Source organism: Coffea arabica, chromosome 2e, assembly GCF_036785885.1.
Source record: "Coffea arabica cultivar ET-39 chromosome 2e, Coffea Arabica ET-39 HiFi, whole genome shotgun sequence".
NCBI lineage: Eukaryota > Viridiplantae > Streptophyta > Magnoliopsida > Gentianales > Rubiaceae > Coffea > Coffea arabica.
In genome coordinates, this window is record NC_092313.1 from 29,983,336 (window position 1) to 30,055,424 (window position 72,089).

At 35.0% G+C, this 72,089-nt stretch overlaps 5 protein-coding genes across 13 annotated transcripts; 1 reads left to right on the forward strand and 4 right to left on the reverse strand.

The window, feature by feature from the left end:
* Positions 1-6,879: 6,879 nt before the first annotated feature.
* Positions 6,880-11,295, reverse strand: LOC113728926 (putative disease resistance RPP13-like protein 1). The gene is made up of 2 exons (XM_027253276.2): positions 7,250-11,295; positions 6,880-7,099 (listed from the first exon to the last, which is right to left on the reverse strand). Exons 1-2 carry the CDS (start codon positions 11,125-11,127, stop codon positions 7,096-7,098), a joined length of 3,882 nt encoding a protein of 1,293 aa, XP_027109077.2. The 5' UTR covers positions 11,128-11,295; the 3' UTR covers positions 6,880-7,095.
* A 21,852-nt stretch (positions 11,296-33,147) lies between these two features.
* LOC113732350 (putative disease resistance RPP13-like protein 1) lies at positions 33,148-37,620 on the reverse strand. Its single transcript, XM_072080302.1, has one exon. The coding sequence runs from the start codon at positions 37,199-37,201 to the stop codon at positions 33,329-33,331; it is 3,873 nt and encodes a 1,290-aa protein (XP_071936403.1). The 5' UTR covers positions 37,202-37,620; the 3' UTR covers positions 33,148-33,328.
* On the reverse strand, positions 37,048-48,777 carry LOC113732349 (putative disease resistance RPP13-like protein 1). 9 transcript variants are annotated; one of them, XR_011840660.1, is made up of 5 exons: positions 48,637-48,777; positions 44,403-48,262; positions 44,036-44,108; positions 43,759-43,870; positions 37,048-37,162 (listed from the first exon to the last, which is right to left on the reverse strand). XR_011840660.1 is itself a non-coding variant. In XM_027258059.2 (5 exons), the coding sequence occupies exons 1-4, from the start codon at positions 48,703-48,705 to the stop codon at positions 44,069-44,071; spliced, it is 3,888 nt and encodes a 1,295-aa protein (XP_027113860.2). In that variant the 5' UTR covers positions 48,706-48,777; the 3' UTR covers positions 43,536-43,870; positions 44,036-44,068. The 9 variants fall into 9 exon arrangements, 7 of the variants coding, with proteins under 7 accessions (XP_027113860.2, XP_071936402.1, XP_027113859.2 ...); XR_011840659.1 differs by lacking the exon at positions 37,048-37,162 and adding an exon at positions 41,307-41,386; XM_027258059.2 differs by lacking the exon at positions 37,048-37,162 and having other exon boundaries at positions 43,536-43,870; positions 44,403-47,911; positions 47,993-48,262.
* LOC113732351 (uncharacterized) lies at positions 48,768-50,233 on the forward strand. Its single transcript, XM_072080304.1, has 3 exons — positions 48,768-49,502; positions 49,623-49,808; positions 49,897-50,233. Exons 1-2 carry the CDS (start codon positions 49,112-49,114, stop codon positions 49,682-49,684), a joined length of 453 nt encoding a protein of 150 aa, XP_071936405.1. The 5' UTR covers positions 48,768-49,111; the 3' UTR covers positions 49,685-49,808; positions 49,897-50,233.
* A 7,784-nt stretch (positions 50,234-58,017) lies between these two features.
* LOC113728928 (uncharacterized mitochondrial protein AtMg00310-like) lies at positions 58,018-58,671 on the reverse strand. Its single transcript, XM_027253277.1, has one exon. The coding sequence runs from the start codon at positions 58,669-58,671 to the stop codon at positions 58,018-58,020; it is 654 nt and encodes a 217-aa protein (XP_027109078.1).
* Positions 58,672-72,089: the final 13,418 nt, after the last annotated feature.

The window sequence follows — 72,089 nt, forward strand, 5'->3', positions numbered from 1 at the left end:
TTATTTTGAAAATTAAAGTGATGAAATTTATTTAGGATGGCTGTAAAATTCTAGTTTACTAAGATTATTATAAAAATTATATAATCAACTATTTTTTTAAGATTATAGATAAATGAATAAAGATATAATCAATTTACTCGTTACTTGTGATAATGATTACCAGTTATATTTGATAATTATGTTCAATATTTTACGGTAACCAAGCATGTAAATATATATGTTCATTAAAAAGTTTATAACACCTTGCTACTTATATGTAAATTAGGCTTAATATGTCGAACTGTACAGGAGCGCAAATAGTTGGTGATTCGGAAGATGCAATGCTAAATGGTGGCCGCCTAAAGATGTCGTCTATGTACAGACGGTTGACTACGCCAGTACCGCCGGATGCACCCGATTCGGCAGTATGCTCACATCTACATATTGATTTTATTGGGTGGTCTACTATTCGGGGATTCATGCGGGAATCTTTTTAGTCTGAATTGGTTAGATTATGTTCGAGAATTGGAAGCGATAAGGGAGTACAGTTGGGGGTCAGCGACTCTAGTCTGTTTATACTCACGTGTGTGTCACGCTTCGCGTGCTTCTACTACTACCACAGGTGGCCCTTATCTATTACTCCAAATATGGGCATGGGAACGGATTCCCAGCATTCGACCGGGTATGCATCCAGCGCCTGAGACTGGTGAATTTCCGATAGTGGTAGATGGGCAGCCGAATGTACAGGGGTTGATCCGCCGGGTAGGCGCAGCAAATACTATCAGGAGTATATTGCATTGCTACGCATGGATGAGGTAATATACATGTTATAGCTTCGGTTATTATTTGCTAATATACACCATTCTTTGCGAAAATAAATAATTACTTTTTGTTATGACAATTCATATGGATGCTGTACAGTGATGAAAGATTGGTCGCACTACCACGATACTGCAGACACGGCGAGCGCATTTCACGGGTCAGAGTTCCCCTCGTATTTTGGTACATTATTGAGTTTCACTGTCCAGATCGGGTCATGCGTCAGTTTGGACTACTTCAAAATATTCCCGAAGTTGTTAACACAAATCTGAACGGGGTTTATCAGCTCAATCTGTCTGGCTATCCTGGAAGGAATTGAGCCCAATTTCATAGGGGGTGGAAACAATATTAGAATGCTCGCGCAAATGCGGAGGTCACAGGTCAGTTTGCTAATACATTCATGCCATCAAATGATTACCTCAAATGGTATCACGAGCACACTGTTCTATATATTTCGAACCCTAGTGACCAAAATCCGTAGATGGGCCAAATGCTTCAGGGAGTCTCTGGACAATTTGAGTATATGGTATGCATTTACTTGAGACTTCTGTCATTGGGAACGTTTTTTAGCATAGGTGCGTTAAACAATTATTCCTAACAACTGGCCTAAAATTTTTTGTTACATATGGGTGCTATGCAGCGTATTGGTCAGCAGACACAGGATGCTATCAATGTTGATGATATCGGTGACATTGCATATCCACGTCTGTTGACCATCATGGATGGTGCATATGGTTCGATGCAATACCTCTGACGTTTTGATCGTATGGTTGTAGGACAATCCGATCTATTCGATTTTGGGCACCCTTCGGCATCAAATGTCCCATTTCAGACTCCAGGTCGACGAGTTCCATCTCAAACAGGACCTTCGTCTAGTCGTGGTAGACATAGGAGACATGGTCAGCACGATGGATCAACCGTTGCTGAACCTAGCGTTCAAGTCACTGGAATGGATACTCATCATCTGCACACGTCTCCGGTTCAGCAATTCACCACATTCGAATTTTCACCAATGCCGGGTGTAGATGCAGGGATGGCTGCACACTTTCATGTATCTGGGGACATGTTTATTCCACCGCCGGCGTCGATGACCATTGGTGCACAAGCAACACCGTTGCAACAATTTCATCCATTTGCTGCACCACCAACGCCAGTTGTAGACATGCATGGATTTGATCCACAATTTCCTTCTTCATCACAGTTACCTCCATATGAGCATGTCCCCATGACAGGAGACTTTTCTTCCCCTGCGGCATTACACCTTATATTTACTTTTCTTAGTGGAACGGGAGGTATTTCTTCATCGTTGGAGCTTCCTGATTATTACAGTTTCGGACTGCCATCGCTTTTTCCATCTACCGGCCAACCAAGTTATGCATCCAATCATGTATCGACAGGAGATTTTGTCACCTATCGTTCCACGAACGATTCTGAGAGCAGCGATACTTCCAATGCGTTTCCAGGGAGGATCCGCCGTTCCGTGATTATCCGAATCATCCTAGTGTCGTTCTTGACAAGCGTCAAATACGACGACCGAAGAGATTTTGCTGCCCTTCCACAATGCTGCAAAATGTTGGTAAGGGTAAGGGCAAGAGTTAAGGCAACATGCGCGCTAAGCATTGACTTTGTAAATAATGACTGTGCTAGGTAGTTATCTAATGAATGCTACTTTCCTTAACTTTAAACTTCATCTACGTTTAATTTCATTTCCATCTCAAACCCTAATTACTTAAATCCTAAACCCTAAATACAAAAGTGCAACCCTAAATACTTTATTCGATGTCATTAAAAAGAAACCCACTAACGTTGCAAAGCAAATAATAAACTAATGTTACAAACATAAATGGCGGATTAAAGAGTTTAGGACAATCTTAATGACAAAGGCAACAAAGATTCATGGGGGCTAAAGTTAAAAAATAAAAAATTATGGGTAAAAATATAAATTTTAAAATCTAAGGGCCCAAATGCAAATTCTGTAAAAATCACTTTTTTTTACTAACCTTTTATTCATTTGCTACTCAAATTTAGGCTAATTGGACTACCAAAGTGATTTACAAATCTACAAACAAAAGATTATTCATACTAGTTTCTAAAGTTGTTAAATTAAAATCCTAAACTTAATAAATTTACTTAAACCCCAATTTATACCTGAAAAGTCAGAATTAATTCACCAAAATACACATTAACATCATAAAGATAGGCTAGGACTCCACAAATGAGAAATTATATCCATTTTTTGCAAATCTTGAGGCCCTAGCATAATTATGCAAAAGTTAGGGGACAAATTATAAATATATTTTATGGACTTAGATGAAAATCATTGAACATAAGAACACAATCAAATTTTCAGAAAATTAAAGAATGCCTAAAACACATAAAATATCTAAAACTACATATTAAAAGAAAAACAAAGGAAAGATAAAAACAAAAGCTTGGTCCATATTCCTTAACCCAACCGAGTTCCATAACAAATTTGGACATTTGGCTGAGGCGTCTGATCCAAACAGAAATTACCTACATGAGTCTAATACAATGAATGTAAGCCCAAATGAAATATACGAGTAAGTCCAACTCAAAACTAAAGTAATTAAATTTAAAACCTAAACAAGGCTATGCTCTACCCACTGATGAAGGCCAAATATTAGTCCATGAATAACTCCCAAATTTAAGCCCAATAGAATTTTTTTTGTTATTTTCTAAGAAACTAGCCCCTAAGTCAGAGTATTTTTAAAAATATATACATTGATTACTTTAAGTATACACAAAACAAAAGAAAGGAAAACCCCTTGTCGTAATTTGATAATGGTTTATTGATTTACAGATAAAATTAGACAACAATTAGCGTTAGCCTTGTTATTAATTTGAAATACTAAACCCTAAAACCCTAAACCCTAAACTCTAAAACCCTAAACCCTAAAACCCTAACTTTAAAACCTTAACGCAAAAACCCTAACCCAAAAATCCTAAACCCTAACTTTAAAAACCAATTTCCGTAAAAACTTTTTTTTTGCCACAGTCAGCACGGCAGCGGCCTGCAAAACTGCTGCTACGTCTGGAAGTGTCAGCCGCTACCGTGCTGACTGTGCACGGCAGCGGCTGACACCTTCTGACCAGCACTGAAATTTTTGCTGAGCTTCTGACCGGCTGACAGCTTCTGATTGGGAAGGAAAAATTCATTTTGGCAGGTATAGTTTGAGAAATACCCCCTGTCAGAGCTTCATTTGGCGGATGTTTTTTTTTTATACGTATATTCTAAGCAATTAACCTTTTTATTGGGATCTTAATGGATTCCAAACTGCCTATGTAATTTGACTTCTAGTTTCAATCATCTTGTTATAAAACAATAGCTTGTCTCCGATTTAGGGCTCGTTTGGAATTGCGGTAATTTATTGAAAAGTATTTCCCTAGCAGATCTTTAATAAAAGTACTTGTCAACTGTTTAAAATATTTTAAATATATTGTTTGGAGACATAGTTCAATAAGTACCGATTATATTGGATAATATATAATTTGAAAATTTTTAAAAGTGTTTATCTCTTTATTTGGTTTATAACATAGAATAAGATGATTAAATTTGATATTTTATTTTTTAAATCACAAAAGCTACTCTAAAAGTACCAAATTTGAGTTTTTGGTAAAAAAATTTTAACACAAAAATCTTTACTCCTAATTTTATGGGATGATATTCACCAAACAATTTAAAAATACTTTTAACATCTAAAAGTACTTTTTTACCAAAAGTATCGCAACCCCAAACGGGCCCTTAATAGAGTCCAAATTTAGTTCAACTTCTTATCATGATGCAATTAGTGAGTGGAAAAATTCGGCCATTATTTGATACGTTAACATTTCTAATTAAGAATTTTTAGTTTGATAGGAGACGGGGAGTAAAATTGTAGGAGTCCTTTATAAGTAAAATTGTAAGAGTCCTTTATAGAGTAATGAGTAGGGACTAAACGATAAATCATCCAAGAGACTTTCTAGAGTGTGTGTGTGTATATAATATATATAGAGAGAGAGAGAGATTGGTCGATGGTCACAAATATGCCCCTGCAATCATATAAGTTTTATCTTTTAAGTTTATTCTCATTTTTCTTTTTTTTTTCTTTTCTTTCTTTCTGTTTTGACCCTTTTCTTTCTTCATCCTTTAATGTCGTAATGCTTTTTATTTTCTCTTAATATGTGTATATTCAAAATAAAACTTTTGATTGGCTATAGCTCATTCAATTTGTTGTCTGCTCCGGTTTTTATTTCTTTCTACAAAACGCCAAAACCAAAGATAGAGAGTTTGTATGGAGAAGAGATCAACAGAGGAGGCATAAAAGGGGACAAAATTTTAACATTTTTTCGGCTATAATCACATAAGACTGTGAACTTTTGTTAAGAATATTTCTACGATATTTTCAAGGTCTAAATTTTTCCTTGGAAGCCCTATGTCTAGACATGGGATGGGTGTAGACTTTGTATCTCTAAATATTGGTTTCAACTTAATTGATAATATCTTTTAGGACTTTATAATTTCTAGAATTATTTGTCTGGAGAAATAGAATTTCATGGCACACAATTTCACTTGAAGACAGGCCGTTTGTACAAAATTAAAAGACAAATAATTAATGGTTGTGTTTAGTCATCCAACTTGTGACTTGGGAAATAAGTTAGTGTCTAAATTGTGCCGTACAACTTGATGAGATGGTGTGAAACAATTTTAACCATTGAATTTTAAAAAACCAGTGATGATGATAATGACCTGATGAAGATCAAATTCAGTTGTTGATGCTGTTGTGGTCCTTGTGGGTTTCAATTAATTGGATCATTTGTTTAGTTCATTGGGCTGAGGTATTATAACAAACTCTTGGGTTGTTTTTGTTGGACTGGTCCAAGTTTTAATGGCCTTTCACAATTATTTTTTGCTTTTGGGATACAAATTCAATGTATGCCAAAATTTAAAAGGGCCATCTGAAATTATTTTTGGGATTATTTGGGGCTAATATAATTAGTGGGCCGAATGGTGCAGTTAACGGTTAAAAAAAAGAAAGGGAAACTGACTTTCTGGGCCTGTGCATGTAGGGCTTTTGTTCTTATAGTGGACATTTTGTTTGTTCTGTAATTGAACTTTTGGATCATAAAGCCCAACTTGAAAATTCCCAGCTAATCAAATATGTTTAGAAACCGAAATATGTTTAAAAATACCCAATTTAGAGCTGTATACATCCAAGAACTTATTTAAAGGCTCGATTTTATTATAACAACCAAAATTTTAACAAATGAACTCAACAACACTATTAAAAGTCCAAGTTTGCTTATATCCAAATTAAATAAAAAGAAGCCTTTTTTAAAGAGTAGGCTTAACTCTAAGGTTAAACCCAAATTCAAATCCAACTCGAACCAATATGTTCCAATTTATATCCAAATAGAAACTTTTTTTTATAGATAATTGGATTAAAATACTTTCTAAAAAGAGAGGTCTTTTCAAAAGGGGAAACTTTTCAAAATGGAAAACTTTCGGAATAGGGAAATCTTCATTTCTTTTCTTTTCTTAGAACCCTTTTCAGTTACTTGTTATAAAAGGTTGACATGTTTTATAGGATTATTTAAGATAAAAATAAGTAAATGAAATAGCATATATGAACTAATTAAGTCATATATATTATTGGCTATAAGTTGGAAGCAAGATTGCATATCTTTAGAAGATAAATGAAGAGGTAAATAGATTGGCGATCGCGTTCTAAGAATTATACAGTAAGGTGTTTAATAGGTGTGTTAAATGAAGAGTTTGAAATTCTTAAGTTAGGGTTGTATAAATTAGTAATGATAATTTGAAATATTTGTAGATTTTAATTTTAGTGACATTATCATTTTAAAGTAATTGTAAATTTTAGTGAATTTTTGTAAGTTATAATCAAGATGTCTAGTTTTCACGAGAATACAGTCTCACGGGTACGCCATGTGATGTTGCAAATTTAGTCCATGGACCCAAATTTGGAGTGAAGCGTCTTCACAGACTAGTAAGTGAGCATTGGTTTCTCCATAAACATTCCAATTGACTTCAGAAAAGGAAAAAATAAAAAAGAGGAAAAGAAAGAAAGAAACATGTGCTTATATATATACATACATATATACATATATAATTCTACAGTCTCTACAATTCTGAATAAGGCCCAACAAAGAGACTTACAATATCATCAAGGCAGGAAATGTAGGGACTTAGTAAAAAACAAGAACAAGATGGGCAGAATGAGATCCCGTGATTAGTTTCCTCTACAAATCTGCAGTTGAGCCTACGTGCCAACAAATATTTTACCTGAAAAAGAAAAATAAAATAAGTAGATAGAGTAAGATTTTGAACTTAAAAAACACGAAACTTCATTTGTACAGGAAAAAAAGTGAAAATCAGTAAGAAAACTGAACAATAAATAAAAGTGAAAATCAGGAACTCTAAATCTCTGAATACCTGATGCCATCACTGCCTATTCTCACAAGGGGAATCTCTTCAATCACGGGCCAGTAGTCTCCTCTATCCATCAAACACCTTTTCTCAAGAAGTGGGCATTGATAAATTAGTAGAGTTTGAAGCGGATTACGCAGCGATTCCTTTGGTAGGGATCCAAGCTTGGGGCAGTTAAAGATATGCAGATATTGAAGAGCTGTAAGACCTCGCAAGAACGTGGAGAGCGATTTCAGATTTGGTAAGTCACCAATGGCGACGGACCTAAGAGTTGGAGGAAGCAAAGCCAATCCATCATCGCCACTACCAGAAAATGATTCCAGCTCTGGATATCCACTGCAGATGCTGAAACTTTCAAGATACGTGAGTCTGTTGAGTCCCCATTCTGACAGGGGCTTCAGCTGTAAGTTTTCTCCTGCCCCTATGTGAAGAAACTTCAGACTGGGAGGAAAATCTCCTTGTGGAAATAGAGATCTTAGTCTTCCCAACCCACTGGGCAAGTAACTAACATTTTTGCATCTGTCCAAGGAAAGATATTCCGAACTTGGACTGGGCAATTGATCCAGATGATGATCACAATCGCTGATATACAAAGACCGGAGACTTGCAAAACAATAGACTGAACCAAGCATTGTCCTCAAATTCAGATATGGGCAACCAACGATTTCCAGTCTCTCAATCGATGTGCTGGTGTCCTCAATGACAATCTCTGGAGTAAGGTTCAGTTTCTGGCACTGCCAGATCTCAAGATTCCTAAGCTGAGGGAGGAGCAACTTCTCCATTGGCAAGCAACTGAGGGCTGAGCATCTGCTTATTTGCAATGTGTTAAGACCAGATAATGTAGGCAAAGACTGGAGAGCACTGCAACCTTTTATCTCAAGATATTTGAGCGTTGGTAAGACACCAAGCTCCTCCAAGGATGAAAGCTGTGAACATTCTGAAACAACTAAAGATTTTAGCTGCACAACGTTTATAGTGTTACTTGAGCCCCACAGATTTTTCAGTTGACGGCATTCATGTAATGTGATATCTTCAAGGCCTGATGGAAACTGCTTGAACACATCCTCGAGGGATGCGAGCCCTATAATCTGCCGAAACTCCAATTTGTATAATGAGGTCAAATTGTGAAAACATTTCGCAATTCCCAGCGAGCACTGTTTTAACTTTAGTTCAGAGAGTGAAGGAAGATGCAAAACAGGAATGCTTTTCAACTCTGGGCAGCAACTTATACAGAGCTTTCGGAGCAGAGGGAAGTGGCATTCGTTCTCTCCTGCTGAACTTAAGCAAGTCCATTCCTCCCATTGTGGCATGTCATTAAATGTTAGACTTTCAAGCGATGGAAAGGAAAATTCCCAAGAGCAATCTTTGCCACAAAACTCCGTACCTACTGCCTTCACCCCAAGCATGCTTTGAATGCTCAAATCCTTGAGCGCAGGCAATTGCCCGAGTGATGGTAAACACTTGCAGTATGTACAACCTCTAAGGCTTACTTTTACTAATTTAGTAAATGAAGAATCCCCCACCCAGGAAGAGAATTTGTCTCCCCTATAGAACTCAATTTCAAGACTCGTTAGGTTTGTGTATGGTCGTAGCGCCTCAAGCAAATCTTGTTGAAGAACTTTACTCAGAGAATCATCATATTCACTATTCCATGCCAATACTATGTTATCAAGGTCCCTCTTGTTCTTCAAGTTGGCATCCCGTGCTTCTTGAACATTCGTAACATTTTGCAACTCCAGAATGGCGAGTGACCCTGCCAGTAAGGACAAGTTCCCCAAGTCATTCAGCCTGAACCCACCATGTTTGCTCACAACCACTTTGGATAGTGTCTGCAAGCTCGTCAACTGATCAATCCCTGAAGGCATCTTACACAATTGACTAGTATTGGAATTTTCAAGATGGCGCAGGTTAATTAATTTTCTAATACCTACCGGTAAGTTAATCAGCTCCCTGCAGTTGCTCAAACGTAGTGTTTGTAAATTGCAAAGATTACTCAATGATTCAGGCAACAATTTCAGCCAAGTACCAGACAAATTCAGGTACCTTAGATGTATTAATTCACCGATGGAATTTGGTAGATCAGAGATAGCATAGCCACTGAATGATAGCACCCTTGAGTATCGCAATTCCAGCAAAAGTTCTGCTACGACCTTTTTAGCGATGTAAAACGGCAAGCCTTCATACTTGACAAAAATGGGCAATGGTAGGAAACTTCGCAAATGTTTTGCTTTCTGAAGAGTTTTAAACTTTTGTGTAGCTCCATACCCTGAACTTGTGAATGATGCGTACCTAACCTTGTCAAGGATCGTGCATTTGATGTTCTCTTCCAAGTCGTCTGTCAGTCTGGAACAAAAATCTCCAGCAACATATCTGGCTAGATCGTTAATAAGGTCATGCATCACAAAACGTGAACTAGTGGAACTAGACTGCTGGAAGAAGGACCTCATTAGTAGCTCCTTAAAATAATTGTCCCCTATGTCCTCCATAAGTTCGCTTGCTTTTGACTCCTCGATAAAACCCTCTGCCATCCAGAGCAATACAAGCTCATATTTGTCAAACTCATAGTCCTTGGGAAATATGGAGCAGTAAGCAAAGCACGGTTTTAGGTGGGCAGGAAGATGATAATAGCTTAATCTTAGTGCTGGAAGAATGTCACTTTGATCCTCTTTTATTTCCCATATCTCACTGTTCAGTATATCCGTCCATTCATCTGGGGTCGATCTAGCACGCAACAACCCTCCAAGAGTCTTCACGGCCAAGGGCAAGTTCTTACATTTCCTTACAATACTCCTACCAATGCCTTCTAGATTGGGGTACCTGTCAAAATTTGTCCTTCCCAGTGCATGTCTTGCCAGTAAGCATAAGCTGTCATCATCTGTCAACTCCTTCAGACTATATCCAGCAGTGGAAGACACTACTGATGCCACCCTATGATTCCGAGTGGTGACAATTATCTTGCTCCCAGATGAACCAACTAGAAATGGGCGGCACAGGATGTCCCAGTCCTCATATTTTTCATTCCAAACATCATCTAAAACAATTAGAAACCTCTTCCTGGTCAAGGCCTCACTCAGTTTCACTTGAACCATATTCAGATCCTCATAATCACAGCCACCCGCTGTGATTGCTTTAAGGATTGTCTTTGTTACCCCAAAAATGTCAAAATCATCTGAAACACAAGCCCAAGCCTTGGAATCGAAAAATTTGTTGACTCTGTCATCATTGTACACCATTTGAGCAAGAGTTGTTTTACCAATCCCTCCCATGCCAACAATTGGTATCACAACCACTTTATCATCACTCGATTCATTTGAAAGGAGCAATTTGAGCAGCTCTTCTTTGTCATTCTCTCGACCATAAACATAAGACTCCACTAAGGAAGTTGATGGCAATCTATCCCTAGTTTTGTTCGGCCTCTTTGCTACAGTCTCTACCAAATGGAGGATATTGATTTGTTCTTTCAGGCTCTCCAATCTTCTAGTTATTTCATCCACCTTGGGAGCCATATTTCTGTTGAACTTATAATCTTTAACAGAAAATTTTGTACAACAGGAAGGGATTTTAACCTTTCTTACCTTGCTAGTAGAGCCTTGAGCTTCCAGCAACCTTCTTCGACAAGCTTCTGTGGAGAATTCGTCAATCACATCATCCATATCATATGCCAAATCCTGAAGATCATCTAGCCAGTGCTTCACAGCAATCCTCATATTCTGCTTGTCCTCTGCATCATCAAGCACTACCTGAATCAGGGATAGCACTTGGCTCCATCGTTTCAGCTGAGTATCTAAGCCTTCTGAGCGCGCAAGTTTCTTCAAATCAACAGAAGCAAGCTTGTCAAATATCACCTTGATGATTGCACCAAGAAAGACTTCTATCAGTGCCATTTTGTTATCTAATCTTTGTTTCCTTTTTTTTTCGGGATTATCTTTTGTAAGTAAGCAACAAGAAAAATAAAACTTATGAAAACTCAAAAGGGGAGATAAGATTGAAAGGTAGAAAAAAAGCAGTTTCTTCACCAGAAATGGATCAGTGCCAAATACTTGCCCCAGTGATTTTTGAACTGGTGAGGAAAAAGTTTCTAAAAGCACGTCATCAATTTTTAAATTAGCTCAAATAAGATAAGCTTTTATATGTTGAAGTTGACCAACATGCTTAATTATTTTATGTCAATTTGTGTAATTTGATTGTATTCCAAGACATCAAATTAATTAATTATCTATAACATGAAATCATACTAAATACAGTTTCTCCTTTTGCTACTTCTTTTTTTTTTTTTTTTTTGGATTTTGAAAATTGATCTCTCCTAATATCTGACAGATTTTGAAGTATGATTCTGATGTAACTATTTGCCATTCAACAGGATAGGTGATTAAGTACATCAGATTTACCTGTTAGCCATGAATTGTAAAACAGAACGTATGAAATAAATTTTAAGAGAGAGAGAGAGAGCTTGTAACGATGATAACTATAATTATTCGTCTCACAGAAATATCAAATAATATTGGAAGTTGACTTGACTATGCTAATGGGTAATGTACCTATCTAATTTGTTTTGCTGCAAGTTTTTTTTTTATTTTATTTTGGGTGGGTGGGAGGGGAGGGGAGTTCTTCTTGGGTTTAATCAACAAGTAAAGAAAAGCTGGCAGTGTTGCTTAAGACAATTGAAGTTGCGGGGGAGGTTGTTAAGACAATTTGATTTTTAAACCAACCTTCCACACAAACTAAAACCAGAAGCTCCATACGAAGTTAATTTAAAGATCTTCTTGCCTTCGATCTAAGGGATGGGAATGGAACTTGTGGTAGACAGAACATATTAGTTGCCGCACATCATGCCATCTACTATGATATTCCACATCGAAACTCTCGAAAGAGGAAAGTAAAGATATATAACGGTTGGCCCGTTGAATAATTAATAACATTGGGTTAATTTAGTGACAGGTTGTCAGCCTGTGCAATAATAAAAACCTGCTCAAACTAAAAGTAATTTCTGTAGATAGTGGTGAACATGGTCGAATCCACAGGGGGACTGGGAGTAATTGTTTCTTTTCAAATTCACAGTAACCAGGGGGTGTTTTTGTGCAGAGAGTGACAATCAAATAAATGCAAATAAAATCCAAGGAACTACTAAAAATTAAATAATAATTTACTAAACTCAAATGAATGATAACTAAGGTTCTAGCCAAGAAATAACTTCAACAATGGTTCACCTAATTGATCATCGATGCAAAGCCAATTCCAATTAGTTACTAATAAATATGTTATAACTGCCTAACAAGCGATGACAGTCAATCCCTCCTTACTGTGTCGGTGATTAAGATACGCCCGTTAATCACTGCCCTAATTGGAGAATAATTCTAGGTACGCCCGTAAGATATAATTCCCCAATTGCTTTACGTATTAGAGGAGCCCTATTCTAACCAAATAATACACTACCAGGGTTATTTTAGGTTAGCCCGCATATTTCCCTGACACAAATCCAATCATACCAGTTGTCACTATTTTGAGACAATTAAACAATTACGGATTTAACGTCCCAATTGACAATAGATTATCAAATTAACTAATTATCCGGATCCAAGACAATCAATTAATTAAACAATCATAAGCACTGCAACTAACGAATATGCGAATACCAATAAATAAAGGAAAAGATAAAATTAAATCGATCTCACAATTTTTTAGGCGAACCAGAGCCTCCGTTGTCTCTTGACTAGAGTGGAAAAAATTAGCTCATGATTGATGAACAAAACCCACAGGAAATTGGAGAGAAAAATGCAACCATCAATTGGAAAATGGGTAAACTTGATTCGATGGAGTGCTGACTAGAAAGAAAAGCTACAGGAAGTACTTAATTGTTTTGCCTCTCCTAACATACGAGGAAGAGACACTACTCAAAGCTAAAGAAAAAGACAAGTCCCCCAAAAAGCTAAGCTAAAAGATGAAAACCACTAAGAAGAAATATAAGTCCAGTTCTCTGCTCTCCTTGTGCGGCGGCCCAGCACCAAGAAGAAGCCCTCAAGCCGTCCTTCCTTCGCAGAATTTACCAAAATGGGCGTTACATCTTCTTTTTCAAAAATGCCCCTCGGACAAGCTTTATCATTTGGATTCCTTTTCTGCCAAAGTGGCACCTGTTATCATATTTTCGTTCTATTCACTGAAATAAATGCAAAATACTAAAAGTGAGTAGAATCCAACAATTAATCCATATCGGGTCAAGTAATAGGGGAAATTAATAATAAAATAAAGGAGAAAATTGCAACCTATCATTTAGCTTTTATTGGGCCAGTCCAGCAGGCACGGACCATTACAAATGGTATTAGAGCGAATCTCGTATGGTCTCTATGTAAGGTGAGCCTAGGTCAAGTGGTGTGGTTCCAACTAACAACTAAGAGTTTTAGTTTGAAATCTAAAGTTTGAATCCATTAAACTATTGAATTGTTAAGTATTAAATATAATACATTTGAGTACATATCATATGAGAACCCAAAAATTTTCACATTTTCTCAACATTATTTTATTTCTTTGCCTACATTTTATACTTTCCTTGGAAATATTAAAATTTCTATGCATTTTTACAAGCAAGTGCAATTTTAAAATTATTTTCCTAATATGAATTAGTGTACGTTAATTTGAAGTGCGTTATAGATGTGGGACCCGCTAGTGTGATATAATTTTGGTGACTAAGTGATTTTTGTGCTAAGTGTTATTATTATACAAGGTGCTAGAGGATAATTAGAGATTTGTTATATGATGTAACCATTGGAAGCCAAAGGATTAGAGAAAACAATAGAAGGGCCAAGTGGTGCAAACCCATTGGAGGTTGGATTTTGACCTCATTTTCATCTTTACTAAAAACCAAATTTTGACCCAAAATATCTTCACTTTTCTTGCTTCTTGGCCGACTCTCTTGAGGGGAGAAACAAGAGAGAGCTCTTCAATTTCTTGCTTCCAAACTTGTTCAAATCTTGTGTTTTAGCCAATCAAATTTGAAACTACACCATACAAGTGCTCAACTAGGAAGTTTGATGGTTTTGGTGGAGTTGTTTTGGAGGAGGAAAGACTAAACCACTATCTTCTTGTGGTTTTAATGTATCTTGCCAAGAAATCTCTCTTTACTTTTAATACTAGATTTGTTGCTAGCTTATTTGTGGTTCAAGGGTGCTCGTAATGCTTATATCAAGAGATTTTGGATGATTGGAGTGATGCATTTGAGTTAGGGTTTGAATTATTCCCCTCTCATACTTGTTGTATGGATGGTTTATGATGTATGTAAGCTTGTATAAGAGGTTGTGGTAGTAATTTAAGCAAGAAATGAAGAGATTTCCCTTTTAAACCCCAAATTCCAGATTTCAGGAAATCTTATTTTCAGTTCTGTCCGTTTCTGTTTGCCTATGATAGAGGCCGAATTAGGCTTACCATAAAACATAAAAGTTGTAGTATTATGTCTTAGCTTTCCAACGCCACTGAAAACGCCTCAATCGCACTTCGGTAGCCTGAGTTACTGTCATTTACGCATAGTGTGGTTAACTGACCTGTTTGTGAGATTCTGGTTCTGTAATTCAAAATTTTGACCTAGATACACTACGAACTGGACTAAGTGGTCTTCATCAAAGTTGTAGCTCTCTGTCTTAACTTAAAAACGGTATAAATTGCACCTCAATCCGATAAGCGTAGCCTCGGTTGTGTCCGTTACGCAAAATAACGTCAAATCTGTCTTTTGTTTCTTGACTCAACCTTCATTTCCGCACATGTTCCTAGCTTGATTTTGTACTTGTATGACTTGGAGCCTATGGAATGGCTATTGAAATGAAATGATTTTGTGTGTGAATTTGGGATTGATTGAGGACAATAATGAAGCCATAAATGGCTGGAAAACAGGTAAATACAAAGGGCGTGCTGCCCAAATTTACGCTCGAGAACTAGGTCGATGTACTTGCGACTTGAGTAAGGCTTGAAAGCAAATACCACGTGAACCATCTAGGGTATTTACGTCTTCTTTTATTGAGATATATAAGTTCGAATTTAGCCGAAACTTGTACCCTTGGAAAAAATGAAATTTACGACTAATAGAAATACGTTTGCTTTGTCACTTCGACTCAATTGGAGATTTTAAAGTTTTACGAGTGAGCATAAGTTTTACAAATATTTTACTTATGTTCTTTGGTTTCAATGTACTCTTTTCACTATCAAAACCATATTTATATTTCATACTAGTACGTATTCGAATTTTCTTTGAATCACTTAAATCTTTGATGGTTGAAACATAATGTGTTCTTTTGATTATATTAGGGTTCATCGGTGACTGACGGTATTATCCGGCAGGATATTTTGGATATTATTTTGCGTAAATAGGTGAGTGTTCCTTGTTTGTTTTATTTTCATTGACTATGTGGCTTGTTCTTGATTATATGACTTGTTATGAATGAATGATAACATGTTAAATGTTTTCAATGATTACTTAAAATGAGTTTTCTAGGCGAGTGTGTATTTTATCGCACTTGACCTAAATGAATGTGAAATTTTCAATGATTGAATGATTATATGTGCATGAATGTAAGCCTCTCGGCTGAACTGAGCCCTGCCCTTCGTTACTGATTGACTCGAGCCAGAAGCGGACTCGGTCGGGCGATTTAGTGACCCTGGGTGAACGTTTGGTATACTCGAGTATTACCTTGTAATCTGGTGGAGCCTGGCCAACGTCCAGGAGGGGGTGAAATGAAATGAATGAACGAATATCAATGTAAATGAAGGGTTTTACTTATCAAAATGCATTTTCAAACGATAGGAGGAATAAGGAAATGAAAGGAGAATGAATGAATGGCTCCATGTGAGCATTTATCCTTTTAATGAATGTTATTATTGATTTATATTGTCATGTTTCTTGAATTACTTGCTATCTATGGTTAATGTATTGAACTCATTGTTTGTTTATGTGTTTGGAACTTCACTGAGCTTTTAGCTCATTCCGTTAGTTTTGTTTTCCTTAACAGGGGATGTGAGCAAGGACGAGAACTCTGTATAGACTAGCTTAGTCTAGTTCTTTGGATTCTTTTGTAACGGTTCTCGCCCTAGCACTTGGCAAGGGTGGATGTATGAGGAATTGGGAACCTTTGTATATTTGAAGTTTGTAATTCCTTTGGAGATAGGAATGTATATAAGTTTATGTTTTAAGTTTGGGATTGTTATTCGCTTGTTTTGTAAATTTTATCTTCAATTCCTTGAGGTGAATGATTGAGTCCCGGCGAGAGTTGGGCAGACGGTCCGCTGAACCCTTTGGTTCGCCTTAGGGTAAGGTAGGGCTGTCACATATCACATCTAGTGATAAGTGAATAGTTTATCATTTAGTTTTGAGAGCAAATTTTACCTAAAAAATTCAATGCTACTTAATTTATTCAGATGTTTAATATTTTGTTATCAAACGATCTAAATATGTTAACATCTGATTACATTAAATTTAAGTGCTAAATGAAATTATCAAACAGGATCTAAATAAGAAAGTATAAGGAACTAAGTACTATATGGGACTAAACCCCACATTAGACGGTCGCCTTTAGAATTCGTACGAGTTACCACTAGAATCTGCATATGACTAAATAATCAGTGGGATTGCAACGGATTTTTCTTAACAATCTAGAATCCGCTCACGATTAAATGATCAGTTGAATTGCAACGGGGTTTCTTAACAATAAGTCAAGTCATTTGTGGAAAATAAATGGGACGCCATAAACTGCACTAACCACAAACTGCACTATCCACAAATTAGAAATATGAAAGAGATGGAGTCAGCCAAAGTGAGGCTCATGAAGCTTAGGATTCTGATGCTTATGGGATGATGTAAGCTGCTTGCCCATTGGGCTGTCACACTCTTTGCAAGATTTCGTAGTTGGTCAACATTGTGACCTCCTTGAACCGTTAGATGATAGGCCTATAACCGCAGGGATAGAGCAGGAAAACATTACGGTACGTGAAGTGTCAGCTTTGGAAACAAGGGTCTAGCGTAACCCTTCCCAAAACACTTACAGACACGGCTAAAATAATGTCAACACAAAAAAACACATGGAAGTAATATTAAAATATTACACAAGATCGACGAAAGCACGGGGATTATTCAATCAATCTATTAATTTTCCTCTCTCACAACTCAACTCACTCAACAAATTCTTTGACTCAACTTAACAAGGCTCAACTCAACTCTCTAATTGAATATGAAACAGGCATCACATATATGTAGGCAATAGCTTACCATATAACTAAAGACTCGAGTGACTTCCACCGACTTGGACTAAGAAACCAATTACACTTAGAAAACCAACTAATCAAGGATTCGGACTTGACTATTCACCGACCAAAATTTAAGGAAACTAACAAGTTGACAGCAGATTAAAACGTTACCATGTAATTGGTTATAGTAACAACTTTAATCTAATAATCTAAACAAATAAATGACGTCAGCTTGATTTAATTTCCTTCAAATAACACACGGGAAACACCTAGAACACCCAAAACAATCCATCAACCACTAACCCTCTCCTTCCTCCCCCACCCAAGCCCCCTGCGCCAACCCTCTGCCGCCTCCTCCACCTCCCCTGCCTGCCACCAGCTCCCCAATCACTTCTCCTACTCTCATGCTCGCCAAAAATTGGGGTCTTTTTATGTGGTTACGAGTAATATATAATGGTATGCTCATTGAAGTAGTACACCATCACTCAGTTAAAGCAAACCATTACAACTAATAATTCATTGGCACCAATTAAAGGGCAGTCAGCTTGGACACTCATCAAGACACATCCAAGTGCACATAGTTAGACATTTTCACAAACTAGTAATAAAGCACGTGCTTGCACGTGAACATGATGCTTTTAGATTTTTTTTCCTTTAAAATTTTTAGAAAATCAATTATTTTAAAGGAATAAATGTAATTGAGACAAAAAATATGATATTTCATATTTATATTATTTTATATTTTTCTGAACTTAGTTTTCCCTAACCAAACATAAATGCACAAGTAATAAACCACTCTTTGTTTTAAGAGCACTTTTATTTTGTAACAGTATCAATATTTTTGTCTTTTGGTTAAATTTAGATGACCTAAATGTTTTTTTTATGCCATTTGAGTTTAAATTTTCAATTTTTCGAATAATTTGTTGCTCCCTTTAAGTTATTCTATGAATTGTTTATTTGTTTTAGTGAGATTTTCTAATTATTATTATTTCTTGCTAATTGTGGATTGTAAAATGATCTATATTGCTACTGTAATTATAATAGTATCAAAATATATTGAAATTCCATTGTTCGAATTTAAATAGCTTAACTTTAGAGAGAAATGTTTTGATTTGGTAAAACTTATTTGTATTTCTCACTGATGACATGCTTTATGAATATAGAGTTTCTATGATTAAATATTGTAAGATGTTAAGATTATTTATTAGATAATAGTTAAACTAAACTTGGATATATTTTTATTCACCTTTGAAATACTCCTTGAAATTGATATTTTATAAAAAATATATTTTTTTTCTTAATTCACCATAACTCAAAGGGATGTTTTGACTTTGTAATTATTATTATGATTAGCATTGATGAATATAATATTCATTAATTGCAGTTTAATACTATTAGTTGTTACAAGAATATGATTAATAAAGTCCATTAAATTTAATCTTTATTGCAATTTAAATAAATAAATTCCTAACACAAAACTCTTTGCCTACCTTGGTACTCCATTTCCTATTTTATTTTTTATTAAATTTTTTTTACTCAATAGTAATATATGCATATTAAAAAGATGCTCTTAAGACTTAATTTATTTGTATCCAAAAAATAAAAAAACTCGTGGTACTTTTTAAGAGACTCATATTACCAATTTATTATGTTTTAAGAGACTTAGATTTTGTAAATAAAATTCGTTCTTCTTTCTTTTAGTAAATAAAAAGTAAGGAATCTTTCATATTCGTAACTACTAGCCTATTTGATATTATTTATTAATGATGAAATAAAATGAAATTTATCCATTTATTAGAGAGGAATGTAATTTTGGTATCAAAAAAATTAATATCATTTTTGTTACATTATTAACCACTAAGATTCACCATATTTTTTAAATTTATAAATAAAATTTATTCTTCTTTTTTATTTAATTCACTATAACTCAAATTCTAATTGTTCAAATTATTTGCTAATGCTTCAGTTTTTATTCTAATTACTCATATTATTGAAGCAATTGGTAACATCTTATTCATTTCATTAATATCATAACCGAAATAAAATGACTGTAATTATTAGACCAAAGGGTACTTTGGTCATAGCAAAAACTAAGGCCCAAAAAAAAATGCTTACACTTCAAATTGTTTACACTCTATTTGCCTAAACTATCCGTTCTTTTATTGGGATCATAGATACAGATAGATAGATTAGTTTGCTCGTTTGTCATGGTATTAGAAGGCATCAATAGCACCTATAGCAACAGATTTATGTCATATATTGGACAAGGTATTGAGCTTTGCACGCCATTAATGGTTTGACCAAGTGTATCTCCATGTTTCAAATATTATTTGGTTAGTTATTAGAATGATGCATCCCAAACTTCTTTTGCAACTAATGTTGATAGCCAAAACCAAAATGGGGCCTTTGGTGTCTGCCAAACTATCAAAAATAAAATTTATATTAATACCTACTCTCTAAACTAAATGAGTATAGTGGTGAGTAGGGTTGTCTTCTCAGGGAAGTGGTAAATTTATCACACACAGAGAATTTGGGGGATTTTAGAATGGAAGACAAAAAGGACAAATTAAAGATGTAAAGGTACTGAATTTTCAATCGCAAGAAAGCACAGTAGCTAAAGAATATAAAAAACAATTAATTGACACAACCTAGTCAAGGAGATAATCTCGGTACCGGTTCACACAATTGATCATAGATACCTGAATTAATTCACATGTTCGCAAATAAATTGGTTAAAGCAATTCAACAACACCACCAATCTCTCCTTAATTATATGGTAGTCCAGAGACGCTCTTAAACTACCCTCTTGTAAATTAGATAACCCCAAAGACGCTCGAAAGATTTGATCTATTCACAGCTTTAGAAATTAGAGAAACCCAATTCTAGTTAACAAACACACATGCGGGTTCATTTAAACTAGATTAATTATTCCTACGGCACCGATTAGACTGCTTGCAAGGCAATGAAATTGTCCCGTTCGCCACTAATTTAAGACAATCAAGTGATACGCACCCCTGTCCTAATTGGCAGTATACTATTCAGACAATTGAATAACTGACCACATTAATCCAATAGATCTAAACAATAATAGGCTATTCAAATAAGGAATAATTAAATACTCACAAACGCTGAATTTAGAACAATCAAAATGATCTCACAATTATTCGTGCACCGGACCTTGATTATTCCTCAACTAGATAAAAGAACCTAGCCTGATCTCATGCCGTTGATGCAATTCCACGTTTTTATGGAGTTTAGTGATTGAAAAAGTAGTAAAAAGGATGCAGCCGCTAACTTGCGTTTAGGAGAAAAAAACCAAAGATAAATGTCAACAAGATCCAAAGATCCCCTCCTAGTCTATTGCAGTCTTGCTTTTAAAGTCTTTCTGTCGCCTCCTTGCTTGCCACATCAGAGTTTGTTTCTGAAAAAGATTGGTTCCTTATTTTCCACCTTGAATTGCTGTCAAAAGTCTTCTCTGACTCTATTTCCTAATCCCACACAGGTTCAAAATGTGTCTCCAAAGAATAGCAATAGCTCTAGGGATAGGACCCGCGATCCATCTTTTTAACGCAGCTCTGCAGTCTCTGGCGTGGGCACGCTCTGAAAGGACTGGTCTTCTGGAAATTTACTTCTTTTTGCCACTTTTGACCTTAGTTGCCTGTGGGTAACACAAATACCCAATATGAGTATAAACCCATTACTCTGCATAATAATTGGCCAAATTTAGGACTAAACATCAATGTAATAAACACTCAACTATCGCCCTATCAGCCTTATCGGGGGCTGCAGTGGCTAAAGAAAATAATTTGTTGATAAGTACTTTTTCCATCCTAATGTTGCTGCAGACATTGCGAACGCAATAGTACTGTCCTCTAAACCTTTATCAACAATTAAAATCCACACAATTTGTCTGATCAAAATTGTATATTTGTAAAAATCATAGCACTCCAAGAAACGATATTCTCGTTGGACATATCCCCGAACAATCAGATTGCTTAAAGAGTCAATATGAGAAACAATCAGAATTGACCTAAATTCTGCAATAATTATAAATTGAAATACCTTAGCTTCAACAACAATTTTTAAGTAAACTCATGGTACAAGTATTTTTTTTTTTTTTATGATGATGAAACGGGGTCTAATTGATAAAATGCTTTACTGTATCCAACAGGTCATGAGTACAATGCATTTCTTTTTTCTATTTTTTTTTAAGTTGATTGGATTGTCAATGGCGAAATCAAATGAGCAATTATTGGACTGCGAAGATTGAAAAGCTCAGCCCATCTTGACCATTGTTTTATCGCTACAATGCTATAAATGGGCTGACTAATTAGGTCTCAAACTTTCTATACTTGGTCAGTTATTGGAATGATACATCCCAAATTCTTCAGAACTATTTTGAAAAGCCAAAACCAAAGTTTGGCCTTATTTAGGATTGTAGTGACTTTAGAAATTAATTTGTTATTGGAGCTTGCTGTATAGGAACTTAATTATTGAAAGAAAGTGTTCAAACATGTAGTAAAGATATAATTTAGTGAACTGGATAGTGAATGGATAGTTGGATTAGATATTATTCATATGTGCAACTAGATGTTAGTGTTCAGCTTACTATTTGTGATTATTAGTCGCAATTTTAGCATTGTGCCTTAATTACATTTTGCCCACTTGTAGCTAGCGGCCAATAGCAGTTTACTCTCTATATACATGAAATACACAAAATGCTTACTAATGACTAATGCCAAACATTTTAACAACTAGACTAAAAAAAAAAAAGACTAATGCCAAACATTTTAACAACTAGAAAGTGCAGGTGCACTGCACGTGTTTGATCATACCAAAACTTGCCTTACTTTTATCTAATATTGTGAGAGACTCAACTCAGAAGATTAATATTTTTGCTAGAAAAGCCTCTGATCCATTGCATGCCAAACATGGTAGTTTGGAGAAGCAAGCAAGGCTCATTAACCAACAAGCAATGCAAAACCTGTAATCATGCTGTATAAGTGGCTGTAATTCAGTAGAACAAGGAGAAGTTACTTGATATATCTTAGACAGGAGCTAAATGCTTCTCCATTAATCTTAGAGTTTCAGCCTTTATTGTTATTGCAATTGTAGAATCTTGAGAGCCCAGGAAGGGTGAATTCCAATATTCCTTTCCAGTTTTTCATTGGGTTAATTAAGATGCATTCGAAAGAATGATGACAAGTCAACCTTTTGAGTGCCCTTGGAAACGATAAATATATGACATGCTCCTTGTAATATTATAAATCAGAATACCCGTCCCTTTTCTTTTGGTATCATCCCTTTCTTAGAGGCCCTTGATTTGGTTTTTGAGCATCACTGCTTGTAGGATTAAATGTGAAGCTGTAAGTGAGAAGCAGAGTTAGTGTTAGAAAGGCTATTTTCATCTAGGCATTCTAGCTGTAGAAATAGCAAGCAACACAAACAACCTTCTTATTACCTAATGAATCTCAATTGGAAGAAATATATTTTGGCCTTAGATAAGCATGGCTGGCTTACTAACCATTTTCTTGCGTGATTTTACACCTTTATGTCTCTACCGTGAAATAAGAAGCATGGCTTAAAGTAGTAATTCTTTCATTTGGTAGAATTGACTCCAAAACTATCAAAGACATTCTTGACTTTCTTTGTATTTCATCGATACGATGTTGGTTGTAGGGACAATGTGAAGATTTGCGCCGAAGATTTAATGATGGTTTACATAAGAGGCCTATGACCATAAGATTGTTTCTGCACTTTCTTTGTAATGGTACTGCTATCCTTCCATACTGCTGATGTTTATATTCACTAGAAAAAAAAATTATCACGTGCACTGCATGTGTATAATTTATAAAATAATTTTAAAAACTGAATTAAGAATTTTTGTAATATTTAAAGGAGTGTTCTTGTAGGACGAGAAAATGTTATAGGACAGAAGTCATTTGAGTTGGGTAGCTTTTGATATGTCTTCTATTTCTTTCTTTTAGATAAAATAGCACAAACATCCTACACATTTTGCCAAAGAATTTTTTTATCCTCAAATTTAAAATGCTAATATTAAATTCCTAGCAAAAATAAACCAGTCCAATTTGGACCAAACCTCTAACTCCAACCATCTTTTGTCATGAAACCATATTTCTGTTAGCAATAAGTTATCCAGAAGTCCTTTGAAGCCATTTTGAAAACATCCAATTTTACTTTATTCTCCTTCTGGCTTTAGAATGAGCATCTATTCACTCTCAAACACAAATGTTCAAAGTTCTTCACCAAAACATGCTTCATTATGTCGGATTTTGCCAAAATAATCAAATAACCAATGTCTTCAGATTACCTTATTCTTTATAGGCAAACTGAAAGAGCTTTAATTAGAGAGGAATAAGTTTCAGATTATTTGGTTGTCAACTCATGTTCACATGACAAATCCTATAACTTGCATAAGAAACAAAAAATCAAGAGGAGTATTTTGATTCTTTGGAACATGATGATTTTAAGTTAATATAATTATTTATGTGAATCGACAACTATCTTATTATAAGTTTAGTTGATACCCCAATAGAGGTTCTGGATTTGAATTCCTCCCGGTCCTTCCTATTTCTTAAATCTCAGTTCTCTCCTAATAAAAAATTTTAAAAAAATGTCTCACAGTTAATTCTGTAGACAAATCAAAGTCACCACCTTTAATATCAATCCAAAATATTCCAAATTCATAAAATGGTATTTAACTTTTAATGACCTTCAATTGATTGGTTATGGTTTGGATAGGTTAAGTAAACTTGCTCAGATATAGGGTTAAGGCTAAATTGTAAAACAAACACAGTTCTTCAATTTTTTTTTTCTTTTCTAAACAAGGCGCTAATATTATTGAAAGAAATTAAAAGAGAGTGTGAAATAAACAAAAAGTAAAAAAATTGTACCAATATAATTAAAATCTAAGATTTGTCTAGCAATAGCTCAAAGTGTGATAACATGTGTACATCATTCGAAAACTACTTTTTTTTTGTGAAAGATGGATCCTGAAATAATAATAGAAATTTATATTAGAAAATGAATGATATATGGATAGAAATGAATGTAATCGTGATCTTTAGTTTTTGTGAATGATTATGAGAGTAAGATACATTATAAGAGTAAGATATGTAGAATTGTGGGAGTTGTGGAAATTATAATGCAAACGGGCTCCTAAATTTTGGATATGTATTTTCCATAGTACTGAGTTCCTTAAATTATGAGTTGCTTATAACTATGAGTCGTGTGCTAAGTGTTAGACGTGGTTTACAATTTGCAGATGCAATTTTGCAGGGGTGGTTAATAAATGTTAGTTAAAATTATGGAGTTATGATTTTATAGGTTAGTGAGTCACGTAAATGGGAAAAATGAAAAGAGATGCGGAGAAGGAATAATGAATTAAAATAAATCTAAAATTGTAGAGGGTTCTCGTTAAAAACCTGCCCTCTAATACATATAGATATAGATATGGATTTTCGGCTAAAAATTCTATGGATTGAGCTAATTCTAATATGGGCAGGTTTATGATTATCATATCGTTAACTTAGCATTGTGGAGATAAAACCGACCATATAAAGACGGATAACAAAGCAAATAAGAGACACAGAAGATTTACGTGGTTCGGTCAAATTGACCTACGTCCACGGGCGAGGGAGGAGCAATATTTCTACTATGAAGAAGAAATACAAAAGCCGTAGGAAAGTGGTTCCTAGGCCAATAAGGCACTTACAAAAGAGTTTAGAAAATATTCCTAAACTCAAAATAAGAGAGCCTAAAATATTTGACTGAATGGGCTAAATGACTTAAGAAGCTAATAGCCCATATAACTCTCTTAAGTGGTGCAATCAATTCCTTCATAAGGCTCCCTTATTTATAGGAAACCAAAGGAAGAATTCCTTTGGCTTCTACCGATGTGGGACGAAGCACCAAAAGCATTTGTTCAACAAATGTGGCTTCACAAAAATATCAATTTTTAAAAAAGGTATGTGTAATATTGGTATCAATAACACTTCTTTTGCACTTCTTCTATTCCCTTTCGTTCTTTTTCTGTACCTAAGACCATTGGAAGTATGGTCAGGAAGTTGGTAAAAATCTGATATTTTTATAGATGCGGTATGTAAAGAGCCTTCGTGTATCCATTGCCTTTTGCTTATGTGACGTTCTCTTTTATGTTGTATATGAATTAGATTTTCAGTTTTTTGATTAATTCGTGGTTTACCTTCATGTGATTTTAAGATTGTATTTTTCAGTTTTAGTGGGTTTTTTCAGTTTTTACTCTTTGGGTGTTAATGATTGGTCGAAATGATTTTTGGTTGTTAATGTTTGGTGTAAATGATTGATAGATAGTGCTCTTCCAATTGGTGTCAATGCTAAATAATGGTATTTCAATTTAAAACTTTTTTGGTAATGTGGGCCTTAAGTTTTGTACTAGCTTTATGATTTTAGAGCTTGTGTGATTAATAGTGAAAGTAATAACGAAATTGGCTACATTTTTATTGATGTTTGATATATTCTTTAAACTTGGATATTGTATAAATGTAGATGTCATCATGGAGATGGACATCATCATCTTCAAATTTTTGTTCTTGTTGTTTCTGGAAGAACACCGTGAAAAGCTTTAAGGGTCAAAAGAAGTTGTTGAGTCTAGAGTATTATAATTCTCATAGACATCAATTGTTAGTTGTCAGTTTTGCTTGGCTTCCTCTCATTAGTTGCCTGTGTAATGAGTGATTGGAATATTAGAAAATGTATTTCTAAAGCTTAGGAGAAAAAAAAGAAAATATTCTTTATTGACTACATGAAAGAAGACATTTGAAATTATTTTATAAGAAGTTCCGTGTAATAAAAAAAAATGACTACCATGTTCTTAATTATCAAACAATGAATGCCCACTTATACTTTTGCACCGACTGCAAAAGTATGCTTCTAATTACTCAAATCATTTGGTAGTGTTTTATTCTAATTACTCATATTATTGAATCAATTGGTAACATTTTATTCATATCATTACTGTCATAACCGAAATAAAATGACTCTAATTATTAGAAAAAAGAGTACTTTGATCACAGCAAAAACTAAGACAAAAAAAAAATACTTACACTTCAAAATTGCTTACATTCCACTTGTCTAAACTATCAATTGTACAGACAGATAGATAGATAGATTAGGCATCAACAGAACCTATAGCAACAGATTTATCTCATATATTGGACAAGGTATTAATGATTTGACTAATTGTATCTCACATATTATTTGGTTGGTTATTCTTATTAGAATGATAGATCCCAAACTTCCTTTGCAGCTAATGCTGATAGCCAAAACCAAAATGGGGCCTGCAGTCATTAAAGAATATAATTTGTCGATAACTACTTTTTCATCCTAATGTCGTTGCGGACACAATAAATTCAAATGACCAATTATTGGTCTGCGAAGATTGAAAAGCTCAGCCCATCAAATGAGCAATTATTGGTTTCTAATTTCCAAGCCACGTATATGCAACGACTTGCAAGTCTTCAGCAAAGAGCAAGAAAAGAGTTATAACACAGGACCAAACTGGCTATGATTATATTCATATTTTTTTTTTGAGCAATTTATTGATACTTCTAGCGCCATGGCAATTCGTGAAATCTCTCTATCACAATGTCGATTTCATGTTTGTGAACTGGTACAAGTTCGAGACTTCATTGCATGTCCCGATGTCTTTGGCACCTTCTGAAAGTTTTCAATAGCGGATTTAAACTTAACTCAATCGTTAAAGTGTTAACGAACCAATTAGAGGCTAGTCAGTTTGACTGATACAAATTAGTTTGCCACACAATTAGACATTTTCAACCAATTTGTCAGTTGACAAAAGAGCATGAGTAGTACTTCTAGCAGTAGGTCTAACTCATATACATTCAACAAATTATTGAGCTTTGCAAGCTATAAATGGGCTGACTAATTAGGTGTCAAACTTTCTATGCTAGGTCAGTTGTTGGAATGATACATCCAAATTCTTCACAACTATTTTGAAAAGCCAAAACCAAAATTTGGCCTTATTTAGAATTGTAGTGACTTTAGAAATTAATTTGTTATTGGAGCTTTTTTTTTTGGGGTTCATTGGAGCTTGATGTATAGGAACTTAATTATTGAAAGAAAGTGTTCAAACATGCAGGTAATGATATAATTTAGTGAACTGGATAGTGAATTGATAGTTGGATTAGATATTATTCATATGTGCAACTAGATGTTAGTGTTCAGCTTACTATTTGTGATTATTAGTTGCAATTTTAGCGAATCATAATGCCTCAATTACATATTGCCCACTTGTAGTTAGCAGTCAATAGCAGTTTACTCTCCATATACATGAAATACACAAAATGCTTACTAATGACCAAACATTTTAACAACTAGGAAAATGCAGCTCCATTGCACGTGTTTGATCATATCAAAACTCGCCTTTACTTTTTATCTATATTGTGAGAAACTCAACTCAGAAGATTAATGTTTTTACTAGAAAAGCCTTTGATCCATCGCATGCCGAAGCAGCAAGCAAGGCTCATTAACCAACAAGCAATGCAAAACCTTTAATCATGCTGTATGAGTGGCTGTAATTCAGTAGAACAAGGAGAAGTTACTTGATATATCTTAGACAGGAGCTAAATGCTTCTCCATTAATCTTAGAGTTTCAGCCTTTATTGTTATTGCTATTGTAGAATCTTGAGAGCCCAGGAGGGGTGAGTTCCAATATTCCTAACCATTTTTTCATTGGGTTAATTAAGATGCATTCGAAAGAATGATGACAAGTCAACCTTTCGAGTGCCTTTGAAAACGATAAATATATGACATGCTCCTTGTAATATTATAAATCAGCAATACCTGTCCCTTTTCTTTTGGTATCATCCCTTTCTTAGAGGCCCTTGATTTGGTTTTTGAGCATCACTGCTTGTAGGGTTAAATGTGAAGCTGTAAGTGAGAAGCAGAGTTAGTGTTAGAAAGGCTATTTTCATCTAGGCATTCCAGCTGTAGAAATGGCAAGCAATACAAATAACCTTCTTATTACCCAATGAATCTCAATTGGAAGAAATATATTTTGGCCTTAGATAAGCATGGCTGGCTTACTAACCATTTTCTTGCGTGATTTTACACCTTTATGTCTCTACCGTGAAATAAGAAGCATGGCTTAAAGTACTGAACTGTGTCCAATAGTAATTCTTTCATTTGGTAGAACTGACTCCAAAACTATCAGAGGCATTCTTGACTTTCTTTGTATTTCATCGATACGATGTTGGTTGTAGGGACAATGTGAAGATTTGCGCCGAAGATTTAATGATGGTTTACATAAGAGGCCTATGACCATAAGATTGTTTCTGCACTTTCTTTGTAATGGTACTGCTATCCTTCCATACTACTGATGTTTATATTCACTAGAAAAAAAAAATAAAAATCACGTGCACTGCATGTGTATAATTTATAAAATAATTTTAAAAACTGAATTAAGAATTTTTGTAGTATTTAAAGAAGTGTTCTTGTAGGACGAGAAAATGTTATAGGACAGAAGTTATTTGAGTTGGGTAGCTTTTGATATGTCTTCTATTTCTTTCTTTTAGATAAAATAGCACAAACATCCTACACATTTTGCCAAAGAATTTTTTGTCCTCAAATTTAAAATGCTAATATTAAATTCCTAACAAAAATAAATCCAATTTGGACCAAACCTCTAACTCCAACCATCTTTTGTCATAAAACCACACTTCTGTTAGCAATAAGTTATCCAGAAGTCCTTTGAAACCATTTTGAAAACATCCAATTTTACTTTATTCTCCTTCTGGCTTTAGAATGAGTATCTATTCACTCTAAAACACAAAGGTTCAAAGTTCTTCACCAAAACATGCTTCATTTATGCCGGATTTTGCCAAAATAATCAAATAACCAATGTCCTCAGATTACCTTATTCCTTATAGGCAAACTGAAAGAGCTTTAATTAGAGAGGAATAAGTTTCGGATTATTTGGTTAACTCATGTTCACATGACAAATCCTATAACTTGCATAAGAAACAAAAAATCAAGAGGAGTATTTTGACTCTTTGGAACATGATGATTTTAAGTTAATATAATTATTTATGTGAATCGACAACTATCTTATTATAAGTTTAGTTGATACCCCAATAGAGGTTCTGGATTTGAATTCCTCCTCCTCCTTCCTATTTCTTAAATCTCAGTTCTCTCCTAATAAAAAATTTTTAAAAAATGTCTCACAGTTAATTCTGTAGACAAATCAAAGTCACCACCTTTAATATCAATCCAAAATATTCCAAATTCATAAAATGGTATTTAACTTTTAATGACCTTCAATTGATTGGTTATGATTTGGATAGGTTAAGTAAACTTGCTCAGATATAGGGTTAAGGCTAAATTGTAAAACAAACACACTTCTTCAATTTTTTTTTTCTTTTCTAAGCAAGGCACTAATATTATTGAAAGAAATTAAAAGAGAGTGTGAATTAAACAAAAAGTAAAAAAATTGTACCGATATAATTAAAATCTAAGATTTGTCTAGCAATAGCTCAAAGTGTGATAAAATGTGTACATCATTCGAAAACTACTTTTTTTTTGTGAAAGATGGATCCTGAAATAATAATAGAAATTTATATTAAAAAATGAATGATATATGGATAGAAATGAATGTAATCGTGATCTTTAGTTTTTGTGAATGATTATGAGAGTAAGATTCGTTATAAGAGTAAGATATGTAGAATTGTGGGAGTTGTATGGAAATTATAATGCAAACGGGCTCCTAAATTTTGGATATGTATTTTCCATAGTACTGAGTTCCTTAAATTATGAGTTGGTTATAACTATGAGTCGTGTGCTAAGTGTTAGACGTGGTTTACAATTTGCAGATGCAATTTTGCAGGGGTGGTTAATAAATGTTAGTTAAAATTATGGAGTTATGATTTTATAGGTTAGTGAGTCACGTAAATGGGAAAAATGAAAAGAGATGCGGAGAAGGAATAATGAATTAAAATAAATCTAAAATTGTAGAGGGTTCTCGTTAAAAACCTGCCCTCTAATACATATAGATATAGATATGGATTTTCGGCTAAAAATTCTCAGGATTGAGCTAATTCTAATGTGGGCTGGTTTATGATTATCATATCGTTAACTTAGCATTGTAGAGATAAAAATCATCTACCTTAAACAATCCCCGTAGAAATCATAAATTTTCGAAATCAAAATAAATTCTTTTTCTAGGTATACCTTTTAAGTGTCAGGCTTTGTATAATCTCATTATTATGTCAAAGCAAGTGTATGAAGAAGGAAGAAAAACAGAGTCCAATTCTCAAATCAAAAGGTTCAAAATTCATAAACAAGTAATACGCATTTAACCAAGGTGCCAATCAAACTATTCAGTCATGAATATAATCAATAGATTAAAATACAACATTAAAGTATTCAAGGAACAACAGTAGAGAGGTTTTGAATCATACAAGTTTTCACTCTAGATATAATTGTGGTATTCTGACCAATCCATCAGTGATGAGTCTTCATCCAGCATTGCAGCCAGATTTTTTTTTTTTAAGTTCTCTATTTCAATGATGTTTGCTCGGATCTTAATAGACTCCAAACTCTCTAAGTAATTTGACTTCTAGTTTAAATAATCTATGTTATAAAATGATTCCTTGTCTGACTTAATAGAGTCAAAGTTTAGTTCACTATTTGATATATTGACATTTTTAAAGTTCCCTTTTTCAATACTGGGATCGTAATGGACTTCAAACTGCCTATGTAATTTGACTTCTAGTTTCAATCACCTATGTTTTAAAACAATAGCTTGTCTTCCAAATTTAGTTCAACTCCTTCTCATGATGCAATTAGTGAGTGGAAAGATTCGGCCATTATTTGATACGTTAACATTTATAATTAAAAATTTTTGGTTTGACAGGAGACGGGAACTAAAAGTGTAGGAGTCCTTTAATTCACCCATGTTTATTGAATATAATTTATATAGACTGTTATAGATATTGAGTAAGGACTAAAAGGTAAATCACCCAAGAGACTGTTATGTGTGTGTACTCTATAACTTATAGAGTACACACACATATATATATAGATTGGTCAATGGTCACAAATCTGCCGCTGCAATCGTATGAGCTTGTGTTTGGAATGGAGAGGAGATCAACGAAAGAGGCATAAAAGGGGACAAGAATTCAACATCCTTTCGGCTATAACCACGTAAGACTATGAACTTTTGTTAAGAATATTTCTACGATATTAGCTTTTCAGGTTTTAATTTTTTCCTTAGAAGCCCTATGTCTAGATCTGGCGCATGGGTGTAGATTTTGTATCTCTAAATATTCGTTTCGACTTAATTGATAATTTCCTTTAGGACTTTATAATTTCTAGAATTATTTGTCTGGAGAAATGGAATTTCATGGCACGCAATTTCACTTGGAGCCAGGCCATTTGTACAAAATTAAAAGACAAATATTTAACAGTTGTGTTTAGTCATCCGACTTATGAGTTGGGAAATAAGTTGAAGCTGCGCCACTGCTGGTGAATCAAAATTTGGGTAAATCCGATTTCAAAAAAATTCAGTGATTTAAATTGTGTCATACCTAGGGGTGTGCAACGAATTCGAATTCGGTAATTTGGAAGTTTGAATTCGGCATTTTTCGAAATTTTGGCATAGGAATTACCGACCGATTTTGATTTCAAATTAACTAGTTCCAATTTCGATTTCGATTCCGAATTAAATTCGGAATTCAGAAACCTTTTTTCCCTTTTTTTTCTTTTTTGTTAGATGTATTGCTATATAATATAAATTTTATATTACATATATTATAAAAATATTATTATATAGAAAAATATTATTATATATATAAATATGTATTAATATACATATTATAAAACGGAATTGAAATAAAAATATATAGTATTATATAAATAAATAAATAAATATTAATATATATATTATAAAATGAAATTGAAATAAAAAATTCTGATTTTGATTTCCGATTTCAAAAGCTCCATTACCAAATTTGAACCAAATTCGCATAATTCGAAATCGAAAATTCAGATTTCAATGCCGAATTTCGAATTACCGATTTCAAAAATTCTGAATTCAATTCGAATTCAGTAGGTAAATCGAAATTTTTCGATTTTGCACACCCCTAGCCATACCACTTGATGAGATGGTATGATACAATTTTAAGCATTAAATTTTTAAAAACCAAATCTATCCAGTATAACCTTCGGGGTAATGATGATAATGACCTGATCAAGACCAAATTCAGTTGTTGTCTTGTTGATGCTGCTGTGGCCCTTGTGGTTTCAATTAATTGGATCATTTAATTAGTTAATTGGGCTGAGGGACTCTAGCAAACTCTTGGGTTGTTTTTGTTGGACTGGTCCAAGTTCTAGTGGCCTTTTAGAATTGTTTTTTGTTTTTGGGATCCAATATCATTTGGGCCATCTGAAAAGGGCCATCTGAAATTCTTTTGGGATTATTATTTTGGGGCTAATGTAACTAGTGGGGCGAATGGGGTGGTTAATGGAAAAAAGAAACTTTCTGGGCCCATGCATGTAGGCTTATGTTCAAACAGTGGACATTTTGTTTCTTCTGTAATTGAACTTATGGATCAGAAAGCCCAATTTAAAAATTCCCAACTCGTCAAATAAGTTTAGAAGCCAACATATATAGCAAATATTTAAAAGCTCAATTTTATTATAATAACCCAAATTTTAATAACAAAGAGGAAAAGAAAGAAAGAAACCTGTTGTTAATTAATGATTATATATATACATATACATACATATGTGTGTACATGTATATATATGTATATATATACACACACATATGTAAACCTGTTGCAAAAACTAAAAAGAAAAATATATACATAGACACGTATATACCCGCTGTAGATCACTGCCTATTCCCACACAGGGAATGTCTTCAATCACGCGCCAGTAGTCTCTATCCATCAAACACCTTTTCTCGAGAAGTGGGCATGTATCAATTCTGAGAAGTTTAAGCTGATTACGCAGCGATTCCTTTGGTAGGGATCCAAGCTTGGGGCAGCCAAAGATACGCAGACCTTTAAGAGCTGTAAGACCTCGCAAGAGCGTGGAGAGCGATTTCAGATTTGGTAAGTCACCAATGTCGACGGACCTGAGAGTTGGAGGAAGCAAAGCGAATCCATCATCACCGCTACCAGAAAATGATTCCAGCTCTGGATATCCACCGCGGATGCGGAACCTTTCAAGAGACGTGAGTCTGTTGAGTCCCCATTCTGACAGTGGCTTCAGCTGTAAGTTTTCTCCTCCCTCTATGTAAAGACCCTCCAGACTGGGAGGAAAATCTCCCTGTGGAAATAACAAAGGACTTGAACAAAAAGACAACTGCAGAGATCTTAGTCTTCCCAACCCACTGGGCAAGTAACTAACATTTTTGCATCTGCACAAGTAAAGACGTTCCAAATTTGGAGTGGGCAATTGATCCAGATGATAATCACAATCCCTAATATCCAAAGACCGGAGACTTGCAAAACTGTAGACTGAACCAAGCATTGTTCTCAAATTCAGACATGGGCAGCCAAAGATTTGCAGTCCCTCAATCGATGTGCTGGTGTCCTCTATGACAATCTCCGGAGTAAGGTTCAGTTTATGGCAATCAAAGATCTCAAGATGCCTAAGCTGAGGGAGGAGCAACTTGTCCATTGGCAAGCAACTGAGGGCAGAGCAAAAGCTTATTCGCAATCTGTTAAGACCAGATAATGTAGGCAAAGACTGGAGAGCACTGCAACTTTCTATCGTAAGATATTTAAGCATAGGTAAGACACGTGTAGTACTTGAGCCCCACAAATTCTTCAGTTGATGGCAGCTGCGTAATGCGATATCTTCAAGGCCTGATGGAAACTGCATGAACACATCCTCGAGGGATGCAAGGCCTATAATCTGCCAAAACTCCAATTTGTTTAATGAGGTCAAATTGTAAAAACATTTTGCAATTCCCACCGAGCACTCATCTAACTTTAGTTCAGAAAGTGAAGGAAGATGCAAAACAGGAATGCTTTTCAACTTTGGGCATCTACTTATACAGAGCTTTCGGAGCAGAGGGAAGTGGCATTCGTTCTCTCCTGCTGAACTTAAGCAAGTCCATTCCTCCCATTCTGGCATGTCATCAAATGTTAGACTTTCGAGCGATGGAAAGGAAAATTCCCAAGAGCAATCTTTGCCACATAACTCGGTACCTACTGCCTTCACCTCAAGCATGCTTTGAATGCTCAAATCCTTGAGCGCAGGCAATTGCCCGAGTGATGGTAAACACTTGCAGTGTGTACAACCTCTAAGGCTTACTTTTACTAATTTAGTAAATGAATAATCCCCCACCCAGGAGGAGAATTTGTCTCCCTTATAGAACTCAATTTCAAGACTCGTTAGGTTTGTGTGTGGTCGTAGCGCCTCAAGCAAATCTTGTTGAAGAACTTTACTCAGAGAATCATCATATTCACTATTCCATGCCAATACTATTTTATCAAGGTCCCTCTTGTCCTTCAAATTGGCATCCCGTGCTTCTTGAACATTCGTAACATTTTGCAACTCCAAAATGGCGAGTGACCCTGCCAGTAAGGACAAGTTCCCCAAGTCTTTCAGCCTGAACGCACCATGTTTGCTCACAACCACTTTGGATAGTGTCTGCAAGCTCGTCAACTGATCAATCCCTGAAGGCATCTCATGCAATTGACTAGTATTGGAATTTTCAAGATGGCGCAGGTTAATTAATTTTCTAATACCTACTGGTAAGTTAATCAGCTCCCTGCAGTTGCCCAAACGTAGTGTTTGTAAATTGCAAAGATTACTCATTGATTCAGGCAACAATTTCAACCGAGTACCAGACAAATTCAGGTACCTTAGATGTATTAATTCACTGATGGAATCTGGAAGTTCAGAGATAGCATAGCCACCGAATGATAGCACCCTTGAGTATCGCAATTCCGGCAAAAGTTCTGCTATGACCTTTTTAGCGATGTAAAACTCGTCGCTGCCATCCTCGGCAAAAATGGGCAATGGTAGGAAACTCCGCAAATGTTTTGCTTTCTGAAGAGTTTTAAACTTTTGTGAAGCTTCATACCATGAACTTGTGAATGATGCGTACCTAACCTTGTCAAGGATCGTGCATTTGATGTTCTCTTCCAAGTCGTCTGTCAGTCTTGAACAAAAATCTCCGGCAACATATCTGGCTAGATCGTTAATAAGGTCATGCATCACAAAACGTGAACTATTGGAACTTGACTGCTGGAAGAAGGACCTCATTAGTAGCTCCTTAAAATAATTGTCCCCTATGTCCTCCATAAGATCACTTGCTTTTGATTCCTCGAGAAAACCCTCTGCCATCCAGAGCAATACTAGCTCATATTTGTCAAACTCATAGTCCTTGGGAAATATGGAGCAGTAAGCAAAGCACGGTTTTAGATGGGCAGGAAGATGATAATAGCTTAATCTCAGTGCTGGAAGAATATCACTTTGATCCTCTTTTATTTCCCATATCTCACTGTTCAGTATATCCGTCCATTCATCTGGGGTCGATCTAGCACGCAACAGCCCTCCAAGAGTCTTCACGGCCAGGGGCAAGTTCTTACATTTCCTTACAATACTCCTACCAATGCCTTCTAGATTGGGGTACCTGTCAAAATTTGTCCTTCCCAGTGCATGTCTTGCCAGTAAGCATAAGCTTTCATCATCTGTCAACTCCTTCAGACTATATCCAGCAGTGGAAGACATTACTGATGCCACCCTATGATGCCGAGTGGTGACAATTATCTTGCTCCCAGATGAACCAACTAGAAATGGGCGGCGCAGGATGTCCCAGTCCTCATATTTTTCATTCCAAACATCATCTAAAACAATTAGAAACCTCTTCCTGGTCAAGGCCTCACTCAGTTTCACTTGAACCATATTCAGATCCTCATAATCACAGCCACCTGATGTGATTGCTCTGAGGATTGTCTTTGTTACCCCAAAAATGTCAAAATCATCTGAAACACAAGCCCAAGCCTTGGAATCGAAAAATTCGTTGACTCTGTCATCATTGTACACCATTTGAGCAAGAGTTGTTTTACCAACCCCTCCCATGCCAACAATTGGTATCACAACCACTTGATCATCGCTCGATTCATTTGAAAGGAGCAATTTCAGCAGCTCTTCTTTGTCATTCTCTCGACCATAAACATAAGACTCCACTAAGGAAGTTGATGGCAATCTATCCCTAGTTTTGTTCGGCCTCTTTGCTACAGTCTCTACCAAATGGAGGATTTTGATTTGTTCTTTCAGGCTCTCCAATCTTCTAGTTATTTCATCCACCTTGGGAGTCATTTTTCTGTTGAACTTATAATCTTTAACAGAAAAACTTGTACAACAGGAAGGGATTTTAACCTTTCTTACCTTGCTAGTAGAGCCTTGAGCTTCCATCAACTTTCTTCGACAAGCTTCTGTGGAGAATTCGTCGATCACATCATCCATATCATATGCCAAATCCTGATGATCATCTAGCCAGTGCTTCACAGCAATCCTCATATTCTGCTTGTCCTCTGCATCATCAAGCACTGCCTGAATCAGGGATAGCACTTGGATCCATCGTTTCAGCTGAGTATCTAAGCCTTCTGAGCGTGCAAATTTCTTCAAATCGACAGAAGCAAGCTTGTCAAATACCACCTTGATGATTGCACCAAGAAAGACTTCTATCAGTGCCATTTTTCACTCTTCTTTTTTTTTTTTTCTCCGGATTATATTGTGTAGGTAAGCAACGAGCAAAAAGTCTGAAAACTTGAAAGGGGAGATAAGACTGAAAGATGGGAAACTACAGATTCTTCACGGGAAAATTGATCAGCACCAAAATATTTCAACTGGCAAGAAAAAAGTTTCCAAAGCACGCGTCTTCATTTCTTATGTAGTACTAGTAGATTTATTTTTCTTTTCTGTAGCACTATATTATATCATCAATCATTAAAGTTTACGGGAGGGAGGTACTTTTGACATAGAATGATTGGTGCTCTTACGTGTAGTTGTTGTACTTCATTTACAACATAGTGTACATTTACAAATGCACTTGTATTTATGCATAACACGAATAAAATTTTAAGTACCACAAAATTGTATAAGAGTACACTATATTATGTAAAAAGTATAATAACTAGACAATTGCAACAAAATTCAATTGTACCTGGTCTAAATTTGACCATTTTCCTTAGTTGTTTAACGTTAATTAGTGTAATTTGGTTGTATTTTATGGCACAAAATCAATTAAATAACTATAACATCAAACCACATAAGTAGCTGGTATATGTTGTTTCCATAATTCTAATTTTTTAAAAAAAAATTATTCAAAACGCCGTTCACATTTTGTACAATACTTTTTTTCGCCCTTCACTTTCAAAATATTAACTTTATGTACCTTATAAATTCAGGTCAGCAAAATTTGGTCCCAACCAAAGTTTCTAACTACTTTTTAGTCTAAAATCACTACGTGGCTCATATATAGTTATTTTTTATGTATAAAAAAAATTAGATTTCATTTTTTTATTGATAATATATATTATGTCACATCTCACTTTTTTGAAAAAATTGAATATATTTTAGATCAAATCCTATTTTTAAAGAAAAACTGAATATAGATCTGGTCATTTGTTTAACTATAAATGGGATTTAACATTTTTGCCCTTAAAAAAATGAACCCAAATCTCTTAATTACATTCCCTCTTCTCAAACCACTCAACCCATCCCTCTTCCTTCTTTCTCCCCTCTCCCCAACCATATGTGGGCTATGCGAGGAATGAAAAAATTCATTTAGCGAGATGTGAAAAACGTTTTAAACGATTTCCTCCTTGTTATTTTATATGCCAAAGGGCAATATCCTACAATTACTCCAATAGTATACGTCCAATGGGGCCATTATTTGAGCTGTCGAAATTCAGAGGAGACTATCACCTCTGAAGTCTGAACTAAACGGGTGCAATTGCACCCGTTAGAAGAAGTTTCCTAGAAATCCTGGACTTCAAGAGCAGGCGAGGGTTTCAAATCTCCCACCTATACAAAAGGACGGATATATTTATAAAGTTTGTGATATATTTATAAAGAAAGAAATTTAGAAACATTGTGAAAGTCCCATCTGAATTAGCAAAATTAATATTCTCTCCATCTCATTTTATTAGTTACAGTTTCTCCTTTTGCTACTTCCAAAATGTTTTTTTCATCAATTTGGACAAAAATATATCTTAACGTCTTAAAATTTTTTGAAGTAAGGATGTGAAGTAACCATTGATTAGTAAACAGGAAAGGTGATTAATTAAGGATGTGAAGTTTGCATTTTCTTTAATTGAATGCATTTGTCTATTCCTTTTACCAATGAATTGTAAAATAAGATAAATTAAATAAAAGGATAAAGCTTCTAACCAAAACCCTTCTTTTGGACCCAAACAAAAAAAGGATAACTATTCTTCTCAGAGAAATATCAAATTATATACCTATTCTTCTCAAAAAAAAAAAAAAAAAAACCAAAGTGTATAGGAAGTTGACTTGACTTGACTAAGAGCTTAAATCTTAATCCTAAAAGGTAAGCAAGGGTCATAATATTATCAATCGAAATTAGCGTGTTAATTTGTTTGAATACATCTTTTGGTTGGGTCTTCTGAGACTTGTTGAACAAATGAAGAAACAGCCTTAAGAAATGGGTAAATTACTAATAACTTCTATGATAATTACTAATAACTACTCATGTATATAACTCTTGAATGATTATGTGGATAAATGTAAAATATTACAAGGAGAAAATCACAATTAGGTTATAAGTAATTTATGCTAAGAAAATTGAAGTTACCTGCAGAGTTGGGGTGGGTTTTGGTGTGTGTGTGGTTGTGTGTGTGTGTTTCCGGGGGGGCGGTTGGGGGTGGGGAGGCAGAGGAAAACTAATCAAACCACGCTTCTGAACATTGACAATATATGCCATGTACAAAATATGGATTTAAAATGAAAGGATGTAGATTTAACTTGAGGAATACATAATTTTGGGTTTTTAGGAGCCTTATGCATACAAATGAGACTTCTAACACAGCAGCCCCTCAAAGAACCCATTGGATAATCTTTGCAGTCCCAATCGGCCAATTCTTGCCCAGCCAAACCGCGCTTCCAATATCAAATTATATTGGAAGTTGACTTGACTTTGCTGAGAGCCAAACCCTATAAGTCAAGCAAGGGCCATACATTAACGCGTTAATTTGTTTTGGTACATGGAGTGGGTAGGGATGGCAACGGGGACCCCTCCCCCGCCCCCGCCCCGTTGCCTATTAATTCCCCCCGTCCCCCGCCCCGTCCCCCGCCTCCCACTCCCCCCGTCCCCCGCCCCGTCCCCCGCCTCCCACTCCCCCCGCCCCGCCCCGCTTCCCCCGCGGGTGCCCCCGTGGGGTTAATAAAATTTTTCCTGCGGGATTAATAAAATTTTATTATAGTTAAATTTTAATAAATAATCAAGTACTAAAATATCAACACTTCATCAAGTTATTATTCATTGTAATTTTACAATTGAAACTCATAAAAACAATCAAACAAAAGTTATTTGAATACAATCCAATATGATGAAATAAATACAACTAAAATAGTCAAGTTTTCACTTTTGGTACAAATACAATCACTAATTCATTATTGTGTTTGTGCTTTTTTTTTGAGAAAAAAGTGTTATTCTATTAAGTGTAATTAGAAATTTAGTATAAATGTATTAGTAAATTTAGTATAACTAATTAATAAATTCTATTAGTAGACATTAGAGGTGGCAATTTGTCCCAAGTCCCAATTGGTTACCCATGCCCATTGAGACTTTGGGCGGGATGGGTATTGGAATTTGATATTGGGTTTAAAATGGGACAAATCCCAATTGTACCCATTAATTGATGGGAAATTTTGGAAAATGCTTGGGTACCCATTGGGCTCAAATAGCAAGGGCTCCGTTTGGATTAACTATTTTTGGGGGGTGTTTTTGAAATATTTTATTGTAGTAGTGTATATGAAAAATTTTACTATAAACTTTTTTTGAAATATTTGATATACTAATATGGATGGGATGTTTTTTTAGTTATTGTATATTACTGTAACATTGTATTTGAAAAACTTATTTTTTGAAAAAATAACCAATCCAAACGGAGTTTTAGATTCAAAAATTATCTTTAACAATTTTTATAGTCATGATTGTATATCTATCTTTTCCTTTATTTGTTAATCCAATTTTTGGTGATAATCCTGAGTATAAAGCACTTGCATGTTTATTTAATAAAACTAAAAGAAATTTAATAAATCAAAAATATTAAAATTATATAAAAAATAAAAATAAATTAAAGGAAAAAAATATGTATAAAATAGATTTGGGTATTGGGCGAGATCAATCTAAACCCATCCCAAAGTGATCCCGCCCAAGTTAGTCCCAAAACATATATGGGTAAGGTTGGGCCCAAACCCATATGACTCGGTTCCATCTTAAACCCAAGCAAATCCCGCCCATCCCGCCCATTTTGCCACCTCTAGTAGACATGTCTAATTATTCGTATCATTGATAATATCAATTATATTACATACACTAATATACATTATATAATACATCTAACTAATAGTATTATTATCATAAGTTTATAACTAATTAAATTATATATTATATATAATTATATATATTTATATATATACACTTTTTCTTTTGCGGGGGGCGGGGCGGGGGATGGGGCGGGGGTATACTCCCCCGTCCCCCGCCCCGTTACTAAACGGGGGGAAAAAATTCCCCCCCGCCCCCGCCCCAACCCCCGCCCCAAGAGTCCCCCGCGGGGCGGGCACCCGCGGGCACCCGCCCCCATTGCCATCCCTAGGAGTGGGGCTTCTTCTGAAGTTTTTGCATATAATCCCCTGTAAATTATGTAGATAAATATAAAAACTACGAAAGAGTAAAATATATATTTCACTAAATCATATGAAAGGTAAACAAATATTATGATTTTATCACACGTATTTTTACAGCATGTCTAACATTATTCGATAGCATTTTCATTTATTTTTTACTCTACATAAAATTACAGAGGAATATTATGAAATTATGAATATGTTAAAACCTTAGGAGAGTCATGTAACAATATATTGAACCACAATAGGCTTATTAGTAATTTACACTAAGAAAGATGAAGTTGCGGGGAAGAGAGGGACTAAATGAAACCCCCCCCTTTTGAACATTGATAAAATATGCCATATATAAAGTATGGATTTAAAATGAAAGGATGTAGATTTAACTTTAGGGATACATAATTTTGGCTTTTTTAACTTTAAAAATACTAAATTTTGGCTTTTTGGGAAGCTTCTCTTGCAGAAGATGCTAGTAAGAGTCTTTTGAACTACTTAAAACAAATTATAAATATCTTTGTGAAAGTAAAACTATTATTTTTTATTGTTTCTCAAAACAGCTTTTAACTTCTCAAAACATTGAAAACAAGGATGATTTTTCATTGTTTCAAACAAAGTTTTGAAATTATTTCATATTTGAATTCCAAAACTACTCAAACGTAGTTGAGAATAAGCTCCAAGTAAATGTTAAAGTTGCAAATAAGGAAAAATGGCAATTGTACGTAGTATATTTAGAAGGTTGGCTATACCAGTTGGGGAATATCTTGATCTAGTGATTAAGATCAAGATCCCAAAATTAGAGGTCATGAGCTCCAATCCTCTTACGCCCTCCCTCCTATTAAGTCCCACTCTCATATTTATTAGAGGTGGCAATTTATCCCAAATCCCATTGGGTTACCCATGTCCATGGGGACTTTGGACGGGATGGGTACTGGAATTTGATATTGGGTTTAAAATGGAACAAATTTCAATTGTACCCATTAATTGATGGAAAATTTTGGGAAATACTTGGGTACCCATTGGGCTTAAATAGCAAGGGCTCCATTTGGATTAGCTGTTTTTGGAGGTATTTTCGAAATATTTTATTGTAGCAGTGTATATGAAAAAATTTTACTATAAAATTTTTTTGAAATATTTGATATACTAATATGGATGGGATGTTTTTTAAGTTATTGTATATTACTGTAACATTGTATTTGAAAAACTTATTTTTTGAAAAAATAGCCAATCCAAATAGAGTCTTAGATTCAAAAATTATCTTTAACAATTTTTATAGTCATACCAGCGAATATAATCTAGCAGTCTTCCTAGTCATTATCCACAAGAATTTCCAGCATTTCAGTCAGTTTAGACCAGTCATCCTTGGACAATGATGAGGATAAATATTCAACACCCTAAGTGCCTTGGCCATCTTGATATATGTTGGAATATGGTTGTATATCTATCTGTTCCTTTATTTGTTAATCCAATTTTTGGTGGGAATCCTGAGTATAAAGCACTTGCATGTTTATTTAATAAAACTAAAAGAAATTTAATAAATCAAAAATATTAAAGTTATATAAAAAATAAAAAATGAATTAAAGGAAAAAAATATATGTAGAAAATAGATTTGGGTATTGAGCGGGATCAATCTAAATCCATCCCAAAGTAATCTCGCCCAAGTTAGTTCCAAAACACATATGGGTAAGTTAGTCTAAATAATATTTATCATAAATGATTGATCAACTATTTTACTTTTACCTCCGTAGAGTTATCAGCTATTTTTACTTTTCTCCTTTGAGTCATGATTTTTAATTTTTTGCATCCTGAAGTTACACATCTATTAAACATTGTATTACGTACACAGATATGGACAGAAAACGACAGAATTTTCCTTGTGAAAGGTGACATTCGATCTTGTAGGTTTTCCGTAATTGTGTAAGTATTTGAGGTAAGTATTTTAGCAAGTTTTGATAACCAAATGATCGAAACAGAGAATTTATGAACTAATTAACCATACTAAGGAAGAAGACAAGATTCACTTGTTCTAAACCTTATATCTTAATGCAACAAGTCGGTTAGGCGCTTGACTAAACCTTCAATCTTTTAAATAAACGCCCTCCTCATGTAATTTCTCAAATGTTGAGTCATGACAAGGTGAAGATAGAAATTAAATTAAAGATTCTAAAAATTTTTAAAGATTCTTCTAAATTAGAATAGTTTACAACATATAGAACTTTGAACTCCAAATTTCAAATGATTCTGACTACGTCTATTCTAAAAAGAGTAACAACCTTTTGTAAAGTGGCAAATATTAAAGATGTTAGTCACAATTCAATTATGTTAATCAAATCCGTCCAAACCCATCTCTACAAATCAGAATAAGGCCCAACAAAGAGACTTACAATATCATCAAGGCAGGAACGGTAGGGACTTAGCAAAATACAATCTGCATTCTAGGCGCATAGGCTTGCCGAGCGAGTTGAGCCTACGTCAACGTGCCAACAAATATTTTACCTGAACAAGAAAAATAAACCCAAGTTCAGGTACAGGTACAGGATTCGAACTATAAACTAAGTGCCCTCCCAATAAACTAATGCAATAAAAAAAAATAAACTAATGCAATAAAAATATCAACTTGATAAGCTAATGCAAAGAAATCATGGAACACGAATATATTACCTTACCATCTTAAGTGAAAAGAGTGCACACAGCTTAATCAGAATGATAAGAAAAAAAGTGCATCGAACCCGATCTGCATAAAAAGACACAGGCTGAAAGGTCAAAGAATCAATTTAACATGGTAAGCAAAGCACGATTGACATCTGAGTTTCTTCTCAAGCTAGTTAAAAGTGAGAAAAATTATTTACTGGGCTTTAAAGGAGGAAATTACTAATATAAATTTCACATGACACATAAAAGTAATATGATTCCTCTATTTGAATTTCGACACTTCTTTTCCATTCAAGAAATTTGTTGGAGTCAACAAAAAAAATTTTGGACAATAATTTTAAGTGAAAATCAGTAAGAAATCTAAATCTCTGCTTACTTGATGCCATCACTGCGTATTTCCACACAGGGAATGTCTTCAATCATGGGCCAGTAGTCTCCTCTATCCATCAAACACCTTTTCTCAAGAAGTGGGCATTTATTAATTACTAGAGTTTGAAGCGGATTACGCAGCGATTCCTTTGGTAGGGATCCAAGCTCGGGGCAGTTAAAGATATGCAGATATCGAAGAGCTGTAAGACCTCGCAAGAACGTGGAGAGCGATTTCAGATTTCGCAAGTCACCAATGGCGACGGACCTAAGAGTCGGAGGAAGCAAAGCCAATCCATCATCACCACTACCAGAAAATGATTCCAGCCCTGGATATCCACCACGGATGTAGAACCTTTCAAGAAACGTGAGTCTGTTGAGTCCCCATTCTGACAGGGGCTTCAGCTGTAAGTTTTCTCCTGCCTCTATGTCAAGAAACTTCAGAGTGGGAGGAAAATCTCCTTGTGGAAATAACAAAGGACTTGAACAAGAATACAACAACAGAGATCTTAGTCGTCCCAAACCACTGGGCAAGTAACTAACATTTTTGCATCTGCACAAGGAAAGACGTTCCAAACTTGGAGTGGGCAATTGATCCAGATCATAATCACAATCCCTAATATCCAAAAACCGGAGACTTGCAAAACTGTAGACTGAACCAAGCATTGTTCTCAAATTCAGACATGGGCAGCCAACGATTTCCAGACTCTCAATCGATGTGCTAGTGTCCTCTATGACAATCTCCGGAGTAAGGTTCAGTTTCTGGCAATGTCTGATCCCAAGATTCCTAAGCTGAGGGAGGAGCAACTTGTCCATTGGCAAGCAACTGAGGGCTGAGCAACTGCTTATTTCCAATGTGTTAAGACCAGATAATGTAGGCAAAGACAGGAGAGCACTGCAACTTTCTATCTTAAGATATTTAAGCATGGGTAAAACAGCAAGCTCCTCCAAGGATGAAAGCTGTGAACATTCTGAAACAACTAAAGATTTTAGCTGCACAAGGTTTACAGTATTACTTGAGCCCCACAAATTCTTCAGTTGATGGCACTCACGTAATGTGATATCTTCAAGGCCTGATGGGAACTGCATGAACGCATCCTCGAGGGATGCAAGCCCTATAATCTGCCGAAAATCCAAATTGTTTAATGAGGTCAAATTGTATAAACATTTTGCAATTCCCACCGAGCACTTTTGCAACTTTAGTTCAGAGAGTGAAGGAAGCTGCAAAACAGGAATGCTTTTCAACTTTGGGCATCTACTTATACAGAGCTTTTGGAGCAGAGGGAAGTGGCATTCGTTCTCTCCTGCTGAACTTAAGCAAGTCCATTCCTCCCATTCTGGCATGTCATCAAATGTTAGACTTTCAAGCAATGGAAAGGAAAATTCCCAAGAGCAATCTTTGCCACATAGCTCCGTACCTACTGCCTTCACCTCAAGCATGGTTTGAATGCTCAAATCCTTGAGCGCAGGCAATTGCCCGAGTGATGGTAAACACTTGCAGTGTGTACAACCTCTGAGGCTTACTTCTTCTAATTTAGTAAATGAAGAATCCCCCACCCAGGAAGAGAATTTGTCTCCCTTATAGAACTCAATTTCAAGACTCGTTAGGTTTGTGTGTGGTCGTAGTGCCTCAAGCAAATCTTGTTGAAGAACTTTACTCAGAGAACCATCATATTCACTATTCCATGCCAATACTATGTTATCAAGGTCCCTCTTGTTCTTCAAATTGGCATCCCGTGCTTCTTGAACATTCGTAACATTTTGCAACTCCAAAATGGCGAGTGACCCTGCCAGTAAGGACAAGTTCCCCAAGTCATTCAGCCTGAACCCACCATTTTTGCTCACAACCACTTTGGATAGTGTCTGCAAGCTCGTCAACTGATCAATCCCTGAAGGCATCTCATGCAATTGACTAGTATTGAAATTTTCAAGATGGCGCAGGTTAATTAATTTTCTAATACCCACCGGTAAGTTAATCAGCCCCCAGCAGTCGCGCAAACGTAGTGTTTGTAAATTGCAAAGGTTACTCAATGATTCAGGCAACACTTTCAACGAAGTACCAGACAAATTCAGGTACCTTAGATGTATTAATTCACCAATGGAATTTGGTAGATCAGAGATAGAATATCCACTGAATGATAGCACCCTTGGGTATCGCAATTCCAGCAAAAGTTCTGTTATGACCTTTTTAGCGATGTAAAAGTCGCCGTCATACTTGCCAGAAACGGGTAGGAAACTCCGCAAATGTTTTGCTTTCTGAAGTGTTTTAAACTTTTGTGAAGCTCCATACATTGAACTTGTGAATGATGTGTACCTAACCTTGTCAAGAATCGTGCATTTGATGTTCTCTTCCAAGTCGTCTGTCAGTCTGGAACAAAAATCTCCAGCAACATATCTAGCTAGATCGTTAATAAGGTCATGCATCACAAAACGTGAACTAGCGGAACTTGACTGCTGGAAGAAGGACCTCATTAGTAGCTCCTTAAAATAATTGTCCCCTGTGTCCTCCATAAGATCACTTGCTTTTGATTCCTCGAGAAAACCCTCTGCCATCCAGAGCAATACAAGCTCATATTTGTCAAACTCATAGTCCTTGGGAAATATGGAGCAGTAAGCAAAGCACGGTTTTAGATGGGCAGGAAGATGATAATAGCTTAATCTTAGTGCTGGAAGAATATCACTTTGATCCTCTTTTATTTCCCATATCTCACTGTTCAGTATATCCGTCCATTCATCTGGGGTCGATCTAGCACGCAACAGCCCTCCAAGAGTCTTCACGGCCAAGGGCAAGTTCTTACATTTCCTTACAATACTCCTACCAATGCCTTCTAGATTGGGGTGCCTGTCAAAATTTGTCCTTCCTAGTGCATGTCTTGCCAGTAACCATAAGCTTTCATCATCTGTCAACTCCTTCAGACTATATCCAGCAGTGGAAGACATTACTGATGCCACCCTATGATGCCGAGTGGTGACAATTATCTTGCTCCCAGATGAACCAACTAGAAATGGGCGGCGCAGGATGTCCCAGTCCTCGTATTTTTCATTCCAAACATCATCTAAAACAATTAGAAACCTCTTCCTGGTCAAGGCCTCACTCAGTTTCACTTGAACCATATTCAGATCCTCATAATCACAGCCACCTCGTGTGATTGCTTTAAGGATTGTCTTTGTTACCCCAACAATGTCAAAATCATCTGAAACACAAGCCCAAGCCTTGGAATCGAAAAATTCGTTGACTCTGTCATCATTGTACACCATTTGAGCAAGAGTTGTTTTACCAACCCCTCCCATGCCAACAATTGGTATCACAACCACTTGATCATCACTCGATTCATTTGAAAGGAGCAATTTCAGCAGCTCTTCTTTGTCATTCTCTCGACCATAAACATAAGACTCCACCAAGGAAGTTGATGGCAATCTATCCCTATTTTTGTTCGGCCTCTTTGCTACAGTCTCTGCCAAATGGAGGATTTTGATTTGTTCTTTCATGCTCTCCAATCTTCTAGTTATTTCATCCACCTTGGGAGCCATTTTTCTGTTGAACTTATAATCTTTAACAGAAAAATTTGTACAACAGGAAGGGATTTTAGCCTTTCTTACCTTGCTAGTAGAGCCATGAGCTTCCATCAACTTTCTTCGACAAGCTTCAGTGGAGAATTCGTCGATCACATCATCCATATCATATGCCAAATCCTGAAGATCATCTAGCCAGTGCTTCACAGCAATCCTCATATTCTGCTTGTCCTCTGCATCATCAAGCACTGCCTGAATCAGGGATAGCACTTGGATCCATCGTTTCAGCTGAGTATCTAAGCCTTCTGAGCGTGCAAATTTCTTCAAATCCACAGAAGCAAGCTTGTCAAATATCACCTTGATGATTGCACCAAGAAAGACTTCTATCAGTGCCATTTTTCACTATTCTTTTTTTTTTCTCCAGATTATATTGTGTAGGTAAGCAACAAGCAAAAAGTCTGAAAACTTGAAAGGGGAGATAAGATTGAAAGATAGGAAACTACAGGCTGTGTTTGGACTAATAATTCAAAATGGTTGCGGAACAGTAACTACTTTATCTGTTTGGATGTGGACATAGAAGTTATAATTAGTTTCATGAGTGAAATTTTTACCTACTATTCATTTCCCAAGAATCCACCCATTTTATTTAGATTCCTTGTATGTTTCACTAACAAATGCATAGGTAATCATTGGTGTTTTATGAGGATGAAAAGCAAAAGAAAACTACCGGCCTCTTTATTGCTCTCTTTCATCTGATCTCCATCCTTCATTTTCGTAGTGACCTGCAATGCTTGGGTCATCCTTTCAGAAAGGTTAACTGTTAGCTTTGGTGAATTATCGAAGGAGATGCAATTTGATCTATTTGTTGACGTGCAATTGACTAATCATTCATTGTTATTAGGGTTAACAACATAAAAGCCCCTGTGATATAACTATCATACAGAAAAGTCCCCTGTGATTTTATATCATACGCGTCGGTACCCCATGATTTGAATTATTCTGAAAAATCAACGGAAATCATTATAACAGACAAAGCTGAGTGAAAAGACGAAAATACCCTAATGATATCAGTGAAAATTGCAGAAGTAATTTCGGGCAAGGGCATGGGCCAGGCGGTCAGCAGTGTCTTGACCCGAGACTCCACCATTGTGGACCCAACAAAGCGAGGTTATCAAGATTGAGCTCTTCGGTCCAAGAAGCGTGGCGATGGGAGAGGAGGCGGTTTTCCGAAGGAACTTCTCGGCGATGGCAGCAGCTGCTACGGCGGTGGCGGAGGAGGATGAGGATGAGGAAGAGTCTGATACGTCAAGTGCTGCCGCGGTTGGACTGGGGTCGGGTGGGATGAGGAGGAAAAAGAGGAGGAGGGCCGCGGGGAAGGTGGCGGCAAAAGGGTATAGGAAGTTGGCGGAGACGATAGGGGGATTTGCAAACATATATGAGAGAGTAGAGGAGGCGAAACAGAGGCAAATGGTTGAGTTGGAGAAGCAGAGAATGCAGTTTGCCAAGGATTTGGAGATTCAAAGGATGAAGCTTTTTATGGAATCCCAGGTCCAGCTCAAAAAGCTTAAGCGATCTAAGCGCAATTCACCATCTGGTGGTAAGTTTATCTGTGCATTTGCATATTGTCTCAAGTAATGCTGGCAATGTTACATGACTAGTTTCAGCCTAGAGTTTCTTGGGTTTCTTGACGAGCCTCTCCTCCACCTCTTCTCTCCAGTTGTAAGCGGGCTTGCTCTCTCTCCTCTCGTTCCTCAGTTGCCTTCTCTCCCTGGTCGTTAGTTGCTTTTCAATCACGGACTCTACAGTCGCCGAGATCGTGAAAGAAATAATGGGACTTCGGAGCTTATTGAAGGCTTTGGAGTAATGGGTGGACGGGGAAAGAAAGAGAGGGCAAGGACTCCATGTAAGAAGCCTTCGCTGCAGCTCTATCATCCCTATTAGTATCTCGTTATTCAATCTGATTTTGATCTGGTTTTGTTTTCTTGGCACAGATGGCTTGTGTTTCTGCTATTTTGGTGTATGTTTGGTTTTGGGTCAACTAGCAATTTGGTAGATGAAGGGTAAAATAGGCATATCAGGTGAAAGTCTGTGATAGAAATCTATTTTTCGCAAGAAACATACGCCTTTCCAGTGCGTTTAATACAAACGCCGTACATTTGACGATTTCCGTCGACTTTTCAGAATAATTCAAACCATGGGGTATCGATATGTATGATATGAAACCACAGGGGGCTTTTCTGTATAATGGCTATACCACAGGGGGCTTTTATATTGTTAACCCTTGTTATTATTATATGCAACTTTAATAAAGTGGCCAAGATTGATAAAGGATGAAGCTATTGAAGCGGTGGTGATTTATTGGTCGTAGATATTGGTTACAAGAAAATGTTTGCTTATTGAGACACTATTCATGAATCATCCATTGGATACTTGCCTTCAATAATTTCTGGAAGGTTACAACGTGTGAATGTTTTAAAAAAGGGATAATTTCGGAAACCTCCCTTGAGGATTCATGAAATATCACTTAGCTTCCTTGATGTTTTCAAAATCTCACTTAGCACCCCTCGAATTGACATTTTGGTAACATTGTCACCCTTCTAACCAAAAGTAACATTAAAAAATTCATGTTTGAGGAGAGAGATTATTTTAGTGCCTTTACTACCCTTAGGCTATAGAAAAATGAACATTTTACAAACCAAGGAAAAAAAGTACTAAATTGGAACCATCTTAAAAGTGAGGGGATGAAAATTGATAAGATTTTATGTTACAGCCAATAGTCATTTCTATAGTAGAGAGCAGTGTTGTCAAAATCGCGATCCGGATTGTAGGATCGTACGATCCTACGATCCGGATAACCAAAATCGATCCGGATCGTATTCAGAGTCGCAAATTGTATTAATCTACATAGGATCGGTAGGATCGTACGATCGTACGATCCTACAATTTTTTGCAAATTTGTGAAATACGAGACTCCATTTTGCAAGTAAATGAAAATATTTGTGGTAGGTTTGTAATTTATCAAAGAATTGCAGCTTTTAATTGCAATTTTTGCCTCAAAAAGTCAAAAAAGCTCATATTCTTCTCCTCTACTCAGTCATCTGTCGTTGACTCGTTTCTTTATTCTTCATTTCAACCTTCATTTTTCAGTTTTCACTTCTTCTCCACCGCTGCAACTCCAACCAACCAACCTTCATTGTTACAAGAGTGCTTCAGCTCACATAGATTATTGTTTGCTTACTATTGATTGCAATAGCTAAGCATTTCATGCAAGATTGAGTTTCTGATATCTTGAGAACTTTATTTCAGCAGATAACTTTTTCTTCTTCTTAGACAAGGTTGTAAGGTGGCTTTGTGTCCAAGAAGTTCATTCCTTCAGCCGAAAAATATTGGGTGTCACTCGAACTTATGATTTCCTGGCCTTTATTTTTGTTCTTAAGCTAGAAAGGTGCATTAATTGCCCAGATTTTCCTATTTAGACCAGAAAGATGGGCTGCCGTGGACGTATGCTTTTGAACTTTTTGTTAACAAGTTTGAAAAATCTAATTTCTTCTAAATTTTCAGCTCAAATCAACATTTAGCCTGGCTTTTCTCATAGTATTACTTTGCAATGGCTATAATTGTGAAAAGAAAAATGCTATATATTTATTACTTATCAGACAGTAAGTAAAAAATACTATATATTTATGAGTAACTTATTTATTTAATATCTTTTAGAATGTACAAAATGGTATATAAATCTGAAATTCATTAATTTAGTAAATTTAGAAACTTTTGGTGGAATCTTACGATCCTACGATCCGATTCTGTGAAACTAAAATCGATCCTACGTAGGATCCCGATTTTACAAACCTTGGTAGAGAGAGACAGTAAAAGCATATATTTTTTAAACCATTTCAATAAATAAAACCCTCCATAGCATTGAAGGCAATTAGCATGTAAAAATCATGCATTTGAGCCAAAAAAACTCAGCAATAGATGAAATTCAACTTCAATATCATACAGAGAATTTACTCAAAATAAACGGACTTTTTTTATGGGCATGAAATATGAAAATTTTATTATAAAAAACTCAGAATTTGAAAAACTGCAGTTCGGAGTATTAGTTACTTTATTTCTCTTGCGCTCTACATGAATAGGAACAAATAAATAAATAAAGTTGTGAAACACAAAAAAAAAGGAAAAAAAGAACCTGCAACTATTTTTCTCCAAATGCGCTGAATATTTCATTGATTAAATCTTATATTTCATTGACATTTAGAGAAAGAAAAACAAGTTTAGAAAATTTAAATATGAGGGTATTATTGACAATTCATCACCTTTGATATTAGCATATGACCCTACTATCACTTCAAGGGTGTTAAGTGAGATTTTGAAAAGTTCAGGAGAGCTAGGTGATATTTCATACAACCTCAGGGGAGGTTTCTGAAATTATCCCTTTAAAAAAATAATACAATATGTGAAAACGATTCACTAATAGTTTCTCGATAGAGCTTAATTGGCTATACTTGTCAATTTGCTGTTTGAGGCTCCACTTCACATCTATAAATGAATGCAATAATTAGCAGGACATTTATAAATGAATGCGACAACTGTCAAGATGAAAATTATATAACTGTGATGTGTTTGCTGGTTTTATTAAAATAAAAAAATACATAGGACAAAAAAAAGAATTAGAATTATCTTTTACATTGAGTTCATGTCGTTGAAATAACTTGTGCGGTCGATGCATGCTTGTAATATGTGTTAACCTTTATGAATCCCACATAATGTTTGTTTGGCCTGATAAATCATTTTTTATTGTGCTAATATTGCAAACGAGTTTTAGAAATTTTGCTGCAAATTTATCTTCTCAAAATAACTCAACCAATTTGATTGGGATCAAAAAAATTGTGGGCTAAGTTTTTTTGTTCGAATAATCACATAGGTACAAACCAATCCCTAGTGGACTCAAAATTCTAGACTCTTTAAGAGTTTCTAACCAAGCAGTAAATAGCCAAGCATCTAAAAGTCATTTGTAAGCATAAAGTTCCATTCTACACCAAGCAGTAATGGCTGACCCGCAAAGTGCGGATCGGGTCAGTCAAATGGTGAATGGGACGGATACCCGACCCACACCCACCCCTAGTGGCTCGTGCTATTGTAGGTGAACACTACTTTCCGATGACCTGAAAGGGAAAGTTGACTTCATGTAGCATTCAAACCACACGCAGTTGCCATCAGTAAACGCCTCCATTTTTAGTGCACAGCAAAAGAGGCAAACTAATGAGCTGCGCAGGAGGACCCTTCAAAGATGATAGCACAAATGGGCAACGAACAAGCAGCATTACTTGTGGACTTGAAACTATACAATCACACGAGCATTATCTCCACCTTGATCATCAAGTCTTTCACGAATGATCAAAAAAACATGTAAAACTTGCTAAGCTTCTCAAGATATTTTACATAAAAAGTTGAGATTTTACAACCCGGTTTGCACCTACCATCCACACAAACTAAAACCAAGGACTCCGAACAAAGTTAAATTAAAGTTCTTCTTCCCTGGGGAATGGAAAAGGAACTTCTAGTAGACAAACTATCTTTGCTGCATCATACAAGGAGAGTACATGGGGCTTTCCTAACAGCAAGTCAAATCATCTGTGCAAAAGAAATGAGACGCCATAGACCGCACTGTCCAGCAATAAAGAAAGGAGAAAAGGTATATGCAAGAGACAGGGTCCGCCAAGATGAGAATAAAGTCTGGATCAGCCGGTCTGATCATGAAGCTTAAGAATTCAGATGCCCACGGAATTTTCTAAGCCGCTCTCCTATTGGGTTGTCACACTCTTTGCAAGATTTCGGGGCTGGTCAACATTGTGACCTCGTAGAACAGTTAGATGGTAGGCCAACAACTGCAGGGAAAGAGCAGGGAAAGATAATTATCCGCAGAAGTATCAGCTTTTATAGCAATGAGAAACAAAACCGCAATTCTTGAGAAGGTCTACCAACAAAATAAAAGAAATTTTACAGCCTGTACTATAAGCCAAATAGTTATCAAGATGTGTCATAGCTCTTTCCAAAGATGACAAAAACAAAACGAGGAAATCAAAGGTTCAACTGCACAACATAACCAATTGTATATACACTCGCTCAATCAAAAACAATACTCAACCTAAAGTGTTGCAGTAAAATATAGAAGAGTGCAACTATTGGCTCCCTTAGAATCTTTGAGATTGAATTCCCTTTGTAAGACAGTTACCTTAGGGCACGGATAAAATTAACATAGTTGCTGTTGATCATATGGTCTACTTTACCCAGACAAATAAAAATCAAAGACTTGCAGAGCTTGCAGACTTTTCATAGTTCTTGGGCTTAATATTCAAGCTGCTCTGAGAGTTGAAATCATTATTAAATAGTTTAACAATTTGGTACCTAAAAGTTCCTAAAAATAGCAGCATTTAGGTTCCCAGAGTAAAGAAGATCCATACTGCCAAAATCATCCTTCATCCAACTCAATGAATAGTTAACACAAGAAAAGGTTCCCAATAAAAGTGGGCAATTTACCTGCAATGGAATTACATTAAGTACAGGCTGGAGACAGTCTTCAACATGAGGAACTTCAATTACTCGACAAGATCCACCAACTGATACAGATGCAGAATCTCCTTTCGTGCACATAACTATTAGTCGACCTTTCCTAGCATGAAGTTGCTGAATGACTGATTGTTGTTTGCTGCAGCAAAAAGAGATGTTTATGGAATAGATAATAATAAACACGAAACCACTAGTTTATCAAAACATTCAACTAACTGAAACAAGCATCACGAGTAGCAATCACAACAATTGGAAGCTTGTGATCCACTAATGCTAAAGGTCCGTGTTTCATTTCACCTGCAAGAATTCCCTCACTATGCATAAGAGCAACCTCCTTTACTTTCAAGGCGCCTTCTAGAGCTGTTGCATAATTATATCCTCTTCCAAATACAAGAAGTGATTGTTCACTAATGAACAGTTCGGCAAGATCTTTCATTTCCTCATCCAGCTTGAGAACCGCTTTCACTTTGCTGACCGTTTTCAAAAGCATAATATAATAGAATTAGATACCTCAAAAAATATATACTAGAAAGCACACTTTTGTAGGCAGAAAAACTAAAGAATGTTGTAGCTGCAATGCAAGAAACAAGCAAGATGCATACTTGGCAAGTCTAATAGACCATCTATTATTGCTTCTCTCGTTTCATTTGAAATCATGTCTCCTCCAACAGCAAGAGCCAACATTGCCATAACTACAATTTGACTGGTGTATGCCTGTTGATCAAGGCAACAACATAACAAGTCACATAATAGTAAAACCAAAAGAAAAAAGAATAGAAGGAAATAGGCCAAACACAAAGTGCCAATTACTTGCCTTAGTACTCGCCACACCTATTTCACAACCAGCCTTAATATGCACATCGCAGTGGGTTTTCCTAGCAAGCGCACTTCCTACAGTGTTTGTGATTCCAACGCATAATGCACCATTTTCTAAAGCATAATCTAATGCCTGTAAAGTATCAGCAGTTTCACCAGACTGACTGAAAAAAACAGCTGTGTCTTCCCTGTATATTGGCCCCTGCCTATCCACTAAATCACTAGCAACCTCCAGCGTAACCGGAACACCTTTATACAGGAGAAATCAGTGTAAGAATCAATTTACTAGATGTCATCATCCATACAATATAGCAACAGCTAACAACTAGTACCGGTCGATGTATTTGTGCTCCAAATATAGTTCCTCGAACAGCATTTTCTAAATGAACCAGAGCCAACTAGAATTGATCTTGTAAAAGATCCGCTACAGAATGAATACATTTATTTTTCGAATGATTCATATAGTCAAGTGTACCCATTCCAAATTTTAGTCCAATCAAATGATCGGCGGCTGCCAATATATCTCAGGAAGTATGGTCTGGAAGTTGGTCAAAATCTGATATTTATATAGATGCGGTATGTAAAGAGTTTTCGTGTATCCATTGCATTTTGCTTGAGTGATGTTTTCTTTTATGTTGTATATGAATTAAATTTTGGGTTTTTTGATTAATTCGTGGTTTACCTTCATGTGATTTTAAGATTGTATTGTCAGTTTGAGTGGGTTTTTTCAGTATTTACTTTTTGGGATTGGTTGTTAATGTTTGGTGTAAATGATTGATAGATAGTGCTCTTCCAATTGGTGTCAATGATAAATAATGGTATTTCAATTTAAAACTTTTTTGGTAATGTGGGCCTTAAGTTTTGTACTACCTTTATGATTTTAGAGCTTGTGTGATTAATAGTGAAAGTAAGGACAAAATTGGCTATATTTTTATTGATGTTTGATATATTTTTTAAACTTGGATATTCTATAAATGTAGATGTTATCATGGAGATGGATACCATCATCTTCAAATTTTTGTTCTTGTTGTTTCTGGAAGAACACCATGAAAAGCTTTAAGGGTCAAAAAAAGTTGTTGTTGAGTCAATTGTATTATAATTCTCATAGATATCAATTGTTAGTTGTCAGTTTTGCTTGGCTTCCTCTCATTAGCTTCCTCTAATTAGTTTCCCGTATTATGAGTGATTGGAATATTAGAAAATTTATTTCTAATGCTTAGGAGAAAAAAAGAAAATATTCTTTACTGACCACATGAAAGAAGACATTTGAAATTATTTTATAAGAAGTTCGGTGTAATAAAAAAAAATATGATTACCAAGTTCTTAATTATCAAACAGTGAATGCCCATTTCTACTTTTGAACCGACTGCATACTCAACTAGATAATAAAACATCAATGGTTATAGGAAGCATTAAAAAAGAACATGAGAATATTATTCTAATTACTCAAATCATTTGGTAACGCTTTAGTTTTTATTCTAATTACTCATATTATTGAATCAATTGGTAGCATTTTGTTCATATCATTACTGTCATAACCGAAATAAAATGACTCTAATTATTAGACAAAAGGGTACTTTTTTTTTTTTTTTGTCGAAACGATAGGAAATTTCATTATCAAAGGCCATAATACATGTACGAGCAACGGCTCGAAGGAACTGCACAAAAAGTGTTCAGCGAACACTGAGGAAATTTCTTTCCTCATCCACAATTATGCTTAAAGCATCTGCACTCAGTAGTCTACTGTCTAACATATTTTCCTCTCTTTCCAAACCAAAAGAGCACATACAAAATAGTCTCTTCAGACTTAGAATATCCTCCAGCAATGTAGCCATCTTGCTATCTGTTGGTCGTTGCTGTGTAAGCTGTTTCCATAGTTCTTTGTTGCAGAAATTGAGACGTACCTCTCTCCACTGCTGCTGTACAGCTTTGCACAGAACCAATTTTAATGCCAGAGCTTCGTCTAAGATGTTGCTCCCCAAACTTCTCTCTGTCAGCTTCCAATCTGCAATTTTAGTGTTTGCCGCATTCTTTGCTGTGACTCCTATGCCAAAGGCGTTCTGCCCTTGTTTCTTAACTGTTGCCACTTGTATAATTAAGGCCCCTTCATTTCCATTGCTCTGTCCTTGGTGAACATTGGTATGAACTGTTTCTTCTGTACTCTTTTTATCCCCCTACTGATGTTCTACCCCTTGTTCCATCCATTCTTTGTGCGCACGTTCTACTATTCTCAATGGTGCTAATCTAATTGAGTTCTCATATTCCCTCTTGTTCCTATCTTTCCATACCTGCCATAATATATTTGCTGTCAGGCCAATATGCTCCTTCCCTTCCTGTCTAGTTCTTGCTTCTGTAATTCTCATCCACCATCTCTTAAAATCACCCCTCTGATCATTTGCTCCATCCCACTGAATGGGGGCTGATTTCCATACTTCCAGTGCATGTGGACAGTTGAGTAACATATGTTCTATGGTTTCTGGAGCCTCGCCACAGGTTGAGCAAATAGGGTCCCCTACTCCTGTTCGCTTTCTCACTGCCTCCCTGACTGGTACTGCTCGTTTAATACACTTCCAGATGAAGTGCTTGATTTTGTGCTTAATGTTGAGCTTCCATAACATATTCCACATCTGAACCATTTGCTGGCTTCCTTCTGAGGTGCTTGTTTCAGCTCCCTCCAGGTTGCACCTTCTTCTGCTCATGCCTTTCTCCATCAACAATTTGTATCCTCAGTCGACTGTGTAATCCCCTCCAGCTTCTGGTTTCCAGTAGAAACTATCTTCCCTCCCTGATAAGCTTAGAGGGATGCGGAGAATCTGCTCAGCATCTTCTTTGTTGAAATATCTGAAGATAACATTCCTGTTCCATCTCTGCTGGCATATTAGCTCATCAACCATCTTTAGCTCACAGTTACTTGTTCGGCATGTTGACAGCTTCCCCGTGGGTGTCTCAGGTAACCATTTATGGTCCCAGATTTTCGTGTTCCTACCATTTCCAATCCTTCTAATCAGTCCTCCTTCTATTAAGCTCCTTGCTCCCAGTAATCCTTGCCAAATCCATGATGCATTTTTAGGGAGGGTGCATTGTAGTATGGATTCCTGAGGGAAATACTTGGATTTTAAAACCTTACTGACCAGAAGATTTGGGCTGGTTAATATCCTCCATAACTGCTTACCCAGAAGTGCTTTGTTGAAGGCTTCCAGATCCTTAAACCCAAGGCCGCCTATGTTCTTGTGTACTACCATTTTGTCCCAAGAGATCCAGTGCATGTTGTTCCTTCCCTCAGATCCACCCCACCAGAAATTGGACATCATGGTGCTAATGTCTTTGTAGAGTGATCTGGGCAGCTTAAAGCAGGACATAACATACGTAGGCATGGCCATTGCAACTAAGACAAAAGGGTACTTTGATCGCAGCAAATACTAAGACAAAAAAAATATTTACACTTCAAATTGCTTACATTCCACTTGTCCAATGACGGAGCTAAGGGGGGCTGATGGAGTCCATGGCCTCCCCTAACTTTTGAAAATTTTAATTTATAGTGTGTAAATATACGTGTAAAATAAAGTTGGCCCCTCCCCCTAATTTTTTACAATTTTAGTTGTTATTATAAGAGTTTATATATATATATATATTATATTTTTATATGATAATGAATCGCAATCTAATTGATGAAATGTTTTACCTGTATCCCACAAGTCAAAAATACAATATATTTCTTTTTTTTTTTTTTAAGTCAATAGGATTGTCATTGGCGAGATCAAATGAGCAATTATTGGTCTGCGAAGATTGAAAAGCTCAGCCCATCTTGACCGCCGCCTTCTAATTTCCAAGCCACATATATGCAACGACCTGCAAGTCTTCAGCAAAGAGCAAGAAAAGAGTCATGACACAGGACCAAACTGGCTATGATTATATTCATATTTTTTTTTTCTAAGCAATTTATTGATACTTCTAGCGCCATAGCAATTCGTGAAATCTCTCTATCAAATTTCGATTTCATGTTTTTCTGTCCAGAAAAATCGATTATGGAACATCCAGTAGCTCGCGTAAAAAAATTTAAAAGAAAAAAAAACAATTGCTATGCATGTGCCAATGCCTTTTGCAACTTCTGAAAGTTTTCAATAGCGGATTTAAACTTAATTGTTAAAGTGTTAACGAGCCAATTTGAGGCTAGTCAGTTTGACTGATACAAGTATTATTCATCTTAAGTGCACACAATTACACATTTTACTGTCCCTTACACATTAAGCTGCAGACATTGCGAACACAATTGTACTGTCCCTTAAACCTTTATCAACAGTTAAAATCCACACAATTTGTCTGATCAAAATTGTATATTTGTAAAAATCATAGCACTCCAAGAAACGATATTCTTCTTGGACATATCCCCGAACAATCAGATTGCTTAAAGAGTCAATATGAGAAACAATCAGAATTGACCTAATTTCTGCAATAATTATAAATTGAAATACCTTAGTCACAAGTGTCGAGCCTGTGTAATAATAATTACTAAAAAATCCTAGTTACCACCATAATTAATTATAGAACAAATCCAAGTACTGGAGCAGGAACCCTAGGTGTGCAATGGGTTACTTGATTCACCCTATTTCCGAAGAGTGTGCTTGATCCGATATACCAGAATTGTCTATAAAAATATTAAATTTGCGTATAATGGCAAGTAGGGTTGATTCCACAGGGAACGGATAAGAAATTGCTTCTTTCCAAATCAGTAGAACAAAATTGGGGGATATTTAATGGAGTGAAAATGAAAATAAAATAAACAAAATTCAAAAGCTAACTTATCAAGTACAATTTACTAAAAATAGCAATTAATAAAATTCTACCCAAAGGATCAACTGTTCAAGCACGGTCCAATTAAATGATCATCGATGCAAAGATTTTTCATTCATCCGTCACTAGGTTGGTTATAACTATCAACAAGCTCTGACAACCAGTTCTTCCTTACTTTTTCCACATTCAAGGTACGACCATTGACTGCTTCTCTAACCAGAAAACAACCCTAGGTACGACCGTAGGAGTTTAATTATCCAATTGCATTAAAGCTAGAAGAACCCAGTCATAACCAATAAACACGCTAAGAGAGTTCATTTAAACTAGATCCTATGTTTCCCCAACACAAAGCCAATTATGATGGTTGTCACTAGTTGTCAACTAAACAAACAATTACAGATTCAATTTAGTTAACGTGACAGTAGGCTATTAGATTAAATTAAATATCCGGCCGTTGATACTCAATTAATAAAATATCCATGAACAATTAATTCAGGAAACGCATGAATAGTAACGAATTGGAAGAAATAATGAAAATTCGATTAGATCTCACAGATGTTATGGACCGCGCCTTTGCGTCGACCTTTGGGTAGAGGCGAAGTCTAGCCACTCCTCATCATATCAATCTCGCATGGTTTAATCGATATCATCCAATTAATTACCAAGAATTTGGGGGACACGGAATAACGAAGAAACCGAGGAGAAAGTCTCGTTTCACTTTGCTTCGTGTCTGTACTCAAGCAAAATGTATAAGCCCAGGTCTCACAAAAGGCGTACGAAACAAAAGGAACAAAAACGGAAACTTCAAGTCGTCTTCCAAGGATAGCAACCGAAGGCTACTCCCAAATTGTCCAGAGCTAGAGCTAAAAGTCAAAAGAAAAAGACGTCTGACTGATGGGAAAAAAAAAGAAGAAAGAAACTAAAGCTAATCTCTTGATTACACGTGATTCTGGCTTTTTAGCGTTTTGAAGCCGCCGCCAGAAGCAAAGAAAAACGTCTAGGAGCAAGACTTTGTCTAGGGGTTTTAATTCCATGCATCTCTGTGGTTCACGTGGATCTCATTTCCTAATTGCCTCCTACTGCTACCAATCCCGCGGGTCCGGCTTTTGGGTATTCTTCTAGAGTTTCTGGTGTGGGCACGCCATGAAATAGAGAGTCTTCTGAAAATTTGCCTCGCGAAAGCACTTTTTACACAAATCACCTACAATTTATACAAATATGAAATATGAGTAAAATCTCAATACTTAGCACAGTAAGTAGCCAAAATTATAACAAAATAACAGTGCAGAACGTGCCCAATAATTGCACTATCACTTAGCATTAACAATAATTTTTAAGTAAACTCATGGTACAAGTATTTTTTTTCATGATGATGAAACGGAGTCAAATTGATAAAATACTTTATTGTATCCAACAAGTCGTGACTACAATGTATTTCTTTTTTCTATTTTTTTTAAGTTGATTGGATTGTCAATGGCGAAATCAAATGAGCAATTATTGGCCTGCGAAGATTGAAAAGCTCAGCCCATCTTGACCATTGCTTTCCAATTTCCAAGCCACATATATGCAACGACTTGCAAGTCTTCAGCAAAGAGCAAGAAAAGAGTTATAACACAGGACCAAACTGGTTATGACTATATTCATATTTTTTTCTGAGCAATTTATTGATACTTCTAGCGCCATAGCATTTCGTGAAATCTCTCTATCACAATGTCGATTTCATGTTTGTCTTTCCAGAACAATAGATTATGGAACATCCAGTAGCTCGTGTAAAAAAATTGAAAGGAAAAAAAAAACAAATGCTGTGCACGTCCCAATGTCTTTGGCACCTTCTGAAAGTTTTCAATAGCGGATTCAAACTTAACTCAATTGTTAAAGTGTTAATGAACCAATTAGAGGCTAGTCAGTTTGACTGCTACAAATTAGTTTGCCACACAATTAGACATTTTCAACAAATTAGTTTGCCAATTTGTCAGTTGACAAAAGAGCATGAGTAGTACTTCTAGCAGTAGGTCTAACTCATATACATTCAACAAATTATTGAGCTTTGCAAGCTATAAATGGGCTGACTGATTAGGTCTCAAACTTTCTATATTAGGTCAGTTATTGGAATGATACATCCCAAGTTCTTCACAAGTGTTTTGAAAAGCCAAAACCAAAGTTTGGCCTTACTTAGAATTGTAGTGACTTTAGAAATTAATTTGTTATTGGAGCTTTGTTTTTTAGGGGGTTATTGGAGCTTGCTATATAGGAACTTAATTATTGAAAGACAAGTGTTCAAACATGTAGGTAAAGATATAATTTAGTGATTGATAGTTGGATTAGATATTATTCATAAGTGCAACTAGATGTTAGTGTTTAGCTTACTATTTGTGATTATTAGTTGCAATTTTATTGAATCATAATGCCTTAATTACATATTGCCCACTTGTAGTTTGCAGTCAATAGCAGTTTACTCTCTATTTACATGAAATACACAAAATGCTTACTAATGACCAAACATTTTAACAACTAGGAAAATGCACCTGCATTGCACGTGTTTGATCATACCAAAACTTGTCTTACTTTTATCTATATTGTGAAAGACTCAACTCAGATTTTGCTAGAAAAGCCTTTGATCCATCGCATGCCAAACAAGCAATGCAAAACCTTTAATCATGCTGTATAAGTGGCTGTAATTCAGTAGAACAAGGAGAAGTTACTTGATATATCTTAGACAGGAGCTAAATGCTTCTCCATTAATCTTAGAGTTTCAGCCTTTATTTTTATTGCAATTGTAGAATCTTGAGAGCCCAGGAGGGGTGAGTTCCAATATTCCTTTCCATTTTTTCATTGGGTTAATTAAGATGCATTCGAAAGAATGATGACAAGTCAACCTTTTGAGTGCCCTTGGAAACGATAAATATATGACATGCTCCTTGTAATATTATAAATCAGCAATACCCGTCCCTTTTCTTTTGGTATCATCCCTTTCTTAGAGGCCCTTGATTTGGTTTTTGAGCATCACTGCTTGTAGGATTAAATGTGAAAGTGGAAGTGAGAAGCAGAGTTAGTGTTAGAAAGGCTATTTTCATCTAGGCATTCTAGCTGTAGAAATGGCAAGCAATACAAATAACCTTCTTATTACCCAATGAATCTCAATTGGAAGAAATATATTTTGGCCTTAGATAAGCATGGCTGGCTTACTAACCATTTTCTTGCGTGATTTTACACCTTTATGTCTCTACCGTGAAATAAGAAGCAGGCTTAAAGTCCTGAACTGTGTCCAATAGTAATTCTTTCATTTGGTAGAATTGACTCCAAAACTATCAAAGACATTCTTGACTTTCTTTGTATTTCATCGATACAATGTTGGTTGTAGGGACATTGTGAAGATTTGCGCCGAAGATTTGGTTTACATAAGAGGCCTATGACCATAAGATTGTTTCTGCACTTTCTTTGTAATGGTACTGCTATCCTTCCATACTGATTGAATAGTATTAATAATAACTATTGTATTAGACATAATTTTATAATTGTAAAAAATATAAGTAATGATATAATCTTAGGAACACCTTTTTTAATTCAAATATATCCTTTCTCAGTAGGACATGAAGGTATTTCTACTAATATTATGGGAAAAATTATTACTTTTAAATTTTTGACTCCAATAAAACAAAGAGAATTACAAATGTTACAATCATCCTCTATATATAAAACAATAAATTCAATTACTAAGGTAAAACAACATATAAAATATATAAAGGAAGAAAAATCTTATTTAAAAATTGAAGAACAATTAAAAGAAATAAAAATGCAAAAAAGAATTTTAGAGTTAGAAGAGTTAATTAAAAAAGAAGTTTGTGCAGAAATTCCAAATGCCTTTTGGGATAGAAAGCAACATATGATAAAATTACCATATGAAAAAGATTTTAATGAAAAAAATATTCCAACTAAAGCAAGACCTATACAAATGAATAGTGGAATTACTAGAATTTTGTAAAAAAGAAATACAAATATTAATGGATAAAGGATTAATAACCCCCTCAAAGTCACCTTGGAGTTGTGCAGCTTTGTATGTCATGAATCAAGCAGAAAAAGAAAGAGGAGTGCCAAGATTAGTTATTAATTATAAACCATTAAATAAAGTATTACAATGGATAAGATATCCAATTCCAAATAAAAAGGATTTATTGAATAGATTATATAACTCAAAAATATTTTCAAAATTTGATATGAAGTCAGGATATTGGCAGATTTTAATAACCCCTGAAGATAGATATAAAACAGCATTTACAACACCCTTTGGCCACTATGAATGGAAAGTAATGCCGTTTGGATTAAAAAATGCGCCTTCCGAATTTCAAAATATAATGAATGATATATTTAATCCTTATAATTCATTCAGTATAGTCTATATTGATGATGTATTAATATTTTCAGAATCATTAGAACAACATTTTAGACATTTAAATATATTCTTAAAAATAGTTAAGAAAAATGGATTAGTTGTTTCAGCATCTAAAATGAAACTATTTCAAACTAAAATAAGATTTTTAGGACATAATATAGATAAAGGAACAATAAAACCAATAAATAGAGCTTTAGAATTTGCAAATAAATTTCCAGATGAAATAAAAGAAAAAAATCAGTTACAAAGATTTTTAGGATGTTTAAATTATATTGCGGATTTCTTTCCTAAATTAAGACAAGAATGTTCTATACTATTTGATAGATTAAAAAAGAATCCTAAACCATGGACAGAAGAACATACTCAAAAGATTAGATATCTTAAAGAAAAGATTGAATCATTACCATGTTTATGTTTACCTCATCCTAAAGCTTTTATGATAGTAGAAACGGATGCATCAGAATTAGGATATGGGGGGATATTAAAACAAAGAATAGATGATTCAAAAGAAGAATTAGTGCACGATACCATGCCATTTTGTAATCTTGATAAGTAAATCCATCTGGAATGAATCTGACTGAGAAAGATTTCTTTGAATAAAGAGAAGTTCATTCATTAGGAGAACAAACTTTCATGATTCAAAAGAAGAATTAGTTAGATTTTATTCAGGAATATGGTCAGGACCACAAAAGAATTATTCAACTATTAAAAAAGAAATTTTATCTATAGTATTATGTATATCAAAATTTCAAGATGATTTATACAATAAAAATTTTTTAATTAGAATAGATTGTAAATCAGCAAAAGAAGTTTTACAAAAAGATGTTCAAAATATAGTTTCAAAACAAATATTTGCTAGATGGCAAGCAATTTTATCAGTATTTGATTTTGAAATAGAATTTATTAAAGGAGAAAATAATTCTCTTCCAGACTTCTTGACAAGAGAGTTTTTACAGGGAAATGGAACGTGAAACCCACAAAGAATATATTCGAAGATTACGAGCTGAAAGAGACAATCCTCTTCTTCAAAGAAAAGATTCAAATATTTCCCATAGACATTTCACCTATTATATTAAAATCTCTGAAAGAGAAATTCAACCCATTCCCTATCATCAAATTCGAAACCATGATATAGTACATATTAGACATAGCTATTGGTCTGCCACTACTCCAAAAGAACAAGTTTTTCTTTTCAAAAGACAAATCAATTCCTATATCATTTTCAAAGACGTCCTCAAAAAAGCCGGTCACTATCAAGAGGAGATTCAATACTATAACAACCAAATCCAACAGCTTCGAGAGAAACTCAATAAAATTATTTGTTAATTTTGGAGGATCATGGATTCAAAAGGAGGAAACTCTAGACCAAAACTCCTCAAGACTATGAGATGAGTATTACTCCTGTAACTCAAAATAGATTCCAATTATTGCAAGATTTTCAAGATAAAGTCTTGAACTGTGTCCAATAGTAATTCTTTCATTTGGTAGAATTGACTCCAAAACTATCAAAGACATTCTTGACTTTCTTTGTATTTCATCGATACGATGTTAGTTGTAGGGACATTGTGAAGATTTGCGCCGAAGATTTGGTTTACATAAGAGGCCTATGACCATAAGATTGTTTCTGCACTTTCTTTGTAATGGTACTGCTATCCTTCCATACTGCTGATGTTTATATTCACTAGAAAATAAATAAATAAATATCACGTGCACTGCATGTGTATAATTTATAAAATAATTTTAAAAACTGAATTAGGAAATTTTGTAGTATTTAAAGAAGTGTTCTTGTAGGACGAGAAAATGTTATAGGACAGAAGTCATTTGAGTTGGGTAGCTTTTGATATGTCTTCTATTTCTTTCTTTTAGATAAAATAGCACAAACATCCTACACATTTTGCCAAAGAATTTTTTTGTCCTCAAATTTAAAATGCTAATATTAAATTCCTAACAAAAATAAACCAGTCCAATTTGGACCAAACCTCTAACTCCAACCATCTTTTGTCATGAAAGCACACTTCTGTTAGCAATAAGTTATCCAGAAGTCCCTTGAAGCCATTTTGAAAACATCCAATTTTACTTTATTCTCCTTCTGGCTTTAGAATGAGTATCTATTCACTCTCAAACACAAAGGTTCAAAGTTCTTCACCAAAACATGCTTCATTTATGCCGGATTTTGCCAAATAATCATATAACCAATGCCTTCAGATTACCTTATTCTTTACAGGCAAACTGAAAGAGATTTAGTTTCGGATTATTTGGTTGTCAACTCATGTTCACATGACAAATCCTATAACTCGCATAAGAAACAAAAAATCAAGAGGAGTATTTTGACTCTTTGGAACATGATGATTTTAAGTTAATATAATTATTTATGTGAATCGACAACTATCTTATTATAAGTTTAGTTGATACCCCAATAGAGGTTCTGGATTTGAATTCCTCTTTCTCCTCTCTATTTCTTAAATCTCAGTTCTCTCCTAATACAAAATTTTAAAAAATGTTTCATAGTTAATTCTGTGGACAAATCAAAGTCACCACCTTTAATATCAATCCAAAATATTCCAAATTCATAAAATGGTATTTAACTTTTAATGACCTTCAATTGATTGGTTATCGTTTGGATAGGTTAAGTAAACTTGCTCAAATATAGGGTTAAGGCTAAATTGTAAAACAAACAAACAAACACGTTCTTCAATTTTTTTTTTCCTTTTCTAAGCATGGCGCTAACATTATTAATGAAAGAAATTAAAAGAGAGTGTGAATAAACAAAAAGTAAAAAAAATTTGTACCAATATAATTAAAATCTAAGATTTGTCTAGCAATAGCTCAAAGTGTGATAAAATGTGTACATCATTCAAAAACTACTTTTTTTTCGTGGAAGATGGATCCTAAAATAATAATAGAAATTTATATTAGAAAATGAATGATATATGGATAAAAATGAATGTAATCATGATCTTTAGTTTTGTGAATGATTATGAGAGTAAGATACGTTATAAGAGTTAGATATGTAGAATTGTGGGAATAGTGGAAATTATAATGCAAACAAGCTCCTAAAATTTGGATATGTGTTTTTCACAGTAGTGAGTTCCTTAAATTATGAGTTGGTTATTACTATGAGTCATGTGGTAAGTGTCAGACGTGGTTTACAATTTGCAGATGTGATTTTGCAGGAGTAGTTAATATCTATTAGTTAAAATTATGGAATTATGATTTTATAAGTTAGTGAGTCACGTAAATTGTAAAAGTGAAAAAGGGATACTGAGAAGCAATAAGGATTACTGAGTTACAATAAATCTAAAATTGTAGAGGGTCATTGTTAAAACTTTTCCCTCCAATACATATAGATATAGATACAGATTTTAAGCTAAAAAATTCTCTGGATTGAACTAACTCTAATATGGGCTGGTTTATGATTATCATATCGTTAACTTAGCATTGTAGAGATAAAAATCATCTACCTTAATCAATCCCCGTAGAAATCATAAATTTTCGAAATAAAAAAAAATTCTTTTTCACGGTATACCTTTTAAGTGTCAAGCTTTGTATAATCTCATTATTATGTCAAAGCAAGCACACGAAGAAGGAAGAAAAACAGATTCCAATTCTCAAATCAAAAGGTTCAAAATTCATAAACAAGTAATACGCATGTAACCATGGTGCCAATCAAATTATTCAGTCATGAATATAATCAATAGATTAAAATACAACATTAAAATATTCAAGGAACAACATTAGAGAGGTTTTGAATCATACAAGTTTTCACTTTAGATATAATTGTGGTATTCTGATCAATCAATCAGTGATGAGTCTTCATCCAGCATTGCAGCCAGATTTTTTCTTTTTTGAAGTTCTCTATTTCAATGACGTTTGCTCGGATCTTAATAGACTCTAAACTCTCTAAGTAATTTGACTTCTAGTTTAAATCATCTATGTTATAAAACAATAGCTTGTCTTCCGATTTAATAGAGTCCAAATTTAGTTCTACTTCTTATCAAGATGCAATTAGCGAGTGGAAGGATTCGGCCATTATTTGATACGTTAACATTTGTAATTAAAAATTTTTGGTTTGACAGGAGACAGGAACTAAAAGTGCAGGAGTCATTTAATTCACCCATATTTATTGAATATAATTTATATAGACTTTTATAGATATAGATATAGATATATTGAGTAAGGACTAATATCATCCAAGAGACTGTTATAGAGTACATATATATATATATATATATATATATATATATATATATAGATTGGTCAATGGTCACAAATTTGCCCCTGCAATCGTATGAGTTTTATCTTTTAATTTTCATTCTTGTATTTTTTTCCTCTTTCTTTCTGTCTTGTTCCTTTTCTTCTTCATCTTTTAATGTCGCAATACTTTTTATTTTCTCTTAATATGTGCATATTCAAAATAAAACTTTTGATTGGCTATAGCTCATTCAATTTGTTGTATGCTCTGGTTTTTCATTTCTTGTTAGGAAATTGGCTTCATTTCTTCTAGGTAGAATTCTTATTTTGTGTGGAAGTAACTAGTTTCCTAATTGGTTTTAGTTACTTGAAGTAGTAATCAAGTAAAGCCCTATTTAGCTGGATGTTATTTCCTACTCTATATGAGTTTAGGAAATAGTATTGGTTTCCAATTGTTATTTGGTTTTTTTGCCAGTAATATTATCTATAAATAGGTGGGTTGACATACTACATAAAGTACACACAAAGACACACAAGGAGACACAAAGGGCATCATGTAGCCTTATACATGGGGTGTGAGAGAGGGTTCTTGGGAGATGAGATATGGTATACAAGAGTTGGGTTTGGGTTCAAGTTATATTCTTGTATAGGGTTTTCCTCTCATAATAAATAACATGTTTCTCTCTGTGGACGTAGGCTCAATGGTGGAGTCGAACCACGTTAAATGTTGTGTGTCGTTTATCTTTCATGCTTGTGGCTTGTTTCTCATTAAATTGTTATACACTTGATATCTCAATAGTTATTTGTTCCGCACCTGGATCCTAACATTTCTTTCTACAAAACTCCAAAACCAAATACAGGGAGTTTGTGTGCAAGAGTCTTGGGATGGAGAGGAAATCAACAGACGAGGCATAAAAGGGGACAAGAATTCAACATCCCTTCGGCTATAACCACGCAAGACTATTAACTTTTGTTAAGAATATTTCTACGATATTAGCTTTTCAGGGTGTAATTTTTTCCTTAAAAGCCCTATGTCTAGACATGGCATGGGTGTAGATTTTGTATCTCTAAATATTGGTTTCCACTTAATTGCTAATATCCTTTTGGACTTGATAATTTCTAGAATTATTTGTCTGGAGAAATGGAATTTCATGGCATGCAATTTCACTTGGAGACAGACCATTTGTACAAAATTAAAAGACAAATAATTAATAGTTGTGTTTAATCATCCAACTTGTGAGTTGGGAAACAAGTTGAAGCCGTATCACTACTGGTGAATCAAAATTTGGATAGATCCGATTTTCAAAAATTCAGTGATCTAAACTGCACCATACCACTTCATGAGATGGTGTGACACAATTTTAAAGATTGAATTTTTAAAAACCAGTCGGAGTGATGATGGCAATGACCTGATGAAGATCAAATTGATCAGTTGTTGATGCTGTTGTGGCCCTTGTACGTTTCAATTAATTGGATCATTTAATTAGTTAATTGGGCCGAGGGATTATAGCAAACTCTTGGGTTGTTTTTGTTGGACTGGGCCAAGTTCAGAAAAAGAAAAGAAACATGTGTTTATATATTTATATATACACATACTTATATTTGTATACATACATACATATATATATACACATACATACATCTATATATATGTATGTATGTATGTCTACACACATGTGTAAACCTGTTGTAAAAACTTAAAAGAGAAACACGTGATAATATATACACATGTATAAACCTGCTGTATGTGTCTATTTATAGATTACTGGTATTGTTAATAACTTAATATTCATGTTAGCTATATTGTATTATCGTGTATTGTTCATTAGTATTTTCTCAAATATTATACATTACTATAAAAAGCCAACATTTCATCTTGCCGTCCACGCCAAAATAGAAGAAGCTAGATTATCTAAAGTAGCACACCACCATCCCGCATCATTTCTAAAAAATTTAAGACAAGCAAAAGTAGATTTACTTTGGCATAAATACTCTGAATTAAAATCAATAGAAAGACAAAAATTAGAAGAACAAGAAAAATATAAAAATAAAAGGAATTTTTGTAATAAAGTTTGTAGAACATCTGATTAACATTTGATTAATCACGTAAGACTTTAATTGGAGCCGTAAAAGTCCAACCACTAGAGTGTAGTCCAACATAGTCCAACATAGTGTAGTCCAACATAGTCCAACATAGTGTAGTCCAACATAGGTCTTTAATTGGAGCCGTAAAAGTCCAACCACCAGTTTTTTGGTATCAAAGCTTGCCTTCCCGGTGAGCCTGATTCCTTAAAGTCAAAGATAGATAAAAGATTAGAATACTTAGATCTAGAAATAAAAAATAAATCTAGGAATATAATAACTTTAGATAATCATAAGCATATTTGTTATTTTCAGAACACCTATAAACATACCTTACATAGTAAAGAAGATAAAAATTATAATAGCCTTATTGATCTAGTAATATCTTTAGGGGAGTCTTTAGAGAAACATAAAGAAAATAATTCTCGGATAATAGAAAATTTATTAGAATCAATAAAAAATAAAAATAAAGTAATAAAGACGCTAGTAGAAAATCAGGATTACTTAAAGGAACAAAATAATAAAATAATAAAAAGAATAAAATATTTAGAAGAACTAAAACAATTAAAAATAGAACATAAAATTAATACAGAAAAAATAACTAAAGAAGTATTAGAAGAGATAAGACAAAAATCTGTAGAATTAAAACAATCTTACAATCAAGTAGAAGTACTATTACATAAAATAGAAAAAATCATATTAAGTTGATATATGAGTAGTAATAGTAATAAGCCACTTCCCTCACATTATGTCTTTTATCCAGATTATCTAAAAACATTAGAAGAATTAAAATATTACCATCAAGACTCGTTAGGATTAACAGATTATTCAGGAGCTAGTGCATCAGATAAAATATATCCTAAACAAAATAACGCTATAATAGCATTATTAATATCCTTACATAAAAAAGTAGATACAATAACAGAAAAGGTCAGAGTCCTACAAATAGATAAGTTTGAAAAAGATTTGGAAGAAATAACGGACCAATTTAAAAGATTACCTGTAACAAAGAAAGAAAGTAAACCACATCTTAGTAATATATTTTCAGTAAATCCTAAACCACAAAAATTTTAAGATGGCCAGTAGAACATCATTTTCAGGACCTAGTAGAACAGTCAACGAAAACACACAAGTAGGAACTAGTGTATTAAATATAGGGAGACAATTAAGAAGGAGTAGGAGCATGCATTTAGAAGAAGCAATAGACGTCGATAGAGACTTGGAAATATACAGGAATAATGAAATAAGTTTATTAAACCCAAGAACCTTGTACTCAGTAGGATTTCTTAGAAGTAATACAGGATTATTTAGGCAAAGCAGAGAAGAACCTGTAAGCGCATTAAG

Bases quoted from the DNA above. Each gene is read 5' to 3' on its own strand.
- LOC113728926 (XM_027253276.2), bottom strand. From the start codon at position 11,127: ATGGCACTGATAGAAGTCTTTCTTGGTGCAATCATCAAGGTGATATTT.
- LOC113732350 (XM_072080302.1), bottom strand. From the start codon at position 37,201: ATGGCACTGATAGAAGTCTTTCTTGGTGCAATCATCAAGGTGGTATTT.
- LOC113732349 (XM_027258058.2), bottom strand. From the start codon at position 48,705: ATGACCCAAGCATTGCAGGTCACTACGAAAATGAAGGATGGAGATCAG. The intron at 48,263-48,636 runs GCCGGTAGTTTT...GCAATCATCAAG, and splicing joins TGAAAGAGAGCAATAAAGAG to GTGATATTTGACAAGCTTGC. The intron at 44,109-44,402 runs GTAAGCAGAGAT...CTTTTTATGCAG, and splicing joins ATACGCAGTGATGGCATCAA to ATCGGGTTCGATGCACTTTT.
- LOC113732351 (XM_072080304.1), top strand. From the start codon at position 49,112: ATGGGAGAGGAGGCGGTTTTCCGAAGGAACTTCTCGGCGATGGCAGCA. The intron at 49,503-49,622 runs GTAAGTTTATCT...TCTTCTCTCCAG, and splicing joins GCGCAATTCACCATCTGGTG to TTGTAAGCGGGCTTGCTCTC.
- LOC113728928 (XM_027253277.1), bottom strand. From the start codon at position 58,671: ATGGCCATGCCTACGTATGTTATGTCCTGCTTTAAGCTGCCCAGATCA.